Source organism: Pinus tabuliformis, chromosome X (genome assembly GCF_031772625.1).
Source record: "Pinus tabuliformis cultivar Carrire ecotype Pingquan chromosome X, CPIR1, whole genome shotgun sequence".
Taxonomy (NCBI): Eukaryota; Viridiplantae; Streptophyta; class Pinopsida; order Pinales; family Pinaceae; genus Pinus; species Pinus tabuliformis.
This window is the reverse complement of record NC_142308.1, coordinates 539,851,775-539,923,863: the sequence shown is the minus strand read 5'-3', so window position 1 is coordinate 539,923,863 and position 72,089 is coordinate 539,851,775. Positions and strand designations below refer to the sequence as shown.

Here is a 72,089-nt window from a genome sequence, read left to right as displayed (position 1 = left end):
CAGCAGTTCTATGCCAAGCTCTCCAAGTGTGAGTTTGGGTTGACGGAGATGTTGTACTTGGGACACATCATAGGGGTGGACGGAGTGAGAGTCCATGAGGAGAAGATTAGGGCCATCAGAGATTGGCCAGAGCAGAGGAACGTGACAGAACTTCGAGGATTCATTGGCATTTGTACTTACTACCGAAAGTTTGTCAAGAGTTTCTCGAAGCTTGTTGCACCCCTGATAGATCTGATGAGGAATGGGGCATTCAGTTGGTCGGATACAGCGCAGCGAGCCTTTGACAGGCTCAAGGAGGTTATGAGTAGCTACCCAGTACTTGCAGTGCCGGATTTTTCGCAGCCATTTGTTTTGGAGTGTGATGCGTCGGGCGAGGGGATCGACGCAGTGTTGATGTAGGGAGGTCACCCTATAGCCTTTGAGAGCTGGAAGCTCCTTCTGCACGAGAGGTTGTATCCTATATACGGCAAGGAGACGTTGGCCATCATGCATGCATTGGCCAAGTTCCGGCAGTATTTAGTGGGTAACAGGATCAAGGTGAGGACTGATCACAACAGCCTTAGGTTCTTTTTGGAGCAGAAATAGCTACAGGAGAGGCAGCAGAAGTGGATTAGTAAGATCCAAGCGTATGACTTTGACATCGAGTATGTCAAAGGTAAGAACAACGTGGTAGAAAATGCCCTTTCACGTAGACCAGCCACGTTATCTCTTATGAGCTTGGATACAGACTAGAGGGTTCGACTCTTAGTAGAGTACTCCAAGGAAAGATTCGCATGTGAGGTTCTGGATGGGCAGGTGGTAGATTATAGGTACTGGGTGGTCGATGATATCATCTACTACAGGGACCGGATCTTCTTGACTGAGAGATCTCAGCTCAAGAAGAAGATACTTCAGGCGTCACATGATTCACCATTAGCCGGCCATCAGGGGTTTACCAAAACCTATATGGCCATTAGAGAGAGGTTCTCATGGAAGGGCCTCAAGGAGGACGTACTCTAGCATATCTGGGAGTGCGACATTTGCCAGAGGAACAAGGGGGAGATGAGCCATCCCGCAGGATTATTGCAGCATCTTACCATTCCGGAGGGGAAATGGGAGTGTATTTCGATGGACTTCATCACAAGGTTGCCCATGGTACAGGGCAAGGATTGTATCTTTGTCGTCGTTGATTGACTGACAAAGTACGCACATTTTTTCGCCATATTCGCACACTACACAGCAGCGCATGTGGCCGAGCTATTCTTCAGAGAGATCTTCAGGCTACATGGTCTTCCTAAGACCATCACCAGTGATAAGGACAGTGGTTTCATGGGCGGGTTTTTGCAGGAGATTTTCCGGTTAGTGGGGACGGAGTTGACACCGAGTACTATTTATCACCCACATACGGACGGGTAGACAGAGATAGTTAACAAGTGGCTGGAGAGCTACTTGCGTAACTATGTCAGTGGGCAGCAACGAGCATGGTTGAGGTGGCTACATTTTGGAGAGTATTGCTATAACACTACACATCACATGTCCCTTGGTATGTCACCATTCTATGCTTTGTATGGATATCACCCTTTATCTTTTGTTGACGTGATGTTTGGTGCTAGCAAGGCTCCGAGAGCCAAGATTTGGATCCAAGAGAGTCAGGATATTCTCCAAGCTCTCAAGGATAATATTGCTATAGCTCAGAACCAACAGAAGTTATATGCTGACAGGGGTCGGGTGGAGAGATAGTTTGAGATAGGATACTTGGTCTACTTATGATTACAGCCATACCGACAGTCGTCACTAAAGCAGAAGGGGGCTGAGAAGCTCAAGCCCCACTGTTATGGGCCATACAGGGTGATACGCAGGATTTGACAGGTTGTGTATGAGTTGGAGCTGCCCCAAGGCAGCAAGATTCATAACGTTTTTCATGTATCATGCCTGAAGAAGGCATTGGGGCAGCAGGTGATAGTGACAAATGAGCTACCACCCACGGATGATGAGGGGCATTTGGTGTTGCAACCAGAGGCTATTATTGATACTAGGGAGAGGCAACTGCGGAGCAAAATGGTCAGGGAATTCTTAGTGAGGTGGAAGAATTTACTGGATGAGGATGCCACTTGGGAGAGTGAGAAAATTTTGCATCATCCATCACTTCAATTGATTGAGGACAAGCAACATTTTTCCAGTGGAGACTGTAATATTCCTAATTAGCCATGGCTAATTGGAATACTCGATTTTTCTCAATTTTTCCTTCTATAGTTATTTATAAATAAAAAGGTGAGAAAAAGGGGACATAACTCACTTTTGAATAGAGTCACTCCGTAGTAGCACAACGTTGTAACTTAAAAGGGGGACTAAGGGGGCCAAAGGACCACGTAGAGAAGGGGGACCAAGGGGGCCCATGTAGACACTTGGAGGGACTTCGCAGATGGAGAGGAGCATGTGGCAAGAGAGGGGCTACGTTGGAGGAGGTGGGCCTTAGGGTTTTGAGAGAGGCCAATGCTATAAATGAGAGAGGAGCCTCCTCATTTTGGCATTCAATTGAGTTGCATTTGAGCTAGTCGCTTCAACTTAGAGCGCACTGGCTGTTTAGCCTGTCTGCAACATTGTTTATTGCATTGAGTGTCTCCGTTCGGAGATCTCACCTTTAGCCCCGGGGGACTTCGAGTGCCTGCTTAGGCAAGGTAGTTTCATTAGTCTTTTGCAGGAGGATCAATTTTTGGAGTTGAGGAGGAGCTAAGCATCTTGATGACTGCGCAGTCTTGAGAGAGGATGACATAGTATTTCTGGGTAGGAGTTCTAGATTGGGGTTTTGTGGAGGATTTGAGCTAGGAGATTGAGCAGGGGATCAGCCCTTGCATCTTGGAGGATTTTGGCAGAGTTTCGGGCAGTGTTTTGGAGGGTTCTATTCAGTGGCAGTGCAGAGCCTTGAGGAATAGCGTAGATCCTCAAGGGGGTGATTTTCAGGGGTTAGCCATTTTAGAAAAACTTTCTGGGCTTTTCTGGGTTTATTGAGCAAGGTCTGATTCTAGAGTTTCAGCATTTTCTGAGGAGGGGAACAGCCCCAAATCCTCGCTTGATTCCAGTAGTAGTAGTAGCATAGCAGTTCTCCGGTAGCTTGGACACAATTCAGAGAGAGGCCATTTCCTTACCATTCTAGGTGTATTTCTTCACTTGCCTTGTGCAAGTCGAGGTGCCATCTTTCTTATCACCTCTTGTACTCTGTCCATTACTCAGAATAATAAAATGGCTTAGCATTTCTCTCTGCATTTCTTGAGTATCTGCTTACATTTCATGTATACATTATTGTATGTTGCACTACTCTTATTTTTATTTCTTTGAGCTTCCCGGCTACTATACCACTTGTGTGTTTTTCTCCTATACTAGTTGGAGTTTGCTCAAGTTTGAGGGATATCCTTGAAAGGGGATATTACATTATCTATATATTGTAGTGGATCGTTTAAGCAAAGTGTGTGTGTTGATGCCATGTAAGAATCATGTTGAAGATAAACAGACCACAAATATATTCTTCCAAAATGTATGGGTTCACTTTGGGTTACCTATTTCTATTATTTATGATCGAGATTCTCCATCTATCACACAGTTTTGGTCAAGTTTATGGGAACTCATAGACACAAAGTTGAAGAAGATCACAGTGTTTCATCCCCAAACTTACGAATAGACAAAAGTAGTGAATAGAATAGTAGTTCACGTCCTTCGAGGATATTGTGGTAAGCATCCTAAACTTTGGGATGAGAATTTGAATTACATCCAATAGGCCTATAATCGTGCCAAGCATTCATCTACACAAGTATCTCCATTTGAAGCTTGTTTGGGTTTGCCAGAGTCTCCTTTGGATTTCATCTTTGGTAAAGATATTGCAGTAGATAAACATAGTGATATGGACAAAGCTAATCATTTCGTTGAAAAAATTCAGCTAGTACATCAAAGGGTATAAGAACAAATGTAGAAAATCAAAGCCAAGTACAAAGCAAGACATGATAAGCATCGGGTTGATCATCATTTCCAAGTGGGAGATCAAATTTGTTTGTACATCAGTAAGGAAATATTATAAGGTGAAGGTAAAAAAGTCAAGCCAATCAGATATGGTCCTTTCAAAATCTTGGAAAAGATTGGTAACAACGCTTTCTGATTAGATTTTCCACATTACATGCAAACTTATTTTGTTGTGAATGTGAAAAACTTGAGATTGTATGAGCCTCCAGTGATTGATGATCAAGAATAGAATGTTCAAATTCCATCTATAGAATATTTTGCTCCTAAATATTTAAATGAGTTGCAGGAAGACTCAATTCTTGATAGAAGGATAAGGACTTCACATAGAGGTAATGTGGAGTATCTTCAAGTGGGTTTCAAGGGTACCAATCTAAGCAAATAAATGTGGATAGAGATCAGGAAAGTGAGGGAGTTGGACCCTCACTTACTTTCTGAGTAAAAATAGAGTTTTGGTGCTCCAAAAGCTTTCAATGGGGATGAATGATCTAGGGAATCAAAAATATGCTCAAAAATTAAAGTGCTCAAATTATCCCAAAACCAGTGCCAAATCATAGATCTCGTCGTTTTGATTCCAACGACACTTGAATCGCCTCAATCGGACATTGTATGAGGAAGTTATCTCATTTTGAATTTTTTGGCAAACAGTAAAAAAGCCAACTTACAGGGTTAACTAGGTAGTGCACGACTACCACGTGGCAGTTTGTATGATGACATCATGTTGACGTCATTAGATGATTGGGATGTACAAATAACAGGTTGGACCTGTTATGGGAGGGCACGTGACACACGATGATTAGTTGTAAGGTTGTTGTGGTGGACCAATCATAAGTCACCACGTGGGCCAACTAGAGGGTGCCATGTGGCCTTATAAGAGGCCACCAAGTGCTCTTGGTTTTCGTGCCAAAATTTTGTTACGGACCAAAATGGACCTCTTCAAGTTTCGAATCATCGACCTCCTACCAACTAACAGACTGCCCTACCATCACGCCACAATGTTTCTTGTTAAACATGAGTGGCATGGTTATATTTAAAGTTAATAGTTGGAACAGTTGGGGGGAGGATCGGCCTAGCGAGCGCCCCCAAATGGCCCAACCCCAAGACTTATGTAACAATGTGACCACCCGCGAAGGAGGCAGGGCTACAACGGAAAGGGCGTAGGAGATAAGGGCTCGGCTTTGGAGTTATCACGTGACCGACAAGGTAGGAACAAAGGGTTGGGTTGTGTGGCATACCGCCCGTGCCCACGGCCATGTGGCGTCGAGGAACTAGGGGTGTGAGCTCGAAGGGGGGCTCGACCCACGTATAAAAAATATTAAATTTTTATAACCAGAACACAACCTCTGCCACCAAACCCACCAGTAGACTAATGGAGCGACATACAAATGTGCCGAAGGATCAATTCATGAAAAAAATAATAGAGCAAACCACATTGTAGAGTAGTTTAGCAAGCATAATGGAGGAGACCTAACTTGGCCATTGTTTAGCCTTTTTTAGCCCAAGAAGAGCCTATATAGGATTTTTTAGGGATTTTGGACACAATGGCGGAGTTATTTTTGCAAGTTGAGCATTGTATGTTGATGTAATTTGACATTTGAGCATATAATATAAAGGGTCACCATTGGAAGTTGGACTTGGAGACATATCCCAGGAGAGTTGAACTTCGTCATCAAATTTTTGTGTTGTGATGTTGCTTATTTTCCATTTTTAACTATTAAAATTAGCAAAAATCAACTTAGTTTGTGTGCTTTTGCAATCACGATCCATTGCCCAAAATACATAAACTAGCTTGCAAAACTTTATATTAAACCTTCACTATTAATTTCATATTAGTACTTTGTTGCAATCCAATGCTCATGTCTCGGTTCAACGTGGAATTGAATCAATGTGTTCACAACAAACCATATGTCTAGCCTAGCGTTAACCAATACATCAATGAATCAATTAGTCGCCAGTACATAGATGGATATACCAATCTGGAGTCAGAGCCTCTTAACTTCTTCAAGTTAGTTTCCATTGGAGTTGTCATGGATTTACAATCCATCATACCAAATCTCTGAAGGATCTCTAACACATATTTTCCTTGACCAAGGAATATTTCACTAGGTTTCTTCCATAATTCTAATCCCAAGTAATAGTGCATCAACCCAATATCCTTCATATCAAATTCAGAATCCAACTACTTCTTGCACTAAATGAGAAGAGGCTCGACACCTATCAGAAACAAGTCATCAACATATAATAATAATATCACAGGTGCATTCTTAAAAACCTTAAAGTAAAGGTTTGAATCAACCTCGCCCTTGGTAAATCCCAGTCTCGTCAGTTAGCTGTCAATACGAGCATAACAAGATCTTGGAGTTTGCTTTAGTCCATACAAGGTTTTCTTCAACCTGCAAACATGATATTCCTTTCCATATACCTCAAAGCGTTGAGGTTTCTCTATGTACACCTCTTCCTCAATCAAACCATTGAGGCAAATAGTTTTCACATCCAAACAACGTAAACTTTGAAACGGGAACTGATATTGTTACCCGTTTTGTAGAGATAGCAAAAAAGTGGCCCAATTTCGAAAAGGGGCGATGCAGAACACACATATTCTTTTTAGAGCATAGTTTTTGGCACTTTAAATAACCGATATGATTACCTGTTACGTAGGGGTAGTAAAAATGTGACCCGATTTTGAAAAGTGGTGATGTAGAATATACTTCTTTCTTTTTGGAGCATATGTTTTACACTTTGAATTTTCTTATGTATCAAATATAAATATTTGTTTTTAAATGTTAGTGATTTTCATGCTGATTTTGAAACGTGTTGATGCAATATACATTTTTTTAGAAGACTTGGGTTTCACACTTTAAAATTTATTATGTCCAATTTTTTTGAAATTATGATTACTTAACGAATTTTCAAGTTGTTTTATTTTTCTTTTTTAAATTGTTGATTACTTAAAAAAACAAATATAAAACTATATATAAAAAAGACAAAAAAAAAAAAAAAAAAAAAAAAATTATCTCATAAACCATAAAATAATTTGAAAAAAAAACAACAACATTTAAAAAATATATATATAATTAAGTAAAAAAAAAAAAAAAAATTAGAAACAAACTAGATTAAAAAAATATAAAATTAACAAAAAATAATTTTAAAAACTAGTAAAATTAATATTAAAAAAAAAAAAACAAAAATAAACACAAATTAAAAACAAAACAAAACAAAACAAACAAACAAAACAAAAAACTATGAAATTTTTTAAAATATATGTATCTTTCAAGTTAAAAATAAAAATAGAAATTAAACAAATTTTTATTTTTATTTAAACAAAAATTACATTATTTTTTTAAACAATTTTTTTTTACTTTATATATATATATATATATATTCCACCCCCTGCCTGTGGTGGCGCGGCCGTGGGCGGAGGGGGCTATGTGCAGGCCCCTCCGCCCACAGGCGGGCGGGGGTAGAATTTTTTTTGTTTTTAATATAAAGTAAAAAAAAAAACATTGATTAAAAAAATAATGTAATTTGTTTTAATAAAAATAAAAATTTGTTTTATTTTATTTTTTATTTTTTTACTTGCAAAGATACATATATTTTAAAAAATTTCATAGTTTTTTTTTTTTTTTTTTTTTTTTTTTTTTTTTTATGTTTTTAATATTAATTTTACTAGTTTTTTAAATTAGTTTTTGTTAATTTTCTATTTTTTTTAATCTAGTTTGTTTTTTTTTTTTTTTTTTTAATTTTTGCTAATTTTTTTTATTTTTACTTAATTTTATATATTTTATTTTATTTTTTATTTTTTTTCAAATTATTTTATGGTTTATGAGATTTTTTTTTTTTTGTCTTTTTTATATATAGTTTTATATTTGTTTTTTTAAGTAATCAACATTTAAAAAAGAAAAATAAAACAACTTGAAATTTTTTTTATTGTTCACAAGATAATTTTTTTTAATATGTTTTTCTTACTATTTACTTGTTTATAATTTTTAAGTTTTTTTTAAGTTTTTTAGTTCTTATCTTTTATAAGTTAATTTTGCTTTTTTTAAACATTTTTATGATTTTTTTTTTATGTCTTTTTTAATATGTTTGATTTTTTTATTTTTTTTTAAGTATATATTTTAATTTATGTTTTGTTATTTTATTTTTTTTAATTTGTTTTGTGTTTTTTCATTTTTTAATTTTTTAATTTATTTTATGTTTTTATTATTCTTTTGAAATTTTAATTTTTTTTTTGGGGTCATGATAAAATCTTTTACGCCATTATTTTGAAATGTTGAAATTTTACCATTGAAAAAAAAATAAAAATAAAAAATAAAAAATGTTATTCGAACATCAACACTTTCCATTTTTGAGGGTGTGTTTCAGATATTTTTTGCGCAAAAAATTGGTTTTCACTGCTAGATAAGCAAGTTATGAGAGTAAACTCGTCTTTAGGTCTTGAAGATAGCTCGTCAATAGCAACGAAAGTTGTTGTATGTTGTTGTTTCGTCTTGTCACCCTTCTTTCTATTCAGACATTCACTAACATAGTCACCATGTTGACCGCATCCAAACACTTAATTTTACTAAATTCCTTTTTCTTCTTTTGTCCCTTGGAGTTAAGCCCTTTGCTTTAACCCTTCTTGGGTTTGCCCTTTCCTACTAGAGCAACATTCTCATCCTCACATTTTTTAGTTATATTGTTGTTGCCACTAGCAAGACTCAACCCGACCTCCTCCTGAGTGAAATTGCTCCACAAACAATCCTAGTCAAGTAGGTTTTGTCATCCATTAATCACTTGGAAAAACACGCCTCATTGCTTAAAGAAACCATTTGAGGAAGTTCTCATGAGCTCGTCATCATTTATCTTTTCTCTGACAACTACTAACTTGTCCTTAACAAGTTTGATCCCAGTGAGGTAACTAACTATGCCTTCTCCCTTGTTCATTTTGGTGTTTCTTAGCTTGTCTCTACGGATCAACTTAATTTTTATGGTAGCATTCTAGAACAGTTTCAAGATGGCATCCCACATCTTCTTGGTTACATCTAATTCTACAATATGGGGAACTATGTGATGTTTAACCTCGTCCTGGATAATACGCATAGCTTTGGCATCCTCCTTCTGGTAAATTGCTAATTACGTTGGATTTTCTCGTACAATTACAATTGTTGTAACATATTCTATCATTCCATACTCCAACAATAATAAAATTCTGAATTTTGAGACACCAAAGTTTGATGCACCTTCAAGTTAATCCTTATCTCTCAATCCAATTGAAGCTATATCTGAAACCCTCGAACAATAAATCTGAAGAGAAAATTTGTGTGATAAATACTTGATTTCTCCTTTGAAACCCTCGTGCTCAAATCACCAATAACCTTAGTGCTTCAGTGTTGCTCTGATATGTTTTGATATGCACTAATCTGCTCTGGTACCATGTGAAACTCTGGTTACCAGAAGATGGTATTAACCAGCGAATTATTTCTTCACTTATTTATGACAAATTAATTCATTTACTGGAAATAAAAAATAACAACATAAATGGGACCAATCACAAATTGAAAATGCAAGAAAATGTGAGAGAAACTAATCACACAATTTACAATCGTATTTTTGGACAAATCATTCCAAAAGAAACCCCAATGTGGGGCAAACCGATTTTCAGATCTGAAGTCTATTATTATTATCGGCAACAAATAAATTGTTATTGAGAAACACAATTGTTTGCCTCCCACTAGAAAAGCTCCGACAAAATATTTCTTTACTTTTGCTAATCTGGAAAACCCCACGGCTTCCCTTTTCTACAGCTCGCACTGCCTCCAGCAACACGTACTGGCCTCTGAAAATTCGCATTAGCTTCTAACAAACTCAATCTGCCTTTTGGAAGACTCGAATGACCTCCAATGAATTCGCATTGGTTTCAACTGAACTTGCAATGGCACTGGAAAACTCGATCTGACCTCTGGAAGACTCGCACTACCTTCCAACGAGCAATCTTGGTCTGCTCCTATGAATACACTGAGCAGTTCACCCTCCTCGTGAATCTCACAGCGTCACTGGAAAAACTCACCCTCTGGCAGAAAATATTGACAGCAAGAATCTCTAGAAAATATTTCCTCGATTACTACTACTGAAACCCTCTGGTGTCTTCTAAAAATCACCTACTCGAATATCTATATGATCTCCAAAGTTTCCCATCAATCTCCTTTATAATCTCTCATTCACGAATGAATGACCATGATTAGAAGTTCACTTGATCTAATCGATGGCTAAGATTGTCTTAGACACTTTCTATAAGCTTCTTAAGGAAAATTGACCTTATCCCAATTAATATCAATTGATTATTCACTTTTCCTAAGTTAGACTTAGGAAATCATTAAAAAAACACTATTTGACTTAATTAAAATGTTTTTCCTAGATGAAACTTACGAAAAATTACATGGGCTTGGAAATAATTAACTCCCTCATGTCTCTAGCCTCAATGACACCTCTTGAGACTAGAACACCTATATGAGCTACAAAAACTAACAAACGAGCCCCCCTTATCTTCAACGTTAGGGTTTCCTCTAGTGCAAAAAACCCTTTGTAGTATGTCAGTGTCAGACCATCCTCATGTAGGCTCTGAATCAATTCCAGCCCATTAAATTTTGGTCAAAGGCCAACCTAGGGGCATACTACGTCCAATGGTGTCATCTTGAAGAATCCTCAAATCTGGGTCAAAGTTGATCAACATCCCAAGCACTAGAGGTATTATGGGACATGTGTCATCTATTAGAGTTGCTCGGAGGCTCCAGACCCTCAACATTGCACCTTCTTTTGGCCAATGTACTTCTCTGAAGGGCTTGGCTACCTGTGGAGTGGATGCCAAAGCCTGGGTTGTTGAGCCACTTGACAAGAACAACATGGATTCTAGTGAAAGTAACCAGTGATTAAGGACTAAGATCAATATTGCATCTAGGTGAACCAAACTTGAATGTTAAGGGAAATCTAATATATAAAACAAGGATCCCTTTCCAAAATTAGGACCAAGATCTCGCAAAGGTGTTTTCTCCTTAGGTAGGGGTGGCTAAAGGTCAACCCTATTAGGTGCTTCCATCCCTTAAGGGGAAGTAACAGTTCCCTGGTCCACCCTCCAGTTGATAGGTGTTAGCAAATAATCACGTGGTAATGGAGAAGAGAATGCTTCATGGCCAAGTGCCATGGTCAAAGGGACCAGTTGATTGGGGTGTCCACATACTGAGTGTATAGATGTGAGGAGGGAGCATTTATGGATGCATGAGTTATCAGCTTGGCCTTGGGTTTTCCACCCGTCTTGTGTGCCTCTTACTTCTTCTTGATTATTCTTGTATTATCACTTATAACTCAAAGGTCAAAGCTTGTTTTGTATGATGTTGCAGTGTTATTACCCCTTTAAGATGAGTGAATTTATTGTTCATCGGGGTAGGGACATGCAAGGGTCCCTTCTTTGATGTAATGGAGCATCATGTGCTCAGGGACCAGGGGATGGCCATATGAGGTAGGTAGAAATCATGCTAAGCTTTTTCCCACATGCTAATATTTATGACTCGACCATCTTTTGCCTTTTGATTTTTCTTCCTTCTGTTTTATTTTGACCATGATATGCTTTTCTTCTTTTTTAGCTATATCAACCTCCCAAGGTAATTTTTTTGGGCCCTACTAAAGGTATGTGAACATGTGAGTGCCAAATCCCTAAGAACCAATAACAAGATGTACCCAAATAATGGAGGTGAGAATTAGGGCTTGTAATGTGGGATGGAAAGTGTTAAGTATGATATAGGGAAGATGCATGTAATGTTCCAAAATAGGAAAAACAATGATATGCAAGCAAATAGCAAATTTACACCATAGAAAAATTTAAAACAATTTAATAAACTCCTAGAACAATTAGAATTATGGAAGCCACTGAGACATTTTATTATAACTGGTGCAAGAGTACAAATATATGGAAAGAATACACCTGAGCTTGCCTTTTTTGGTAAGCGGAGCAATGCCCAAGTGAAGCAATGATAACCAAAAAATTGTCCAATTGTTTCTCTACACTGCCCCAACAAATATGCATTGTCTGCTGCAAAGATACAACTAAAAACCCCAGCTCCGATGCTCAGAAAATTCTGCTAATTTATATCTAGGGTCCTTGTCAAAAACCCAAAAAACCCCAAAAATGGGTTGGCATGGTTTTGACCTTCCAAAATCGACCCCCAAAAGACCCTACGCCCTCCAAATCTGCAGAAGCACACTACCTACCAATACACAAGAAAAATCCTCCCCAGACACTCTTGAAATGTAACACTCAACTCCACCAAAACTTCCCTTATTTCTCCCGACAAGCAATAGCCCCAATGGTTGAAACTCTATCTCCCACGTATGCTCAGTGTCTCTCTTCTGCTCTAGCCACAGAGTCTGCAAAATCATTCCTTAATATTATTGCCACTTCCAACCCACAAACTCACCCAATAGCCAACAAATCTATTGAGCCTTCTTCTCCTAATTTCTCTCGACAATAGCAATCCAGAAGAATGTTGCAATGGCCACACTAGATCCACCACTGCGTCCTCCAGAAATACGCATTGTTGGGGCAAACTGAATATAAACATTGGAAATCTCTCTACAAATCTTCTCCGAATGATAATAGATGAACCTCTCTAGGGTGGCACTCAAAGTTCCCCGAAGAAAGGGTGAGTTCTCCACTTGGAAAACTCTTGCTAAACAACAAGTGACCCAGCTAAACATCTCGAGCAGCAAAATCAAATTCGATAAGCCAAGAATGTCAAATGAAGTGTGTTGTCTTCCTTTTATAACTTTCGTGGAGCCTTTCTTCCCACCTTTTTTTCTCGCATTTTCTTCCCTCTCATGCATTTCGAATCATTGGCTTAGGGAGTGTGTATTTATTATGTGGGTGGTCCCCACATATCATTGACAAAACAAAATAATATACAATTAACTTGTCTCTAACTCCTAAGTCTATCAAAAATCAAATGGGCCCCATTTTCACCAAAATTGGCCTCCAAAATGTAGAAATAAATCATGTTCCAAAATAATTTAAGAAGGGACATTACAATGGAACACATTATCTCAATCATGGATTTACAAGTATTGCCCCTTCTATAACCCAAAGGTCATTATGGGAGGTCCCACTAGAGTAGAGTCAAAGATTAACCCCCTTGGGAAGGTGAAAGAACAAGAATACGGTCAAAGCCTATCAATCTTCCACATCATGCCATTATCCATATTAAATGCCCAAAAACAAACAAGTATAAGTACCCAATTGCAAAATGATCGAAGTAACTTTTGAATGGCAGCCCACCTTCATCCAAGTGCTAATGTTGGATGGGTGAAAAGCACATGGTTGTTGCAAGTTGCGGAGGCACATGACATATCATCATCTAATAGTGGTTAGAAGGGGATGACTAGTTGTTTGGCTTGTTGATTTTTTTTTGTAGCATCAGGGGGTATTCCCGCATGCCCAAGTTAGCCTAGAAAATTACAAAAAATTAAAATAAAATTTGAATTTTGGAACATCAAATCTTCCCAAGAAGAAAAGTCGACCCAGCTCATGAAGAAATGTATCCCTTGGGTTAGTTCACCTCCATTTGACAAGTATAAATATATGATGTCATGTCGCATTCTCTCATCAACGAAAAGCAAGTATGAGATCTGTTTTCGAAGGTTATGTTTTATACTTATCTCTCTCTTGGTAGCGCGTGTGGAAAAAGAACACTGATTTTATCAACTATCTGACCGAGTGATTTGATTGGGCGTTGACCACATAACAAGCTGAGTTTGACCACAAACCAAGGCATAGTTCAATGTAGGTGTTGACTACAGGTCATTGACCATGGGGCTAAGTTTACCCAAGTTGAAGTTTGTTTGCAAATTTGACTTTTGGTTGGTTTGACCAATGTTGACTTGTTGGGGTTTTGACAAGTTTTACTAGTATTTGACTTGGATTATTGGCACAGATTTCTAAACAAAATGTTGATTTGTAAACCTTGTTGAAGAATAATTTCTCCTAAAGAAAAGTTTTATTTTCTCCCAAGGTTGGGTTTCCAAGCTAAAAATATTCTCTATTGTACATGGCTATTTTTTTATGATTTTATTGTTTCCACTATATTTATTGTTGATATTTTCTTAAATGTAATTGTTCAATGATATTAACGGCATAAGAATAATGTGTGAAAATCATTAAAAAGTAATTATCTAACAGAAAATAGTATTATATTATGCATCTTGAAAAAAAATCAACATGCATGACCAACTAGTTGTCAAATGTAGGAGAAAAATTCCCTCCTATGTGGTTACCCATTTTTTGGGTAATAGAGACCAAGTGCAAGCCCTGGGCAACTTTGATGGAAAATATGCCTCTGGCATCTCAACTGAAAAGATTTTTGTTGTTTTGTAATGTACATTGGACAAGTGATTTCCCATGGGTTAGTCTCTACCTAGGGAAAAGTGTCCAAAATAATTTTTTTCCCAAGTGTGACTTTATAAAGTGAAAGTGACTTTATAAGTGGTAAAAGCAATGTTAAATTATAAAGTGAAAAGTGACTTTAGACATAAAGTACAATGTGAGTATTTTATTTAATGGATGAGTTAAAAAATAGAAAGTGAGAATTAAATGCACATTTATTCTCATCCCTTGATCTAAATGAAACTGAGTCATTGGATCTAAAGGTTGCCCAAAAATCATTTAGGAAAACAAACGGGGGAAAAGAAAAGAGAAACTGCATTCATTCTTCATGAGCATATTGGAGAAAGGAAGCTGAGAGCTAAAGAAATTTGTTGCAACAAGCTGAAGGAGTGATTTCTGAGCAAATCTGTGGATAGAAATCAAGGTTTAGAAAACAACAGAAGGTACAATACAAACAACATTGAATGATGTGAGCTGCATGTCGTTCAAAAGAAGTTTTTGAAAAAAAAAAATCCATATAGTGCATACGGAACAACCCATACAGTAATATCTGTACAATACATATTTTCAGCTTCAAGTGGACACAAAAATAGAGGCAAAGTGGGCATGGTTTTCAAGGAGTTTTGGATTGAAGAGATAAGTTGTATTTCGCTGTTTTGTTTTGTCTGCAAATGTGTTTTTCTTGAACTTGAAAGATAGATAAATTTGAAGAGCTCTCTAATAAGTTTTCCCCGGAGAAGATTGAAGGGGTTTTGCTGGAGTCTAAGTTGACCAAAAATCTGTGTACTTTTATGTGTGTTGTTGGTCTGGTTATGTCCATATTTATTTTCATCATGTGTTGACAGTCTCATGTGATTTAATTTGAAAATTTCATTTCCAGAATTCTATATGTTGAATACATGTTTATGGAAAAGGGCATTTCACTGAATGGGAGTGATAAGGTGAAATTAAAACCGGGTTGGGATTGTTGGAAACTTTTTTTAATCATCAAATTTCAACAATTTTTTAGAGTGTTGTCAACTGACATCATTCCATTGGAATACCACTATAATAGGGAAAAGCATACTTGCCACACTAATGATTAAAAGCATCTTGTAAAAAATGAGTAAAAAATAAAAGGGAGTGAAAAATTTTACATCGATTGTTTTAAGATGTTATATATGATGGTTCTCATTTTATTGGATGACCAATTAACTGCTTAACAAAATTGTGTGCTTTCATATCCATTCAAGTGTGGAATAGCCAATGAGTCTAATGGAACATAGCACTAAACTATTTTGTTAAGTCAGAAAGAAACCCAGCGAAAAACCCACTTCTTCTTTGGCTTACAGGAGGTTCTGGGTGCCACGATTTTGAAGGATTTGCCTATGGCATTGATGAGTTTTGTGGAACATTTACTCACCCTCGCTTTCTCTGTCAATGCTCCAACATTGCCACTTATTCAAATAATGATCTTGTTTATGTTTTTGTTTTGAAATTAAGTAACCTCGGATATGGGCATGTGAATGGCTTGTTGAAATGGCCAACTACAAGTCTTAAGTTTTGTTTGTGTGCCTCGCTGTAAGGAGTTGGCAACCAAAACCAAGTCAATTGCCATTAGAAGCAGTTTGATAGAATATATTTTTTTCCAGGAAGAAAAAGCATAATATATTCATAAAAGAAGATTACATAATGCAAATGCAAGAAGCATATGCAAAAACGTAGACCGAGCCACATGCAAATCTGCTTAAACAGATCCCAAATAAAGCCCCGAAAGGCCAATATTGCCCCCCAGCAAGACAACCCAACTATAAGGTGCAGAAGTGGCACCAAAACATCAAGCAGACAAGCATCTGAAGAAAGAACAACCAGCGTAAGATTTGACCGCCCAATACGAAAGGAGAGGCACGAAATGAGGAAGAGAGCAGCAAAAGAAGCCACTCCTTCCCCGCCCCTTCAAAATCTTCATCCGAATCAGACAAGAAACAGAGGAAAAACACTGCCTCAATCATCTGCATCTACCTGCAGAAAAGACCATCGGAATCATCCATAGAAACGGCACGAAATAGCGCAGAGCACCATTGTTCCCTCAACGCTCCAAAGGATATGCCGTGGCCAGAACAAACCTATCTGCCACCGAGAAGGAGAAAACCCACCGGCGCAGAGGCGACATCGGGGGCAAAGGCGGCAAGGGTAGCCACCTCGCCCCCGCTTAGAGAAAACTAAAAGACCAGAAGATGTAACGAGCCTGCAGGGCGAAACCATCTCTGCTTGCCTCTTGCCGCTCGACTTAGGAGAAGCCCCGCGGAGTCGCCGGTGAAACCCACGCAGTTCCCGCTCGCCTCTGGTGATGCCCTCGCTGCCTGAGGAGAAGCCCTCTCCTGCCTAAGTGAAGCCCTCGCTCGCCTCTGGTGACGCCTCACACCGCTTGTTGCTCAACTCTGGAGAAACCCAGCTTTTATGAACCCCTCGCCGCCTGAGGAGAAGCCCTCGAACACCTCAGGAGAAGAAATACATTGTGCCTGCCAAGGAAAAAACTGAGCCAAGGAAGAACCCTCGCTGCTATCCACTGTCGCTGCCTCTGAACGCTATGCTGACTGTTGCCCCCTGTCTGGAATGGAGCAGCCAATCGACTTTCTCGTTGAACCGCTCGCCCCTGGACTAAGGCATTCCTCACCGCTCGTCGCTCCTGCGCTCGCTGCTCCTGCTCCTGCTCGCTCCAAGGAAAGCCTATTTTCAAGGGCCCGCTTGCCGCTCCTGCTCCTGCTCGCTCGCCGCTCCTGCGCTCAACCCCCTGCTCCTGCTCCTGCTCGCACCAAAACAAAGCCCGTTGACAAGGGTCATTCGCCGCTCCTGCTCCTGCGCTCAGCCCCCTGCTCGCCACTCCTACGTTCGCCGCCCCTGCCCATGCGTTCGCCACTCTTGCTCCTTTAGAAAACAAAAAGAGGAGTGCGCAGCTTGATGCTCCTGCTCCTGCTCCTGCTCCTGCGCTCAACCCCCACTCCTGTGTTCGCCGCTCCTGCGCCTACTCGCCCTCCTGCGTTCAACCCCCTGCTCACCCTGTTTGGACTTGCAAGTTGTAATAATAAGGTTCATGTTTGATAGAATATATAATTGTGCGGAGTGATGAAATTTGAATTCTAGATTCTACAGTGTATAGCTATTCGATGTTCAGTTTATTTAATTGCCTTGTAAAAAAATTGTGAAAAGCTAGATGCAAGAGCTCAATCTCATGCACCTTCCCTACTTGCAAGGGCACGCAAGGAGACGCTATTTTCGTGTAGTCATAGTTTAGCATGCACTCTTTTAAAAGGAAAAATACATAAAATTACTGTTTAGAAAAATTGTCAAAGAATAACTATCTTTTAATGTTTGTTAGATGGAATTGTCTCTTCCCGCAGGTCCAATTAGTTTTGATGTCGATAAAGTATTGTGTGAATTTGACTTAGCTCATCCCCAATCTGCAATTTTGGACTAGGGTCCAAGTTCAAAGCTCCTAGCTCTGCAAGTACCCTTTTAATGAAATGTTTTCTGTCGGGACACACATTTTCACCTCTTTCATCATTCACTTAGGTCAGGTGGGCACACCAGATTATCATAAGGCCTATTGATCATATCTTCGATATAGCACATCTGATATTAATTTCCAGTTGTGTCGATTATGTCAATTGCTGGAGTTTATGATTGCTGAACTGTTGCACAACTTGGTCTTGAGTTTAGATGCCTTTGAATGTTCTGCAACAAAGAGACTTCTAATGTAACAAAATAACTTTGAATAGTTTGTTTGCACGTGTTGTCCAACAGTATATTTCTTGATTCTCCGGTTGGGACTGGATTTTCATACTCCAATACAACTACAGCACAAGATATTTAAAGACTCTCCGATAAACACACTTTCCTCATAAAGTTCTTCAGCTCTATCCTACTGCAAAAATATTTTATAGTTCCAAAATGTACCTAATTTTGTGAAGCTCAGCACAGTTTATAATCTGTGATGCAGTACAGGTTTATAATCTGTGATGCAGTGGTTTGAGGCATGCCAAGAGTTTCTATCTAACCCAATATGGGTAGGAGGTCCACTGTAGACACAGGAAATAGCAAATGGTATAGCACCTATGACAATTTTTTTTATTTAATTGATATCTTTGTTCCTCTACTTTTGGAGTAGGCTGCATTTCTGGAAAACAAAGGTTCTAGCCTTTGTATTTTTCTATGGAACTATGGATCTGTATTTTCTTAATGCAATTTGTTTTAAGATTGATACTTTCATGTTTGGCTGTTACAATTATCTCTTTCTTTGACGGAAAATGAAGCTGATATCAAACCAACTGTGAATTAGATTGGAGCACTTTGCTAGTGTAACTAAGGCTTGTACATTTATCCATTCAGGTCCTCCAAATTTTGTTGGCAACTTTGAACAAAGCTACATTCTTCATTATGATTTACATAGTCTCACTTTTTGAATGACTACATTTTCAGGGTCATCTGGTTGGAAAAGGGGTGACAGATTGGGACATGTTTAGATGAATTATACCGTGTGAGTACACGCACCAGTAATAGGAGATCCCAGGGGAGCTTACATACGACATTATTTTTGTATTCTTCAGGCAAAGACAGTAGTTCCAAATTATGGTTTTGACAGTGGCTTTTAACTCAACCCCTTTTTTATTAATCACAGGCCTCGGGTACACATTGCATATGTTAATAATTGAGGCAAAAAATAGTAGAAATCATATCGTTTATTGCTGAGTATGACCCTGGATTTCTTACATATTAACAAATTACAGTTACCATTTACAGTCCAGCGAATGCAAATTGAAGCATAAGTGATTATCTAGACCCGATCAAAACCCTAACTTATGGCTTCAAAGCAGCCAAAAGAGTTGAAACAAACAAAAATTCACTGCAGACTTTTGCTAGGCATTTACCTATTCAAATAAAGATCTAGAAATTCAGAGTTAAGTTTTAAGTTGTGAACAATAATCACAAGCCACCGCTTTCCAAAAGACACTGAACATACACCACAGCTACTGGAAGATGGTTAGCATATGTTTTTGTAGTTGGGGCACAGGTAGGTTGGAGGCAAGGCCCATGAAAAACTTTGTTATTAATCATTGGAATGTTTTACTTTTTTATTATGTTGTTCTTCAAAGAAGTTATTATACAACCTTTGTTAGAGGAAAAGAACAAGGATAGCATATTGTGAAAGAATAGAAGTAAAACATTCCAATGATTGATAATCGAAATTTTTCATGGGCCCTGCCTCTGACCTACCTGTACCCCAACTAAAACTCATTTTCACCTATATTATGCATTTACCAACAAAGCTTTACCAGTGTCATAGGCCATAAGTATAATCTGTCCAGATAGTTCTCCAATAGCAATGATAGCCAGCTTAATTGTCATTCATGCTTTACAGTGTTCTGGTAAAAAATTCAGATTGTCAACTGAATCTCCAGCATTTTTAACAATGCGCTGAAATCTAAGGACAAGTTTCTCCACTATTTTACATGAGAAATATGGGAGTGACCCCAACAAAAGATTTCTTATTGCTACCAAGAAAGATATTACTTCTCCCTATATGGCAAATATGAGAGGTGAACAATAAAACATCTGAGAAAAATCACAAGACATGGAAATGCTAGACAGTCTCCTCTAGTGGCCTCAAATTTCGAGGAAGCATGAACTCTACATATAACGGGTAGTGATCTGATGGATAAAAACCATCTATATTATCATTTACAACTTCACAGGAAATTGGAGCCAAGGAGCGCCCCCTAAATAGAACCCAATCAAGGTGCAAGTCCTGATTTTGGCGATCCCAACATAGGCAAAGAGCTCTCAAAATTAGCTTTAAAAATTCCAGAGTTCCTTGCTTATCTCCTGCAGTTAAACCAGAAGGATAAATAAAAATTCAAATGCATTGCCCTAAACAAATAGGGCAGGACTCAAATGAAAGAACGCTTAGACTTGGCCAAAGACCATACCTTTAAACCCATGGTATGTATGTATGAGGGAGACATTTTTCCTCATCCGCGCATTTGCCCAAGCATCCCTCATGTCACCAACAACACCATGCTCTCTGGAAAAGAAAAGAAAAGGACTAGATGAAATGGGACAGACAACGAAATTAAAGATGTTTGATCAAAAGAGAACATCCAACACTACAAGTTAGGAAAATTGAACTCTTTCAGAAGTATCACTTTCTGATGATATTTGGAAGCAATAAAAGGACTTCCACAAAATCAACAAAGTGAGACTTAAAGGAGACAAATAAATGTAAAAGCTTGGACATTTGGACTTCTCTTACAGATTTAAACATTTCCTGGTCATATTTGGAAGCAATAGGACTTCCAAAAGGTCAACAAAGTAAAATTCCAATTGTGATGGACAAGGGGCATTCCAGGAAAAAGAGCAGCTTCAAGAACATGTTATTTCACCATAACTAGCATATTTTATATAAATATTAACAAGCCAGAACATATATGTTAAAAATCGATGTTATCAGAACTGGACCCGTCATAGAACTAGTCAAACCCAAAACCAGGAACTGAAAAAAAAAACCGAACCAAAAAACCATCCAAACAAAAAATAAATAAATATTCAAATTTTAGTTTTAAAAAAACATAGATATCCAGGTGCATCCATACGAATCCAAAACATTATACACAAATATGCAAAGTTTCACACATATATAGCAAGGAAGGGTGTATATAATCAAAATAGCAGTAAGTGTAATACATCTTTGAACCAAAAATACATCAACAAAGAGGCTATAGATGGCCTCTAAAGTCAAAAAAAAAAGTCATCCTACAACAAATACCTACATATCATCAAAATCACTGCCTTTATTGGGATCCTCATCATCAAGATCACTATGTAATCAATAAAAATAAGACAGAAAAAGCTTAACACATCAAATTGAGATTTTGTTTGAGTGATGGGTACATTTTTACTAGTGTCATGACAATGGAGTTCAACAAACAATGTCACCAACATCGAGGTATATAGAGGACTTGGTGCTCTTGATTAAATACTAGGACCATACCCCCATACATGATGGAATCCAATGGAAACGTAAATCCTAAAATTCTGAAACCCATTACAATATAGCATTAGTAGGGCCTACTGCCTCAAAATCTAGCAGGTCTTGTGAGGGGAGCTCAGAAGACAAAAACTAGACTAAGGGACAATAATGAGGCATGGCCACTGTCACCACAGCCACTACCCCCTGCTCTTTTGTGGATTTTCACCACTAGAAAGGCTTCCCTATAGTTGGTCACCTATGAGAGATATGCTATGTCCAAGGAATAAGGTGACAAAGATAGGCTCATAGAGTACAACTCTTCTTAAGGACAAGGCTCAACAAGCAAGATATGGCAATTTGCATCCTCCAATGTAGCCTATTTAGGGCACAAATGATCTAAGGTTTGATGAATAGCAAGCCTAATGGATCAACCTAGAATCACAAGGCCAAGAAAAGGCTTCCAAACAATGAATACTAGCAACCAATGGAACAAGAAGCCTTCAACAAGCCCCAAGTTGAAGCCTAGGGCAAAGTAGGGCTTTTTTAGGGTGATGGTCTTATGAGGTAGGTAGAGCTCATGCTAGGCTTTTGCCCACGTGCTAATTCTTATTTTCCCAACCATCTTTTGCATTTTCATTTTTCTTTCTCTTATTTTGTTCTGCATGTGATATGCTCTCTCTTCCTTTTAGCTGCATCAACCTCCCAAGGCAAGTTTTCGGACCCTACTCAAGGTATGTGAACATATGAATGTCAAATCCCCAAGAACCAATGACAAGTTGTACCCAAAGAATGGAGGTGAAATGTGGTCTTGTAATGTAGGGTGGAAGATGTTAAGTATGACATAGGGAAGATAGAACACACTATCTCTATCATGGCTTTCCAAGTAGTGCCCCTCCTATAACCCAAAGGGCCTTTGCAAAGGACCCACTAGACCAGGGTTAAAGGTTAACCCCCTTGGTAAGGTGAGAGAACAAGAACACGGTCAAGGTCTGTCAAACTTTCATATCACCCCACAATCCATACTAAATGCCCAAAAACAAACAAGTATAAGCACCCTATTGCAAAATTATCAACATACCTGTTGAATGGCAACCCACCTTTGTCCAAGTGCTAATGCCTAATGTGTGAGAAGCACATAGTTGATGCAAGTGGCAAAGGCACATGGCATATCATCAACTAAAGGTGGCTTGCAGGGGCCGTTGGCTGACTAGCTAGCTATCAAATGTACGAGAAAAAAAATTCTCTTATGGGGTTATGCATTTTGATGGGTAACAAGGCCCTAGGGTTGAATATTAGGTTGCCCAACTCATAAATTATTGTTTAAAAAAAATTGTGTTTTGAGGATCCTTAGACTAGGCTAGGGTTAAGGTCGAAATTCAACTAGGGTGCATGTGTTGGCTTGTGGAAGGGTTTTACAAGTGGACCTCAAAATCATCCTTTTCTCGTGGCTTATTCTTCCATTTTAGGGTTGACATCATAAGCCCTAGGCAATTTTTTCCCTAGGAAAACCTTAATCTAGCCCTAGGCTTCAACTTGGGGCTTGTTGAAGGCTTGTTGTCCCTAAAATTGATCATATTCATCTATTCAAGCCTTTTCTTGGCCTTGTGTACCTAGGTAAGCCTATTAACCTTGCTTATTCACAAACCCTAGGTCACTTGTGCCTTAGATAGGCCTCTTGGAGGGTACGCTTTGCCTTATCTAAGCTAATTTGAGCCTTTTCCTTGAAATGAGTACCTATCCTAAGCCTATCCTTGTCGCCTCCAACCCTCCATTAGGTGACTTACATAGGGAAGCGTCTGTTGTGAGAATCCACTAAAAATAGGAGGTGGTGGTTGTGGTGACATCAAGCCACACCTCATAGTGTTGTCACTTGGTCTAGCTTTTGTCTAGTGAGCTACCCTCACAAGACCTGCTAGATTTTGAGGCAACATCTTCTAGAGTCATTATCAGGGAGGATTTGAGCCAAACTCCTCGTTATTTGAAGATTAAGCTTCACTTCCTTTGAAGAGAATATTTAAGATGACAAAATAGCTTCTCTTCTAATGACTCCTGATAGTAATCCTATTAAGATCCCTGGTAGTTCTTCTGACAATACCATAGCTCCAAGAAAGAAGAAGACTATGATACCCCCTAGTTAACATTTTCCCCTTTTGTAAATATTTGTAATTACTTTAAATGAGTAATAAAGGTACACAGATTCCATTGCTCGAGGAAGAGGGTTGCTTGAAGAAATGGTCGTTCTATAAATAACAATCTTGGTTGGTGGAAAACAATTAAATGTTTTGACTATGCATTGAATTCAACCAAAAAGGGAAGGATTGGTCCAGGTGTCCTTCAGCCAAAACTACAAGAAAAGAAAAGGACAAAATTTATGAGCAGTATGGTTGTGTTGTCAAGGGATGACTGTTGTGCAACTTGTGGAAGAAGGAAGGCAGTTAATCCATTAGGTGACGGGGGATGCATTCATTCTCATGAATACGGGCTCTTTTTTGCTCTCACACGCCCACAAGCCAAGAAGTATTGACAGCAAACATAATATTCATAACTACAATGCATGGGAGAACACAAAGTTGAAAGAGAGATCAAGTGGTCTCTATCATTGAATCGACTCCAGGAAAGGAGCACCACCTGAGGAACCTTCAGAGTGAAGCTTATTGTGCGAATTGTTTAAGAGAGTGTGGCTTGCTTGTAAGGTTGAAGAACCCACTAGGAGCTTGTGGATTGATGAACCTATTAGATCTAGGAAGAATCACTCAAGTGTTTGTGAAGGCTAAAGAATCACCAAGAGTTGCCTTGGGGTTGAAGCTTTGGTGCTTTACTCATTAAGGCACAACCTGAGAAAGAGATTTCTTTACCCATTAATAGCTTACCATTGACAAGCCTTCCTCGTACTGGACTCTCTTCTCCTAAAAGTGAGTTGGAGTTCTCCGTATTGTGAAATGTTGGCATGACTCTATATGCCTGAACTATGTGAGTTATGATGAGCTTAGCTAGTGGATGAAGGTAGTAATGGCCTTGTGACATCTTGTATCAACTATGATGGTTGGCCAAAAGCACCCCACCTCAAGCTTTGGAATCCGACTCAAGGGTGACAGTTGCAAGTAAGACTTGGCTACAGCTGTCTATGATTGGGTGGAAAGTCGTAGTCCTGATCTCAATTGCCAACTCTAGTATTAATTCCAAATAAGTGTTTGTGACAGCATCTCCTTGTTATTTAGCTCATGTTGAGCTATAAATCCTTGTTGTATTTACTGTTTAAATGGCTCATGTTTCGCTAAGAATGGAATGGTGAAACTCTAATGCATGCGTGCATTGTTGCTATGATGTTGTATCATTATTTTGTGTGCAGGGAACACTTATCTATATATATATATATATATATATATATATATATATAACCACCTATGTAGGTGTAGTATGCACTAGGTAACATTGTTGTGTGTGGTATGAGCATTGGATGCTCGCTAGGTGGCTACAAGCCTGTAACAATGAATATTTGATGACTAGTTGTGAGGCTCATGCCTGGAATTTCTGTCCATGAATATGAAACACTTGTAGGCTTGTGTTATTGTTGCTTATGAGCCTGTATTTATGGCTAATGCCTGAAATTGAACCATAAAGGGGAGATTCTTGTTTGCTAGTGGAATGATGGTCTCCTTGTGGTCTTTTGAGCATCCTAGGTTCTCTGGTTGTTTTTATGATCTTGTTATGCTTTTTTACTTCTTGAAAGAGACTTGTAGATCTCTAAGCCGAGGTTTGTCTACTCCCTGTAAGATATTGAGGACTTAAGGGGCAACAAACCTTTGAGAGACTTGATGGACAAGTCCCTAAACCATATTCTGTATTTCCGTCATCAAGAACTTTGAGATGGCATTCTTGTGGAAAGCTCAAGAGGGATAGCACCAGAGTGTGCTTCATAAGCCTTTAATGGTTATAGTCAAACTCTGGTGCAAGTCTAGATGTTTGCAGAACCACTGAGGCCAAGCCACAGTCGAAACTTGACGTAGAGGGCTCTTAATGCAAACCAAGTAGCAAGCCTTATCTCATACCTTAGCCTCTTAGTCTTATTGGTGACCATGCATTGGTCGGTGGGAGAACTAACTCCCATGCAAGAGGGTTAGTCGTGCCCCAGGTAGTGGCAAGAGGATTCTGCATAGACGGGAATTCGAGCAGCAACCTATGGAAACTTGCACGTCCCAGTGTCTATCTCCTGGGAAGTAGCCTCGCACCACTTTTAAGGAATGACCGAAATGACTCAACACCAAGACAACGTGGCGTGAGAAGTGGAAGTCATGGACCAAGTGGGGTTACTTGCAGTGTAGAGGACTGGACCCACCAAGCCACGTGAGCCAGGAGGTTGGTCCCTAGGAGTTCAAAGGTGAGGCACAAATTGAATGGAGCGGGGTGACGTACATTAGGACACGATGGAGTATGCATAATCCTGGTTATCCGTTCATTGGAGTGGTGCAACCCCACCATACACGTTATTCTGAAAGGCCTACCCTGGAGCAAATGTAAAGTGCACAAGTGAGGAAGGGTCGGGGTAATGGGCCCAGGTAACAGGAATGTCTCCGTCAGCGGGCGGCCCATTATTTGACACATGATTATAAATATATATGTGTTTTAGTGGTTGCGACGAGCGTAAAAGGTTAAGGGAATTATACATACACACACACACACACAATGCGCAAATCTATATACCTATAAATGTAGACCGAAGTGGAACCAAAACCATGAACGGGTCAGCGACCGATATACCAGTGCTAGGTGGCGCTGGCAGGTAGGTTGGCTAAGATAGCCACATGAGTGCCACGTGGCCAAGTTGATGTCATGGCACCTTCTGATTCATCGAAAGTTTAATTAATTGTATCTCTTGAATGAAAGGTCAAATTCAAGTAAAATTTTATTGTCGGAATCATCTTGACAAGACAGATGCAACAGTGACATTTGTTCAAGCTTTAAACTAGTTAAGAAGATCAAAAATTTTAGATCCCATTTCCATAATGGTACCTTGGATTTGGGTCAGCATAGTAACCACCTCCTTCTAACCTGTGAATTGGTGGGATTTAGGAGAGGGTGTGTTACAAAGACTACCAAAAGATTGTTGAAGCAGCTATATTACTTGTGATCCCAAGACTCCCATGGTTAGAAGTCTATTTGTAAACAACACCAACCCTCCCACCGTGGACAAGCCATGGCTCATTGCTACATTTAGGCCATTAGATGTTAGCAAATTCACTGATGCTCTACATCCGTTACCTAAGAAGTATTTTGAATGGTTTCCTAAATTCAATGGTGCTAATGCTATCACTGCAAAAAAACATATGAATGAGTTTTATTGGGCAGTGAGTGCTAAATTGATCATGGATGAGGATGTAGTAATGATGCTCTTTGCCTTGACTTTAGAAGGAAGTGCTAGGGATTGGTATCTTAGTTTATCCCAAGGCAGTATCATTGATTGGGATGCCTTTCATCAAGCCTTCAACAAAAATGGACCACAATCAAGGAAGGAATCATCCTTCTTGAGAAATTTCTTGAACCCATCCATATCATCCTTCTTGAGAAATCCCATCTCCTCTTGTCAAATCAGCAAGACCCAACCATATCAGCATGGCTTCTTAGGAAATGGTTTTCCCAATCATGCAAAGACATCAACACTTCATCTCAACGAAGGAGACATTCTGCATCACTCCAAGCTTGTCTCTAAGGTATACAAACTTCGCTTTAGACAAAGGCTTGGTGAGAATGTCTACAATCTACTCATTTGTGGATATGTACTAGAGCTTCACTACTCCCTTCTGCACCATGTCTCAGATGAAGTGACCTAATCAAATAGTCCTGCAAGAAGCTCTGGAAGCCACACTGCTTCACGAATTGCAACACCCACTGCAATATATTGTGCCTCTATTGTACTAAGTGCGACAGAAGTTTGCTTCTTGCTAAACCAAGATATCATAGCTAATCCCAAGCTAAAGCAGCACCCTGAGGTACTCTTTATGTCCTCTACACTATTGGCCCAACCTGAATCAGTATATCCCTGCACCTCACTTCAACATTTGGGACATATCTCAAACCATATCCAACTGTACCATGCAAGTACCTCAACACATGCCCCGTTGCATGCCTTGGCTCAACCATAAACTAGCTAGCTTCCTTCACTAGATCCATCACCATAGCTGTTTTTTGGTCACCCTAACTAGGTGCTCCCTCTGACACTGAAGAAGATCCTCCTATGGAAATCCTATCTATCCCCTCTGCCACTACTACTCCCTCTATCAGTGAAGTGTATCATGGTCCCCTCATAGAATGCATACTACTCCTAGAGACCTCTCGTCTCTTAGCATCTAACAATCTCAACTCATGAAATCCTCTTGGAAGGTTGCTGCTCCCATTCTACCTAAATTTCTGTTACCTCAGAACTAGAAGCTCTTCCGATCATCTAGCAAGGTTCTGGACGTCATAACAATCTATACAATTTCCTTCTTTGAATACTAACCATCTGACGACTAGAGCAAAAATCTTCTCATAGTCCACTTCCTCTTTCTAGGAGAACCCTCTTTGTCACAAGCCTCGCTTAGTACTTTTTAATGTTTCCATTTGTTGAAAATGTAACTAGTATCAGTCTTCATGATTATTGTCTAGCTCATGACATGATGTAATTATTATGTATTTGTAAAAAGAAAGAAAAATAAAAAAATATTGTAAAAGAAACGAAAATTATTATTTTATAAGCATGACTTTCATGCTCAATTTATTATATTTCTAGGTCAAAGCACCCATTGTGTGCTTCTAGGGTTTGTGTCATAAGTCATAATCCTTGTCATCATGTAAAAGACCCTTCTTGGGTTTTCTGTGTCAAAGAAGAAAAAAAAAATTATGTAAAAATTGTCATTTGTCACTCCTCCATCAAGTTGGCCTCCTCTCCCATCAAGTCAGCCTCATGAAGGTGATTTGACCACACAAGGAGACTATATATGAGCAGTAACTTCGACCTATTGTGGGATCAATCAAGCATCAATCGATTTGAAAAGAAAGAAGTGTGAGGAGCCTAGTAAATGAGGTTTATATCATTGAAAGGGAAGAAGAACTATAGCGAAGAAAGAAGGAACCCCTGTCAAGCAATAAAAGGTTGAAATTTCTCTATTTTTGTCACATGTGCGAGTAGCTAGGGTTACTACAAGTCTGAACTATTGCAGGCTGAATTTCAGAAGTTGCAGAAAGGGCTGAGTCCCTTGTTGATTTGTTTTGGACAGATTGACTTGTGTTGATGATTGAAGGACTTGACTAGAAGGCTGACTTGGTGGATGGAGGAAGGTTTGGTGTTGTTCTAGAAGTCTTGGTCGTCTCATTTTGAATTGGTTCTTGAAGAAGAAGAGAATTTTGGTTGGGTTTTCCCCTTAGAGGGGTTTTGCCCTAGCCGAGTGCCTACATCTTGTGTTCTTTCCTTTGTGATCTTCATAGTTTATGGCAACAGTTTGATGATGAGTACATAAACATTAATAAAGAAGCAAATACATAGTCACAAATAATTGTCATATAAAGAGAAATCAAGTTAGCAAATGACCTAATGCTGCCCTAAGGATTTCTCAACACCATCTACTGCATGAATCATCGCTTTTTGCAGTCTCCACAATGGATCTATTTTTCCTTTCTGTAAACTCCATTTAGGAGGCCATGGAAGAAAACTTATAACTAAGCACAAAATACAAGGACAAGAGGCTAGCCAAAAAAATTAAAGTAATAATAATAATCAAGGGAGAAAAACATGATTAGAAGTACTTATCTCTTGATTAAGGAAGAAACTGTTGAGGATTGTCAACTCCCTCTTTGATAAATTTGTGACTTCCTCTGAGGTGGATGCTCATTATCATCAACATTGACTACTAATGCACGTTGCTTTCTCTTCCTGTTCTTCTCAAGACACTTGGAGGCATAGTGTCCAAAATCATGACAAATGAAGCACTTGACCTTTGACATATCCTTCTACTTTTCTTTGGGCGCCAATGCTTGGGTTGGTTGTCCTAATAATTTATACAGTCCTCCCTCTTGAATACCAATCACTCCTACTGAGTCTATGCTAGAGCCGTTGGGACATACAAGAACTTGACTATCTACAAATGAAACTCTATAACCTTTATTCTCCAACTCTAAAATAGACAGTAGGTTATTTTTCAACCTGGTACAAACAATACATCACTCATGTATAAAATCTCTGGACTCCAGCTGAACTGAGGTTGTCCCAACTCCTTTCACAACATACTTGGCATTGTCTCCAAGTTTCATTTCCCATGTTGAATCCCTCTCGGTCAAATAGGTGAAAGAATCTTGAAAACTTGTCATGTGTCTAGAAGCACATCTGTCCACCAACCAAATATCACTATTTGAAAGCACAGAAACAAGGACTTTCTCCTCAGCTCCATTTGACTCTGGAATAGCTTTCTCCACATGATCTTGAAGCTCATTCTCTTCCAAGATAAGGAGTATCCTGGTCTTCCAAGATCTGAAATTGATGGCACCATCTAACCAGTCTTCAACTCTGAGACTTGGTGCCATTTTGATAAAAGATCCAAAAACCAATCAAGTTGTTGAGCACTTGTCTCTTAGGCTGACTTCAATGGCTGCTCTTTCAACAAAGCTCTGATACCATGCTGAATTCTCTACAAGATGTACATTCAAAAACAATTTCTACCAGATAATTACTTCCTAATGATTTCCAACAGTATTTCTATGCCACTGTTATCATTGAGTAATTGCACTTCATAAATTCTCAATAGTAAATGCAGCGGTAAAGATCATGGAAAGATAGTCATGCACAATAGAGACAATAAATTTTACCTTGGGAAACCCAATCTTGGGCGAAAAAACCAACAATCTTTTTAGGAGGAATTATTCATCAGCAAGGCTTACAAATCATATATTTCTCTAGAAATCTGTGCCAATATCCAAGTCAAAATACCAGTCAAACCTAGCCAACCTGCTGTCGTTTGAAGTCAGCCCCTTTAGCCCTTCCTAAACCATGTTTCACCTACAGCTAGCAAACTCCTGCAGCCTTCCTGTGGCCCTTGCAGCCTTTCTGCTGTTCTTTGGCCCCTGCGGTCTTCTTGCTGCTCCTGCAGCCTTTCTGTGGCCTTTGCTGTCTTCCTGTAGCCTTCTTGCAGCCCCTGCAGTTTTCATGCCGCTCTTGCGGTCTTCCTGCCTCTGCTGTGGACTTCCTGCTTCCCATGTGGACTTCTCACTTCCCATGCAGACTTCTTGCTTCCCACACATGCGGTTGTCCAAGAGAGATAAGATGATGAAAGAGAGAAGATGAATTGCTCTTGCTTGGTGGAGAAAATGAGATGTCATATCATCTATTTATACTTGTTGAATGGGGGTAAAATTACCCAAGGGACACACCCTTTCATTTGGCTGGGCCGACTTGGAGACAACAAAAAATAATTTTTTATTTTAATTCTTCATAATTCTTCTAGGCTGACTTAGGCATGCGGAAATACCTCCCTATGCTACACAAAAAAATCAACAGTCTCTTGGTCTAGTTTATGCCTTGTGGGGTTTCCCTTTCCAAGGCCTGCTAGATTTTGTGGCAACAAAGCTCACATCGAACCCTTTTCCTAATCAGACATCGAAGCATAGCTCTCTCATGGACCACCATTTCCTCTGTAAAATGGTTATCAACTACTTCATATCATATGCGCGAAGAAAAAAATCCAATCTTTAATATGCAGAGATAGATTGTCAGTGGCCTTCACGTAATCTTGCTTCTTGACCTTCTATTCCTTTGACTTGTTACAGAGACCAGGTGCAAGAATAAGTAGCTCCTTCAGTTGCAGGTGTAACTGTTTGTAAACTTGATGAATAAAAACCGGAAGATAAGGAAAGGAATTTTCTGCCCTTGACTTCTAAAGCAGGTGAAATTTGTTTTCAAAGGATACCAATGAAGGCTATATAGTGTTTGTTTTTATTTCCCAGACGTTTCTAACAGGGGATACTGATTCATTTGGTTTCAACAACAGTATGTATCATAGTTTGTAAAATTCATCTGCCCATGGTCCAGTGAGGAACCAGTTAAAAATCTTAAGCAAATATAATCACAATTCCATCATAAGTTTTCATATAGAACTCCTCAAGGTATGGTTTTCATGATGGAAGTTGTTTGCTTTTCATTTCTATAATCTACTGTTCTTGATTAAATAAGGAAAGACGATTCAATCGGATTTAAATAAAAGTGTATCGAAAGGTATAAAACATAGCTATGATTGGTTTGGACTGTGATGAGATGTAGTCTAGTGGATGTGTTCAGACATTTATCATATTTATGATGTCCCTCTTGTACGTATTTCATTTAACTTTTTGTTTTTTTATAAGTGACTGGTCTCAAATGATGACTCACCTCACTTGTATTTTATATTTATTATTTGTACATTTCAGAGACTTGGTCAAAGATGACCACACTCTCCAGTCTTTTACTCCTATATAATCTAACACAACAACAGAATGTATACAGTTCAGCAATCCCCTCTTATGCTTGGATACTTGTTCTTTGGTTTTTCTGTCGTGTATATGAGCATTTCGCGTTGCTGTTATTGTTTGTAAACGCACATCATACATGAAGTAGACAGAACCATTAAAGTAAAATAAATGAACTGAGTGCCCCACAGATTTTGATGCAGAATCCATCTTACAGAATTTCAAATACTAGAAAAGTCAGAATCTTAGGATTCTATTGTAGGTGTTAACATGAGCATATGTAGATGGAAAAGTCAAATAATCGCCCATTTGGTCATCTAGATGTGTAAACAAAAAATGTCTAAAAGACACCTTTTATAAATACAGAAAGATAATTACATCAGCCACTAGAAACAAATGAAAAAATGATGAAAATGAACCATATAGTTTTATCCAAAAACAGAAATTATATAATCACATAACAAACCATTAAATGCATGTTATTAAGCACACCGGGATGAGATTACTACTACCTTGATCTTCCTAGGAGGAAACGCCCTGCAGTTGATTCTTTTTGAGTGTTAAATCCCCCACAATAAACAACAGGTAAACTGGGAGGTAAAGATGCTATATGCTGCCATGTCAGCAATGCACCTCGTCTTCGAGCACGAGCACTGACTTCATCCATGTTTGTGTTCACAACTTGAAAAGAAAAACCAGGTGGCTCAACTCTCTTGAGTTGAAATGTGTGGAAATTATGTCAATGTAAACAACAAAATTTTGAAGGAGAATCAGCTAAAACAGAGCCCTAATTACAAAAATACCGTGACTGAATCCACTTCAGTAATAGCCATAGAATTTTTGTTTACAAAACCATAAAAGGATATCACCCATGTTGCAATACTGGGTACTGTTGCACCCCATGAAGTGCTTCCAGGAACAGATGGAGACTCTGATAACCAAAAGGTCCCACCCTCCATACGTTCAACCTGCAAACCCATGTCAAGAGTTAGTATGATTAATGATATTGATATAGTACTCAAAATTGAAGAAACTTCAGTAACCTCCGGCCCTTGCATATCTACAGACTTTGCATACGCAAAATATCAAGTGCCAGAATTTTTCGATAGTAATGTACTTTTTTAATAGTGTTATTAAAAGAGGCATGACATACTATCATACCTTCTCTTTATCATAAAAAATCGTGCAGTGCTCATCTGTAGTATCCTGGGACCCTTTCCTCGAGATTCCAAATTGTTCATAACCTTAGAAAAAAACAGCCCCAATTAGCACTCTTTAATAAACATAAAAAAAGTAAGCCCAAGCACTCCAAAAGGTATGGTTGCAAAGAAAGAAATAAATAAGAGTTGCCACGAGGGAAAAATACATGCGTAATCAGTCTATCATGCTAACTCATTTTGACATTCAATACACCTGGCACAAAAGTTGGATATTTCAACAATGAACCAACCTGTATATTAACATATGCAATACTGCAACTCTCGATCCCAGAAAGACTTCCCAAAGAAAAAATAATATAAATCATAATATGGACAAGTTGTTTCTTATTCGTCTTTCACAGCAAGTTCATCTTTTTATGATCTCTAGTTCAATTGCATCAAGGCAAGTTCAAAGCTCCATTGCAATAGGAGTCGTTTAATCGATAATGAAAACAGTTTTTAAATAATTTGTTACAAAATGCATGGTGAGGTAAAATAATCCATTTTTGAATGGTTTAGTTCATTTTGGTTGGTTGGCTTAGCTAACCTTGAGAGTTTTTTCCCCTCCTTCCTACAGCTATGCACTATTATATGCAAAGTTTCTATCAGACAATAAGTCCACCACTTGTCCCATTGGTTGGTTTAAACAGATGAACAAAAATCATGCACAAATGTAAGATAGACTAGGGCTAGACTCTTGCTAAATATAGATTTGTTTTCCTCAAAACACAGAGTTAAAGTATTACATACTTTTTTATCATAGTCAACTTTGAGAGTTTTAAAGTAAGAATATTAGTAATCTCGTCCCTTTTGTAATTTTGCAATGCAAATTGCAGATTTATACCCTCGCTCCAACTCAGGCTTGGTCTTCTTTCATGTGGTAGTACTGCATTTTTTTCTCCTTTTTGAAATTCATTCATCTCATCTTTTTAACTATTATTTATTTTCCTAAAATTTCAGAAATCCACCATCCAAGCACAAAAGACATCCTTACCCATACAGCTTTGAACTTTCCTTTCCTTTTCTGAGTTCATGAACTATGCAAATTGCAGCACATAAATCATTGCAGTCAAAACCAAAGACAGTTGCTGTCAACATGACAACCAGTAGAATAATTTCAGTTAATTTTCTTTACAGGCTTCTTGTTGTAGTACAATATTTGTTCTCGCTAAATCTCAGTTTCATCCAGATTCAAGAGCCCTTGAAATTCTGGGCATCTGCAAAGTTTCCGGGTTAATTGATGGCTTCAGCCAATCAACCAACACCTAAACAGGTAGGGCCCCCTCTGTCCTCAAGGCACAGCGATGAGCCAATGAGCTTCTTCTATTCATCATCTTGCAAGGAAAAATTATTTGGTGCGTGGCCTTGGACATGAGGACCATGTCCTTGCTATATACGGTTGGTGCAAACCTCCCAAGCCACAAAACAACTGAGCACAGCGCACCTAAAAAGTGGGAAGTTATGTTTGAGCCCTGAGTTTCGCCAACTCAAAATCAAAATGAAAAACAGCCTCTTACTTCACTCCTCCAACACTTGCATGGACTCCATATCAGGATGTAATGTCCCGAAGAGATTACTTGGCCCAAGGAACGAAGTATCCTATCAGTCCCCATAGGCTATAGTCCTCAATAAAGGGGAAAACCCCAAAATACCCAATGATTGGGCAAGTTTGGGGCAGCTGGGGCAAAAAAGCCCAAGTTTGGGGTTTGATTTGTCCCTCAATAAATTAATTAAAGAGGGAACCCCCCCCCCTCAAGGAAATCTATAAATACAAGAGCATGAGAATCGCTTGAGGTATCATTGGAATGGATCATTTTGTCTCTCGTTCTTCATTGAGCCTGAGGTTTTGAGAGTCTAAGACCTCATTTTCTCTTTTGGACTGGTTTTGGTGGAGGTGATCCCCCCTCTACCTGGTCATTGTTCTTTATTTTTTCTATTGGCTTCTTTGTTCTGACAACAGGGTTTCAATTACTGGAAGGAGAAGCGAATTATTTTTGGGAAGATCTTGGGCAAGGCAATACCTAACCACACTGAAGCTGGACAATTTCTCTGAAGATCAATTGTTGGACGTATCAGAATCTTCTTGGGTTTTATTCATCACGGGCTCCTCTCTCTGTAGCAAAATAAAGACATCATGAAGTAGGCAACAAATCCAGTGGCTAGTATAATGGACCTAAGGAAGGAAACAAGCCATTTGTGAGGCAGTCGAAGTTGTTGAGGGCTGCGGGCTGAACTCTCTGTGGCAGCCATAAATCAAGACAAGACCAGCCAGCTCCCTCCTGAAACCTGATGGACCTTCCGTGATCAACAAAATCTGGAATTGGAGCAGATCAAAGCTCTGTATAAACCTTTCATGAAATAAATTAATTTAAGGCAAGCCGAATTTCCGTCTAAAGTGAACGCCACCTATTCTCTCGTTCCAAGACCATCGGATGATTAACGGCGAACGCTGCCCGTAGCAGCTCTGAAAAACCCCAAAACCATTCATTTCGTGCCACGTTGAGACAGAGGGTTTCTGAGGTTCTATACGTTGACCGTTCTGTAGTCATAGGAGAAGCTCAGGTTCTTGTACAGAATCGGAATTTTTAACTGAGACCAGAAAAGGGGTCTGGCCAAAGACTGTCACACGATCAAGATATTTTGAGGCAGTTCCCGAGCAGAAAAGAGGGTTTGAATAATTTTTGAAGGAAATCATGTACAGCAAATGGAAGATTTCAGTCTTGAGCTAACAGGTATTTCTAAATAATTCTAGTAGTATAGTTCCAAGGTTGCGGAACAAAGTAGCTTGGATTTGTTTGCACAAGAAGTTTAAATCTGTTGAATTCAATTTATATTGGAACTGTTGAATCCGGGTTGTATTGGCATTGTTGGTTTTGTTGCAGAATTGTGTCAAATGTTATTGTATTGTTGAAAAGAATCACACTTCTTGAATTTTTTGTGTCTTTATCTGAATTAGAAAAAGGAATTTCTTGAAAACCCCAAGTTAAGGAAACAATAGGGCGAAATTTCCCTAGGATAATACAGTGCTATCAGAGCTGGAATCCTGCCAGCTTGTGAGGGTGTCAACTTTGTATGTTTCTAGGGGATACAAGTAACGTTACAGTCAAAAAGAATAAGACTAACAGCAACGCAACAATTGGAGATAGGGAAGATTGATGAGGACCAGATTCCAAGGATCTCTTACATGTACTAATTCATGGACAAACAGAAATAACAAATTTGATATTACAAGGGCAGCAGCAAAGGCAACAGTTAATTCAGTGGCAACAAGAAATAGCTCAGGCACTAGAACAAGGTCAGCAACAATTAGCATAGCTAATGGCACAGCTCATAGGAAATTCTAATGTTGTTGGTAATAATGATAACAAAGCAAATTTTGGTAATAGGGCTGGTACTGAAGGAAGCGACAACCATAACCTTGTTTTCTCCAATGTTTCCCCTCAAACACACAACAGGACAAAGAATGGAAGGAACCTCAGACCCTTACTCCCTCAATTTTTAAACCAACAACAGACATCGACCCAAGAAACAGCAGAGCCAAGAAGCAGCAAACTTGTTCTTTGGATTGGTCTGGGTGCACTTTGGGATACCAAGGAGCATCGTTTTAGGCAGGGACACAAGATTTCTCAGTGCATTTTGGACTACATTGTGGGAAAAGATGGACACAAAGTTGAAAAGATCTACAGCATTCCACCCACAACCAGATGGACATACAGAAGTAGTCAACAAGACTTTGGTGCAGCTTCTAAGGGGATTCAACCAAAAGCATCCAAAGACCTGGGATGAAAATCTAGTATATATACAACATTCTTACAACAGAGCAGTCCACACTTTTACAAGAAAGTCCCCATTTGAAACTTGTTTTAGATATCTTTTACCTTCACCTTAGGACGTTGCATATGAAAAAGGAGTGAGGGGAGATCTTACAAGAGATGCCTTGAAGGCTGAAAAATTTATAGAGAAGATTAGGCAGATCCATATACAGGTGCAATAGAAATTGCAAAAGTCACAGGAGAAATATAAGGCCAGGCATGATGAGCATATGACAGAGAAATCGTTCAAGGTGGGAGACAGAGTATGCCTAAATAAGGTGGGCGATGATGGTCCCTTCCAGATACTGGAAAAGGTGGGTGGTGATGTCTATCGACTCAGTTTACCATCATATATGTGCATTTACTCAGTTGTGAATGTAGAGAATCTGAAACTCTAAGAGCCTTCCATTCTAGACTAGGAAGAGGAATAGGTCCTACCTTTTGTGGAGGGTTTGGCACCCGATGCTCAGGGAAAGTTGACAAAATATACAATTTTGCAAAAAAGGCCCAGAACTACAAGACAGAGGCAGCATGACCTTTAGCAAATTGGGTTGATAGGACAACTTCTAGGCAAAGCTAAATGGTACACCAGAGAGATGGTGGAGGAAAAAATTCCTCACCTCATTCACTAGAAGCTTTTAGAGACCAAAAGCCTCTCAAAATGGGGAGGTGTGATCTGGATTGGATCATTATATTGTTTGTCATCCATCTCGATGCTTTCAAAGTGGAAAAAGTGGAGGAATTAGCTCTCGGGACCATTTTTATCGACGGGACACAGTTTGGCAAATTGGGGTCTGAAACCTTCCAAGATGTTTTGACTCTTGAGGCATCAAATGACATTTTTTCGGGATAAAACTTTGGTGCTTTAGTGTAGCACCTTTTTTTCCTATTCTACACATAGAGAACTTTCCAATGGTGCAAACATCACGTCAATTGGAATCTGTATGTGAAAGTTGTGCCACTCAGAAGTTGACCTTCTTGTTTTCACCACCATAGTTCGAGGATGCCACATTTTAGCCTACATTAGTCATGAAAGATGGGCTAGTGACGTGATTATGATGTAGAAAACTCTAGAAGAGTCTATATTGTAACTTTGGTTAAGAATTGAGGCAGTCAAACCTAACCAGTAATAGGCTATCGGGCTATGGTATAACCGGGCCACTAGCAAGAAAAAGGGTTTCATTATTTCGAGTGCATTTGTTCCATAGTTGAGTAAAAATAGCCAAGAGGGAAAGGAGACAGAGCACACACAGAGGAATTGTACACTGAAGTAGCCCACGAGCCACAGGCCATACTTCTTTGTACTCATAGACATATTTCCATTCAAAGAAAGAGAGCAAAGCAACCTCACCTTCCAATTGGGTTTTTCTCCCAAAAGGGTTTCCCAAGTCATATCTGATGTCAAATGTGGTGTGAGCATTTTGTTTTCATTGTTCTCTATTTTTTGCATAATTTTAATTTGCATGCATGCACTATTAACAGTAAATCTAAAAATACGAAAATCTAATAAAACTGTAATAGTGTAGACTTTAGATTTTAAATATAATTTTATCAAATATGTTATGACAAACTGTCGAGTGGAATATCCACGACAATTTATGGATCATTCCACGTGACTATGCAACCCCTCAATGGCATGATCTATTAACCTTTGTGTAGTTTTACTATCTATTAAGTTTATTAGATTAAACCCCAATAGCATATGAGCAAGAAAAAAAGAAGATAAAGACCACTCCACACAAAATATATAAAAATTGTAGAGAATGGTTTACAAACCTAAGCTCTTTATTATTTGATGACACCAATCTCATAAATGCTAGTTAATGTCTAGTTGGACTCCTCATAAAATATTTTATTACAACTTTCTAATTGCCCTCCAAGGGGTCGACTTGACTAAACTTTTCAATTTGTTCCATGAATCTCTTTGTTGATGGCCCAACATGATCGACCATGAAAATAATAAAGAATAGTAGTTCAACGTTCCACTAGTTGGTTCGTGGAAGAATTCAACTTGGTGAGAGGAAATCGACTTGGTCATTTGGAGGAATAATTGATTCACTAATAGCTCCTTTCTTGGTCCATTGTCCAACTACTTTGTCCATGTGGTCTCCAACGGCTAGTTGGACCCTCTAACAACTAGTCGACTTCACCAACCGCTGGTTTGAATCAACTTTTTCTTTTACTAACCAAACTTGACCACCTTTTACTACTTCTCCAACGCCTTGATGAATTTGCCATTTCTGCCACCTATGTTTGCTATAACTCGGCCTGATTTCATCTGAGTCTTGCTTTGTTGGACCAAATTTAAAATTATGCCTTGTGTTGCCACATCACCATTGTCTGCCACATCATCATGACACGTGTTGGATCTCTAATGCCCTTGGGAATTTGGAGAAACCAAAACATGGGTTTTGCTCCTCTCATTAAATAGGGCACTTTTGACGTAATGAATGCATCATTGTGTCCAACGCTCCCCCTCTTATGCTACCTAGAAACCTGTTTGACCATTGACCAAGTTTGACAAAGTTATAACTAGCCACCGCCACCTCTGATTGGAAAACTGAAATATGGCATTGACTCCTCTCATCAAGCTAAATAATCTGAGGCCAATTTGACTTTTTGACCACCATGACCACTTTCCATTGGAAACTGTGTTGCCTTAGGAAACATGAAAATTGTCAAAAATAAGAATGCGAACATGAGAGTTTTTTGAGGAGTACTGCACCAAATCCAAGGCCACCTACAGACTCTATAGACCATAACCATTGTGGTAAAGACATAGGTGCACCTTAACGCAGGTTGGACTGGCCCACACACCAGTGATCACCCCTATCAAAGAAGGCTTCCATAAAACCATGAGTCCAACTAAGATCGCCTAAGTCTTTCCAATCCCATACAAGATGAGAGACACCCGTAATGAACTACAAGGAACCAGCCATAGTCCAACCAAGACAACAAGATACAGACTCAAGAACAAAACACGAGCTTGCGATACCTGATACAAAACATCAAATGGTTGTTACAATGTTTTGACTTGTGACCATGGGGTTACAATGGTGGGGAAAAATACTAAAATAGTCTTTTATGTACCCCTGTCGACATGCAAGGTAGCAGGGCCACAACAAGGAATGACATGTTGGTGCAGACATTGAGAATGGCCACAACAGGAAATAGGAAATATCATACTAGAATCATCATGGCCACTCATTAGCATGTGTTGACACAAACAAGTGAGTTCACATTATTGTGAAAGTTAAAGCAGTTCAGCTACAGTTTTCCTTAACATCAATGTAGTTAAATCCAAACCTATTGAAATACTTGGAACAAGAGGAAGAAGCAGACTTGGGTTGATTTACAGGGAAATGATGAATACCCTGACAAAGAGACTTGAAATCTCATGTGTGGTTCATGTAAAATTTTAGTTCATAGAAAAACATGTAAGTAGGAAATCTTGATCTGAATGAGTTGGAACTCTGCAGCTGCCTAAAAGAAGGTTATGAGCTCATTATTCTACTAGAATGATGACATAACTCGTAGATAAGCTGGAAAACAAGGTATCAATTTTGAGAAGCTTAGAAAGGGCTATTGTACTATTGCCTCAAAATCTAGCAGGTCCTATAAGTAAAACAATGCTTCATGAAATTAAGCACTATCTTTTCAAGAACTCATAGGGCCCAGAAATCAAAACAAGGAATATGTACCATTTTGTGAAAGGCCCATGCCCTGTCTCAATTCCTTGAGACAGGTAAGCAATAGGCATATTCTGGAATCAACAATACAATAACAGGCATTTAATCCAATCAGTCATCTAATTTGTATTTCAAATTTCCTTAGAATTTTAAGAAAATATTGAATTCTGTGTTGGGATCATTTTGTAGTTTCAATGTTGTATACCCATCTTTCCAAAATAGACGAACCACATTGATACTTAAGGGACTCCAAAAATTGTCCAAAGGGTGGGATCACTAATCTCTTACCATGAAACATTGAGACGCACAACTATTTGCTATAATCAGCATCACTTTACAAGACAGAGAAAAGCTACAAGAAAGCGTGTACACTTCTATTTAAAATACCAATTGCACACTTTAACACTGTTCATGCAAAGTTCCTTATTGATATTGTTCTGAAAAAAATGACCAAATGATATCTCTTATAAGTTATAACCATCTTAGGTTATTGAAAGACTGTGACAGCGAGCTAGTTAAACATATGTTATTTCAAAGGAATCCAGATATAAACAACACAAGCTAGAGGTGGCTACCTGGTAAAGACTGCTGCAGATCTTCTAACTGTCTCTTTAGCCCTGAAAAAACAACTCAATTTCAATTACCTAGGCTTTGAAATCTCAAAATGCCCTGTCAAATTACATCTCACCTTTACAACTGTCCAACTCATAAAGTATCACTCCAGAATCCAAAAATATATTGAAGTATACCCTAACACAATAAGCATGAAACAAACCACTCTAGATAAAAGTTAAAACTAGGACCAATTTCAACAGGCTGTTAAAATCTTCCTCAATAACAGCTAAAACATCAGGCTATTTCACATAATGACATATTTGAACTGGGACCATTTCACACAATGTCGTATTTGAACTGAGGCCATTTTTTACATGATGTTACAGTCAAATTTGGGCTGTTTTCGTCAATCTCTATGATAGCTAAAAGTTCAATAATGATAACTTCACACAGACCTATAATTGCAAATAAACTACACTATATGTTTGAAAATATGGTGACTGTATGACCTGGGTCTAGTTCGGGTGGTTGGGAGGAATGATTGTTATCCTCCCCACCTGGGTTCAATTCCCACAAGTGACATGTTGAGCTCTTAACGAGTATATCATTGTAATGGCTCCAAGCCCTGTTGTCGACCAGCTTTGTGCTCTAAATATTCTAGGGTTTGCCCTAGGAACCATCCTCAAAATGAGGGGAAGTACTCAGGGGTTTATCCCAGAAACCATCCTCGAAGTGAGGGGAAGTCCTCAAGGGTTTAACTTTACCCCCAACAGTGTAACCTGGAAAACACACACACACACACACATTCAAAGAAAAAAACAGCAATATAAGTATCCAAGAACACATAACTACTATAGTCATGCCTGAGTTATTGACCAAAAGGATAAGATTTGTAATCGTTCATTATGTGAGGATTTATATAACCATCACTGAAATATCATCTGTCATAAACCAAATTTCACACAATGTTCTATTTGAAATGAGGACATTCCTTATGCAGTGTTATAGCCAAATTAGGCTGTTTTCCTCAATTTCTATGGTAAGTAAAAGTTCAATAAAGGCAATTTCACACAAAGCTATATCTGCAAGTAAACTACACTACATTGTTTAACATATGGTGATTGTGTGTGCACATACATGTATACACACAGTCACACACACACACACACACATATATGGATCAGATTTATAACTGTTCATAATCTCAGGATTTATATAATATCACTGAAACATCATATCCGTCCTTAAAAGAAAAAATTGGAAGAGTCCAAAAAGACCAACAACCAGATAAAGTAGGATAAAACTATAACATCTTTCTCAGCATGTCTAAGCTTGAACTCTTAAGAACACAATCCAGTAATCTCTCAAACTGTCAATATGTCTCATAGCCTTTAGCATATCCTCTGGCAATGACTTAAACAAACAGCTGTCGCTGATGTATAGAAGACGAGATGTCACCTTTAATGTCAGTTAGATCAAGAGCACCTTCTTGACCATCAACTACCTTCTTGGACAGCTCATCTACTAATACATTTAGCTCATGGAAGATATGATTGCCCCTGAAGAAGGTAAAACCACTTACCTGCCCACTGATCTGGAGATATGATGGAATAAACTGATATTTTGGCTATGGAAATCTTCATTCAACCATCCAATCACCAACCTGCTATCTCGATAGATTTCCAAGTCGCCAATGCCCTTGTCCACTGTTATTCTAATCAATATCAAACTGCCTTAGCTTCTACCATATTGTTGCTACCTCTGCCTAGACAACAGGTGAAACAGATCCAATGGCTGTCAAAAATAGAATCCCCCCAGTACCATTCATTCCTAGGTTGCCCCTTGATGGTCTATCAAAAACCCCCAGTGCTTGTTCTTGTCAATCTTTAAAAGTGTGATCTCTCTTGGCTATGTTGCACGAAACTTCTAAGAACCCAGCGTTTCATGCCGTACCCCTACCCGAAACTCCGAAACTTGGCCAAAACTCGACCATTACGTAATCATCTATGAGAGTTAATATAGGCTTGTTTCTCCTTCTAAATTCCCTTTTTCCTTGTAAGATAATGTGTTATTCACTTATATATATATATATATATATATATATATATATATATATATATATGGCGTTTTGGCCAACGTTTCCATTTTTGGGAGGTGACATTTCTAAACATACCTGTTTCTGAAACTCAACTTAGCTTGGCACCTTGATTTTCACTGTTGAGACTTTCAGAGACATATTGAATTTGATAGAACACCTATAATAGAAAAAGGACCGTACCCTTGAAGATTATATCATTCCTAGCTAACCCTACTGTCCAACAACTAGTAATAGGGAAAGTCTGGTGTTCTGCTCCAGTCCTGTCATCCATCCACTTCTACAAAGCTTCCTCAACCAACTCTTCCCAAAGACCCTACCCATTTGAGAGGACCTTGAAAACTGATCATACTTCCTAAGTAAAATGACAACATACCTAAAAATAGTAGGTAGTTTCAATACGGTTTCTGCACAAGGCACAATGGGCCTTGCCATCCTCTGCTTAGCAAAACTTCCCAGATAAGAATGGTGTTTGATAAGAATAACCAGATGAACACCCCGGTCTTGAGAGGGACCTTAACATTCAAAAGCTTGGATTACCAACATTATGCATCTTTCCCCTGCCCTTCCAAAAACATGGCAATGTAAACAACTCAAGCAGTATATCTGCCTCCCAGGATAGGACCAATGCCTATCAAATGATAACTGAATTTGCAAATTTGTGAAGGGATCCATATCCATTCTTCTGTTGTTGAGTGGATTAATATCTTTTTGGTCCATTACCTCCTACCACAAGTCTTTACCAGGGATGAATCTCCAAAGACTCTTCATTGCCAGCACCTTACCAAAATGATATATGTTCTTTAGCCCCCATCTCCCCATCTTCCTGGGCTTGGCCAATGTATGCCACCTGACAAAAGGCATGCTTTCCTTTCTTTTTTACCAAACCAGAAAAAATCGGATACCTTCTTTCAAATTTTGTTTAGGATACTTTTGGAATGTAGAGAGGGAATGCCAACAAACTGGTGTGGCTTCCAAAAGAGCTTTTATCATTGTCGATCTCCCTCCCATTGACAGCTATCTCGTGCAACATGAGGAGGTTCTCTTATATATCTTGTTATAGAGCCAAATTCAATCCTTATACCCAGGTCCCATACTCATTAGCTTTTATCTCAAATTCTAGATACAGAAGGCTCTTATTGAAATCATTGATCTGAACAAACAAACAAACAAAAATAATAATAATAATAATAATGCATGAATGGTTCTTTCCTGATGCGGTACTACCTTATGAAAAGAGATGGAGCGTTTATGGTTATTAATTTCCATCCCTATTGCTTGCCCATACACCTTTAGAACCCCATGAAAGATCTATGCATCACTAACAGAATCATTACCAAACAAAAGTACATAATCAACAAACATTGAGTTGGTTATAGTATGAGGTTCCTCCAGTCCTTATTCCTTTTAGACTTCCATGGGCTCTTTCATGAACAAAAAACTTCTGATACCAATAGGAATAGGAATAGAAGGGGAGACAAGGAGCAGCCCTGCCTTAAATCCCTAGTGGGTTTCGAAAAATTCTGATGATAAACCATTCATGAGTAGGCAAAAAGACACATATAAGGAACATCCTTCTGTCCAATTCACAAATTCCAATTTACATTAAACATGAAGGAGAATCAATCTAATAAAAAACTAGTTTAGCGTATCATATGCCTTCAAGAGATCCAGGATGATGATAAAAGATGGTATTTTCCTTACCTTAACAAAGTGAAGACCTTCTCGGGCTATGCTAAATTCTATAAGGCTAATAGCATTATGGATTTGTCAATTTCCCAAGAATCCAAGCCCCTCCTTAGAAATAGAAGGCGGGGTGGCAGGGGGGGGTTAAACATTCTTGAGTCTCAACCTTCGAAATAATCTTATAAACAATATTGCGCAAAAAAAATGGATTAAAAACTTTTAAATGTGTTGGAGATGTCCTTTTTGAGAATCACTGTCAGGAAAGTGGAGTTTAATGCTCCCAATATCTACCTTGACTTGTATTCTTTAACTGATAAATCATTTTATGTCTCCACTGGACTCATCCCATTCCAACAGCTCTTTCTTGGTACCTTCTAATTTTTAATATCAAACTCTCCCTCAAAAAAGACAAAAGTGGAGTTGCTGCTACACACTCGAGATTTCCTCTTCAACTCCAAGAATTTGACTCTAAGAAACTTTATATTTCTTTAGCCCATTCAATGGATATGGATTTCAATCTTTTCAAGTTATCATTGAATTGGAACCTAACATCATCTTCACTCTGTTCATCAAAATTCCTTCATTCTCTGGACACTGTATCTCTAAATTCCAGATCTTTCAGCCAATGAGAATTAAATTTTAAAAGTCATGGGGAATTTCATCCAACTTTTCCACTTGAAGGAATTTTGGAACATGACCCAAGATCCCCCCTTCACATACCCAGGACCTGGATTTATCTATATCCTCCAACAAACTATCTATCATGAAAAAGATATTCAATATATTAGCAACACTCTCACCCCCTGCTCTATAGTTCCTCCATGTTAGAACTATTTCCAAGGATTCCATGTCATAAAGCTTGCACTCCTCTATTTTGTTTAGAAGAAACTCCACAAGAAGGTCCATTCTACCCCTATCTCCCCAAATTTCTCCTTGTCTGAGAGCAAAATTCATAACCATGCCCCCCCAACAAACATAATTACATTATTCTTCCTAGTTTCTTCAAAAGCTGAAATATTCTCCCATTACTCTTTCCTTTGCTGAAAGGGGCCATATACACTAATTAAAGTGAAGAATTTGCCTACCTCTCCTCCAATACAGATAGCTGAAGGGAAAAAAGTGGTGCTGCTTGACTGTCCAGTGTTCTTCCACCCAATAGCTAGGTCTCCTGACTTCCCTTCAACACTTTTAGGCACAAACTTCAACTCTAGGAAGGCGGCCAATAGAATATATATAGCCTTCTCACTCTCTAACATAGTCTCTTGCAGGAATAATATATCTAAGTTTATGTACACTCACAAATCTTGTTATGGTGTTTCTTTTGTGGTTAGCACCCAAACCCCTTAAATTGTAGGACATAATGATCATCTTCAACCTTTAAGGAAGGCCTTCCCTGATCTAAGGACCCCTGTGATAGTTGCTTGCCTGCTTGAACCTCTCTATCTACGTGTTCTTTTGCAAATTCAAAAAGAATTTTCTCCCTCAAGTTTCCTGGGAACCTACCTAATCTTGTCCCAGTCCCCCTTCCAAACTAATCTCATATACCTACTCAAGCTACTTCTTTAGAGACCTCAAGGAAAAAAAATTCGTTGAGAAAGGGCATAGTCCCACAAAGCATTCAAAGTTCTCTGTCTGTCAACATTATGCAGGTCCAAATGTTGCTTCCTATGACTTGATTCCATTCTCCCTGATAAATAGTGTTGTTCCATCTCCTTTAATTCCTTGAGAGCATTTTTTCTAACCTGATGTTGTTGATATGCTTGACCAACAAATGAGGGAGATAGCATGTCTTTTATGAGTACAGCCTCCTCCTTTTCTCTCAACTACAACCGTTTTCCTCCAAATAAATTACGGAAGGAATTTGTTTTTTTGCTTACCTTTGACCCAATATGCTCTGTTATATTAGTCTAAATTTTTTCCATGAAAGCAGGGCTTTTAACCACAGGGTTTGATTGAAGAGATGGCTAAATATAATCTTCTCCTCCTAAGAAGTATCAAACTTAGGTCATTGACTCCTAGATGGACTACGGGAATATTTTGGAGAATTCTTGCTGTAATGTAACAGATAGATTCCTCAACAGCATTAGATGTCTTATCTTGGGCTCTTGTAAATGGAACAAATCTGGTTCTATCTTCAACCTCTTGGTCGGATCCCTGCTCACCTATGCCTCTTCATCAAGAGTATTTTTCTTGGGGCATGCCATATGAAGATGACCACAGAATTGGCAAATAGTACATCAGAAGGGGATTTTAACGTAGCCCAACTCCTACATGTTGGACCAACCCCCAATCTTGACATCAATGCATTCGGGAAGCCCATTCCCTAAATTCATCTCTATGTCAAAATCTCGTCCTCTCATCTCCCAAATCTCGTGGTGCATTCCAAATTTCTCGTCCTCTCATCTCCCAAAATCTCGTGGTGCATTCCAAATTTCTCGTCCTCTCATCTATGTCAAAATCTCCCCAATTTATCCCCAAAGTTAGGGCTCCTTCTATCTAGTGTTCAAACAGCAGCAATTGTAGTTTGATCCACATAAGCTAAATCTTTACACTCTCCTTCACTAAATAAAAAAGAGGGATCCATTTCTTTAGTGATAAGATGGACCTATCCCAATACCACTTACGTTGCTGAATGGTTTCTCTATCCTTCCCAGCTCTGAAGACAAACACGATCCATTGCATTGCTAGCCTCTAGGTTGTGACAAACCAATGCATACCCCAACTGTTGCTTCTAGACTCTAAGGATCCACTGGCCCATTATTTTGTCAGAAATCAATGAAACTTTCCCACCAGATAAACTAGGACTTGGTCCATCACCACATTGACTCCCATTACCAACTCCATCCTTTTCTTCTTACGCTTGACACACTTCACCTTTTTCCTCGTCTCACTAGCTCAATAAGTGATTTGCCTTTCTATCCTCTATGGTGCCCTTGGCTTCCTCCAGCATGTTCCTCAATAGACAAAGGAGCAATACCATTGAATCATTTCAAACGCTCCCTTGGCCTATACCTGCATTGTAATGTGAACCCTCCCAACCAACCACTTATTCCGATGAGACCTGGTATCGATTATTGCTTCATAAGGTCAAGGATTTATCAATCCTTTGGGAGCACTCTCCCATGTGGTTACCAAAAAGTACAACCCCATACCCGCAGTCCTGATTGCTTGACCTGACAAGAAGATGGGGATCCTCTTGCCCTCCTTTGAAGCCAGCCAAAACCCCTTTCCACGAAGGACTTGGAAAGGTTTAACCTTTAATGTGGCATAGACCTCGGCTAAAAAACACAAGGACTACCATTGTTACCCACCTTCCTATGATGTCAGAGTGGTATGAATAGAACTTGCCTTATAAGCTACCTTGGATCTCCTAGTTTGACCCTCGCTTCGTTGTCATTCTGCAGAAAACCCTCCTCCACTGCCAGTCCCTTCCTTCTCCATTCCTCCTCCGTATCCATGCACCCATTGAAACGTGGTCATGTTATTTCGTGCCATTATTATTTTGGCGTCAATTCCATAATTAGCATCGAGGCTAACGTCATCAGGTCGTCAGGCTACACTAGTAGTCGAAGTGACGACGCCATGACTTAAGGGAACAATCAGCCACCCACCAACTCAGGGCAGGGAGTGCACACTCGCCGCCCACCACGGAGGGTGTCAGGCAAGCCGACCGGGAATTGAACCTGACCGTTGCGGCAATCGCTCCAAGTGCCACTAAGCCACGGCATGTTGGACAGTATGTGTATATATATATCTTATTGACAAATTGATTTGCATTGAACTCTGACTGTCAAATCTGTTAAGATAAATTATAAGATAACGCATAGCTTTGATTGCTTCGTACGCAGGTCTGTTCAGGTTTTTGTTCCAGTTAATTTTGACTAAATCCCATTACGTTCATTGCTGATGCTTTTTCAATAATTCCCAAGTACCTAGGCAGGTCTTTTCAAAAATTTCTTGCATTTCAATTTAACTCGTTAAAGAATATTTATATTTTGTTGATTCAAGATCAGCCTGTGGCACGTGGCCCAAATATTTATGCATTTTCTTCTTTTGCAAAACATCTAGTTTCCTAATTCAAACGTTTTGGAAATTGCAACCTTAATTTAATTAACATGAAAATAATCAATGCAGTTCACAACGAGATATAGATTCGTGCGAAGCGACCCTAGATGACCAGTAAACACCTGGGAACTTTTTAAAGAAAATCATCGCTTACCGCTTACCTACAGTTAAAAAGCGAATTTGATTCAACTCAAGCTAAGCTCAATCGTCTAAAGACTTGACCAAACCCTAACGATCCGATAACAAAGATATGCCGTAACATAAGAGCTCGCGGCTATTGTCTGCTGAAGAATCGAATAAATAAAAGGTTACCTTCTTGAGTGCAGAGAATCGTAGGAAAGTATTTGGTGATAATGGCGATGCAGATATCTTTCCGTCTCTCCCACGAATTTGGTCCATCTGCCGATTTGTCGCCGTGCAAATTCAAGGTCATTACAGTGAGGGAGACGCTCATCCTTCTCCACCTCTGCTCGCTCACCGTTTCAAATGATTGAAATAAAAATGCCGCGGCCGCGTATGCATATGCATAGACTGGGATTTAAAGGAATTCTAACGCTCGCAGACTGAAAATTTCAGGTTTTGGATGCGCAGCTGCCATAGTTGCAGAGAAAAATCAGCACTCCTTTCATTATTCTGCAAGAATATAACCGGACGCTGCCGGTGACCGGTATGCAATATCATTATTGAATACCACGGCCGAGATTTCCTCTAGGCTGTCCATTTGCGTGAAGTGACTGGCAATCTGTTTTCTGTAAAGGGCCCTCTCATATTCTGGCCGCCTAAATTATTCAAATTAAGTTGCTTCAAAGTTTTCAAAAGCTGAAATAATAATAAACTAACCGTGGTGCTCATTGAATTATTGCTATCTTTAAACCATTCAATGTGTTTGCCTCTTCTCAAATTTAAGTAATCAAAAAATTGTTGGACGCATGGAAACCTTGGGGCCTCTATCTGACAATGGGAGACTCTGCCCACGTGACATCATTTAAAAATATTTTCCAAGGGAGCAGACAGTTCTAAAAAAATTGTTAAAGTTGTACGAGGTTTTTTTTGGAAATTGGGTCACAGGTTTGTTTTTTTTGTTTTTTTTTTTTTTTTTTTTAAATATATAGATTTAGGGCAAGAGCTGCTTCCTTTTTTTAAATAAAGATTTTAGACATATAGAGTTATATGGGCATACCATTGGGCATTAAATGCCCGGCTACATGTGTCCTTGATCCTTGTTTAACACACACTCGCTTATTTTTAGGCTGATAGGCTTTTCTTATGCATCAACTTTTCGTCAACACTTTTACTTTGATCTAATCCGTTAGATCAGATGAAATTGATCTGAACCAGAAAACAAAACAGCTATCGGAAACTCATGTAGCCGTGCGAATGGTACGCCCATTAGCTCTTGCCTAGAGATATATCTGAACCAAAAACAAAACAGCTATCGGAAACTTGTAGCCGTGCGAGTACTTAGCTCTTGCCTAGATTATATCCAATAATCAATTCTTCTAGTTTTAGTACTTAATCATATAATTATAACAAGAGTTGAGGAATAAATGTTTATATATTTTAGTTGCCTAATATTATTATTAATTCATAAATTTGTGAATTATAAAATATTTATTTATTACTCATATAAAAAAATTTAATTATTTTTTTTTAATTATGGAATATATATAGTCTGCGACAAAGATTAATGTGTAAATAAATACTTATTTAAAATTAAATTTATTTATTTACATATTATATATATATATATATATATATATAAAAAAGTGTGTTTGAATGTGTAAATAAATATTTATTTTAAATTTTTAAATAATTATTATAAATTTATTTTTTTATATATAAATATAATAATTTCGAAAAATAATTTTTTTAATAAAATACTTTGAAATTACAAATATTAAATAATAAATAATGAGTTTTGAAATAGTTTAAATTCAATCAATTTCAAATTGTATTATTATATTTTAGATTTTTGTAATTTATAATTACAATGGAGATACCTTAAGATTAATGTCATTATTCAGATTACTAAATATTATTGAAATTTCATACAATTATAATGTAATGTAAATGAATTTTTTCTTACAATTATAATATAAGGTAAGTGAAAATTTTTACCTAATTTTTTCATACAAAATAATGTAATGTAAGTGAACATTTTCATCCACCTAATTTTTCATACAATTATAATGTAAAATAAGTGAAATTTTTCACCTAACTTTTTCATACAATTATAATGTAATGTAAGTAAACATTTTCATCTAGCTTAAATCTATTTTCTATTTACATTTATTATCAAGTCAATTGTGATTTTTTAATGAATTGTTGATTTTTTGTGATTTTTAAATTAAATATTGATTTTTTAATATAGGTAGGTGATGTAAATATAAACTCCTATTTAATAATATTTTGTATTTATGAGTTTTTTTTAATGTGGTCCAAATTTCTGGGTTTTTTTGGGTATATAGATTTTGTTGAAAATCTAATTAATTTTGAAATTCTATATTTATGTTGGTGAGTTAATATAATTTGAATATCTTATAAATTTTAACTAGATTCATTTATGCATTCACGATATCAATTTAAATAATAAAAATTTGTAATTTAAAGAAGAAAAAAATCCTCAAATTCTAATCAAAATATAAAAGATTTACATTGTTAGAGCAGAGCATACATAACACACAGCGGATTTATACTCAGAGACACACAAATGGAGAAACAACAAGATTACTCAATCAGAAACAGCGGAATAGATAAAACAATCACTGGAGAACAGAAATCACTTTGCATTACATAACAGGTTTGGACCTTGGCTTACCTTCCTTGGCCAGAGAAATTACAAATTTATAGAGTCGGAAGAAGGATCTAGAATTATGTATGTGATTCAGATGGAGATCTGGAATTATCTAGAAACAAATGGTGGTGTAGAAAGATCTAGAATCCTCGAGATCTAGAAACTAATGGCGATGAAGAAGAATCTAGAATCATGAATTTGGCTTCACACTTAACATTCTCCCACTTGAAGCCCAATAAGAGTCATCAAGTCACACCGAGTCCTACCATGCCTCTACATAACTCATGTTTATTTCGTGGTAGAATCTTAGTGAGCATATCAACAGGGTTCCTATCTGTATGGATCTTTTCCAAGGATAATTGTTCTTCCTCCAACACATAACGGATCCAATGGTACCTTAAGTCAATGTGTTTGGTTTTTGAATGAAATGTTGGGTTTTTCGCCAAGTGAATGGCACTCTGACTATCACAATATCGCACATACTTGTCCTGCTTTATTCCTATCTCTCCTAGGAATCGCTACATCCACAACATCTCTTTACAAGCTTTTGTTGCAACTATGTACTCTGCTTTTGTTGTAGAGAGGGCTACTATCCTTTGTAGCCTTGACACCCAAGATACTGCTGCACCTGCAAATGTATACAAATAACTGTAGTGGACTTTCTGGTATCCATATCTCCAGCCATATCTACATCTGTAAATCCTTCAAGCACAGTCTCATCATGACTAAAACATAGACAATAATGACTAGTGCCCTTGAGATACCTCAAAATCCATTTTATTGCTTGCCAATGTTGTTTGCCTAGATTGGCAAGGAACCTACTCACTACTCCCACTGAATATGCAATGTTTGGTCGTGTGCATACCATGGCATACATCAAACTGGCAACTGCTGAAGCATAAGGAATCTTGTTCATCTCTTCTTTCTCCTTGTCATCACTAGGACATAATTCAGTACTCAGCTTGAAGTGCGTTGCAAGGGGTGTACCAACTGGCTTGGCATCTTTCATATTAAACCTGTCAAGCACCTTCTTGATATATTTTTCTTGTGACAGCCACAACCTTTTTTTTTCCTATCACCCATAATACGCATGCCCAATATCTATTTTGCTGGTCCCAACTCCTTCATTGCAAATTTGCTACCCAAATCTTTCTTCAATCTATTGATCTTATTCTTATCATGCCCAACAATCAACATGCCATCCACATATAACAATAATATGATATACTTTCCTTGATCATACCTCTTGATATAGACACAATGGTCAACTTCCAACCTCTGAAAACCATGTTCCAACATGAATGAATCAAATTTCTTGTACCATTGTCGATGTGCGTGTTTCAACCCATAGAGACTCTTCTTCAACCTACAAACAAGGTCTTCTTTGCCTTTTTCTACGAAGCCTTCTGGCTGCTCCATATAAATTTCTTCTTCCAAATCACCATGAAGGAATGCAATTTTTACATCTAATTGTTCACATTCTAGGGCTAAAGCAGCAACTAGGCCAAGAATGACTCTAATGGATGACATTTTAACAACAAGTGATAAAATTTCAGTGAAGTCAATACCTTTTTTTTGGGCAAAACCTTTCACCACCGGCCTTGCTTTATACCTCTCCTTCTTTTAGTCACCTTCATGCTTAATCCTGTACACCCATTTGTTTTCTAGAGCCTTTCTACCTTTTGGGAGGTTTACCAACTCCCAAGTTTTATTTTCCTGCAAAGAGTTCATTTCTTCTTCCATTGCTTTCTTCCATTCTTTACTGTGCTCGACTTTACAAGCTTCTTGAAAACGATTAGGTTCACCTTCATCAGTCAACAAAATATAGTTTGAAGGAGGATACCTTTGTGAAGGCTTATGAGGCCCAGATTTTAGATCTGCGAACCAACTGTGGTGGTGCATTATCAGGTTGAATCTCCTATAAAGGTTCTTGCAAGATTCCTTCTTCTTGTTGTTCATTATTTTCCACTTGTTGTTCTTCATGCTCCTGAATTTGATGTTCATTTTCTTGTATTGGTGGTATGTTTTCATGCTGCTCTTTAAACTTGTTAATAACCTTCTTGACCTCCAACTCACCTACAATCCTCTTAAACATTTCTGACTCGTTAAATATAACATCCCTGCTTCTAATAATTTTATGTTTGACTGGATCCCATAAACAATAACCAAAATCTTCATCTGCATATCCCAAAGAAATGCATTTCATAGATTTATCATCTAGCTTAGTTCTATTTTCTTTGGGAATGTGTACGAATGCTTCACATCCAAAGATTTTCAAGTGAAAATAATTCAAATTCTTACCAGTCCAAACTTCTTAAGGGATACTGCCATCCAAGGCTGTAGTTGGAGATCTATTTATGAGGTAGCAAGCGGTCCTAACTGCTTCAGCCCAAAAATTCTTCTCCAAACCGGAATTGGACAACATACTTCGTACCTTTTCCATAATGGTGCGATTCATACTTTCCGCGACACCATTCTGTTGAGGAGTATCAGGCATAGTCTTCTCATGCTTTATGCCAAACCTGTTACAATATTCCTTAAATGCATTTGAGCAATATTCTCCACCATTATCTGTTCTTAAACACTTCAGCAATTTGTTAGTCTCTCTTTCAACAGCAACATGGAATTTTTGAAATATTCCAAACACTTCACTTTTATTTTTCATAGGATATGCCCAAACCTTCCTGGATGCATCATCTATAAATGTTACAAAATATGATGCTCCTCCTAATGATTTGATGTTAACATGCCCAAACAAATCTGAGTGTACCAATTCTAACACATTTTTCTTTCTGTCATGGCCACCTCTAAGGAATGAAACCCTTCTTTTTCTACCATATATACAATGCTCACAAAGATCAAGATTGTAGGATTTCAAACATGGCAATAAATTTTTATCAACAAGGATTTTTAAGCCCTTCTCGCTCATGTGACCCAAACGCTTATGCCACAGATCTGCTGAATTTCCTTCTTTTGTGACAACAGCCAAATCTAATTTTCCTATCAGTGTCTTCAATGTGTATAATGTTCTTGTCTTGGGTCCTTTGGCTACGACCAATGCACCTTTGCTAATTTTCCAGCCTCCTTTTCCAAAGCTTGTCGAATAGCCTTCATCGTCCAGTCGTCCCATACAGATTAAACTCATGCGCATTTCTGGTACATGCCTAACTTGTTTCAACAATATATCTTGTCCATCTTTCATCTTGATCTGGACATCTCCCACTGCAACAATACTGCAAAAATGATTATTCCTCAAATGCACTCTACCATAATCACCAGGATTATATGAAACAAAACTATCTTTGCATGGGGTTACATGGTGAGATTCCCCAGAGTGAAGGATCCAATCAAAGCTACTGCTAGATATATATACACATGAATCCTCTACTGAAACAATAAACAACACATCACCATCTATGGCTACAACAGTAGTATCACCTTCATTTGTGCTGGATGACTTGTGATTTGTACTAGACAGTCTTTGATCCTTTTGTCCTTTCTTCCATAATCGACATTCTTTCTTCATGTGCCCAGGTTTGCCACAATGAAAGCAGATGATCCTTCCTCTTCTTGATTTTGATCGGCCTCTCGATCTTGATCGCCCTTGCCGACCTCGATCCATTCTCCTACCACGATCAACTAGAGCTAGAGCCTCCCCTCCCTAGTTTTCCGCAATTGACTTGTGTCGCAGCTCCTCATTCATTAAACTGCCACTGACATCATCAAACTTCAGGGTCCCTGCAGTTGTTGAAGTGCTCATAGCTACAATTAAATTTCCCCAGCTGTATAGCATAGAAAACATTAGCAAAATGGCTCTAATTTCATCATCTAAAATGATTTTAATAGAGGCAAGCTGATTAATAATAATACTAAATGCATTCAAGCGCTTAGCAATTGAAGCACCCTCCTTCATTTTGAGATTATAAAGCTTCTTCATCAAGAACACTTTGTTTGATGCCATGTTCTTCTCATATAGATCATGGAGCTTCTTCCATAATCCTTCTACCGTCTTTTCTCCAGACACATTGAAATAAACATTCTTTGCTAAATATTGGCATTGAAATAAACATTCTTTGGTAAATATTGGTGGATTGTTGCAATCGCCTTTCTATCTAGCTTATTCCACTCTTTGTTTGTCATCGATGAGGGTTTCTTTGTTGTGCCCTCAATCAGAAAATATTGATCCTTTAAAATCAGTATATCCTCCATCTGAGATTTCCATAGGGCAAAATTAGCCCTGCTCAACTTCTCCATATCTGTAACTGTTGTCCCCATTCACAAAAAAACTCCACTTAAAAATAAAACTTTAATTATTACTCTTTAAAACTTAGTAATAATGACCTTTCTCCTTTTAAAATACCCTTTTAAAAATTCCTGCTCCCTTTTAAAATATACTTTTCAAAATTCCAACATATAATTATATATGTTTCATAATAAATATAAAAACATATATAATGTTTTAACCTTTTCACATTTCACACATACATATGTTGGTTTGAGAAAAAAAAGTTGACCTATATGTGCAAGCTTGATGTAAAAAAATAACTTACGAACACCACGTTTCAACTCCAAACTCCATTCAAACTCTAGCAACACATTTCAACATAGATCCACGACCTTGTTTTTCTTGCAACAACTATCTTTTAGTTCCAGCATTCCTCAGCTATTTCCTGGATAGATCCCTTTCCTAGACTCTCTTCTTTGTAGGGATTTCCCATTTTTTGGACAGATCCTTCAACAACTCAAGAGGTAACAACCAACGTTTTAACGAAGGCTGCCAGAGCAAGGCAATGGCACTAAGTGGCTTGCACAGTGGATAACCCTAGCTCTGATACCAGTTGTTAGACCAAAGCATACATAACGCACAACGGATTTATACTCAGATACAGACAAATGGAGAAACAACGAGATTACTCAATCAGAAACAACGGAATAGATAAAACAATCACTGGAGAACAGAAATCACTTTGCATTACATAACAGTTTTTGGCCTTGGCTTGCCTTCCTTGGCCAGAGAAATTACAAATTTATAGAGTCAGAAGAAGGATCTAGAATCCTGTATGTGATTCACATGGAGATCTGGAATTATCTAGAAACGAATGACGGTGTAGAAAGATCTAGAATCCTGGAGATCTAGAAACTAATGGCGGTGAAAAAGAATCTAGAATCATGAATTTGGCTTCACACTTATTCCATTTTATTAATAAATTGATAATAATTCATTTATATATACACAAATTGAATGATAATATAAATATTGAAATATTATTAATTTTTTATTTTGCAAATAAAGGTAAATACAAAATTCAATATTAAAACTAAGTTATATAATAATAATTTTTAAAACTAAATATATTAATTATTAAAATAAGCCTAGATTAATCTTAACTCAAGATCCGGAGTTAAGATAGATTTAGGTTAGTCTAATTCCCCTTTAAATAGGTCATATTCCACATGAATCTTATGGACCAATACTATAAGTTTTAATGAACATAAAGCTCAAAAACTACCAATAACTTGACCAAGTCAAATTTAATTTAACTACCCAACAAAAATCAATAACGCAATAAAAAATAAAATATAAACAAAAACTATTTTCACTCTAAAAAAACAACGAAAACGAAAACAAAAATACAATCATAAAATATTTTTAAATTCAATGTACACACATTTATATCTACCCATGAAAAAATACAATAAATAATGTTGAATCTTTTAGAAATGAATGTTCTGAAATATATTTATTATTCCTTTTTCAAGAGTTTACCACTGGAAACTTTGAAAATAAATTTTTGATGTTTAATCTTTTAGAAATGAATGGTCTAAAATATATTTATTATTCCCTTTTTCAAAAGTTTACCACTGGAAACTTTAAGAATAATTTTTCTACATAAAATTAATTTCCAAAACATTCAACACATGATGATTAACTAATTTCCAAAACATTCAACACATGATGATTAACTGTAACAACCTACACACTCTAAGATATGATAATGTGTGAAATGTCTTAAACTATTAAATTTGATTGAATAACAAATATTATTTTGCACATAGGAATAATAAATACATCCAATAATCGTATTCTTTTAATTTTAGTACTTAATCATATAATTACTAACGAGAGTTGAGTTACTTAATCATATAATAAGAGTTATATCCAATAATCGTATTCTTTTGATTGTAGTACTTAATCATATAATTACTAACGAGAGTTGAGGAATACATGTTTATATATTTTAGTTGCCTGATATTATTATTAATTCATAAATTTGTGAATTATAAAATATTTATTTATTAATCATATAAAAAAAATAATTATTTTTTCTTTATGGAATATATATAGTCTGCGAGAAAGATTAATGTGTAAATAAATACTTAGTTAAAATTAAATTTATTTATTTATATATTATATATTTATATATATATATAAAAAGTGTGTTGAATGTATAAATAAATATTTATTTTAATTTTTTTAAATAATTATTATAAATTTATTTTTTATATATAAATATAATAATTTCCAAAAATAATTTTTTTAATAAAATATTTTGAAATTACAAATATTAAATAATAAATAATGAGTTTTGAAATAGTTTAAATTCAATCAATTTCAAATTGTATTATTATATTTTAGATTTTTGTAATTTATAATTACAATGGAGATATCCTTAAGATTAATGCCATTATTCAGATTACTAAATATTATTGAAATTTCATACCATTATAATGTAATGTAAATGAATTTTTTCATACAATTATAATGTAAGGTAAGTGAAAATTTTTACCTAATTTTTTCATACAAAATAATGTAATGTCAGTGAACATTTTCATCCACCTAATTTTTTCATACAATTATAATGTAAAGTAAGTGAAATTTTTCACCTAACTTTTTCATACAATTATAATGTAATGTAAGTGGACATTTTCATCTAACTTAAATCTATTTTCTATTTACATTTATTATCAAGTCAATTGTGATTTTTTAATGAATTATTGATTTTTTGTGATTTTTAAATTAAATATTGATTTTTTAATGTAGGCATGTGATGTAAGTATAAACTCCTATTTAATAATATTTTGTATTTATGATTTTTTTTAATGTGGTCCAAATTTCTTGGTTTTTTTAGGTATATAGATTTTGTTGAAAATTTAATTAAATTTGAACTTCTATATTTATGTTGGTGAGTTAATATAATTTGAATATCTTATAAATTTTAACTAGATTCATTTATGCATTCACAATATCAATTTAAATAATAAAAATTTGTAATTTAAAGAAGAAAAAAAATATCCTCAAATCCTAATCAAAAATCAAAATATAAAAGATTTACATTGTTAGACCAGAGCATACCTAACGCACTTCGGATTTATACTCAGAGAAAGACAAATGGAGTAACAACAAGATTACTCAATCAGAAACAGCGGAATAGATAAAACAATCACTGGAGAAGAGAAATCACTTTGCATTACATAACAGGTTTGGGACTTGGCTTACCTTCCTTGGCCAGAGAAATTACAAATTTATAGAGTCGAAAGAAGGATCTAGAATTCTATATGTGATTCAGATGGAGATCTAGAATTATCTAGAAACGAATGATGGTGTAGAAAGATCTAGAATCCTCGAGATCTAGAAACTAATGGCGGTGAAGAAGAATCTAGAATCATGAATTTGGCTTCACACTTAACATTCTCCCACTTGAAGCCAAATAAGAGTCATCAAGCCACACCGAGTCCTACCATGCCTATACATAACTCATGTTTATTTCGTGGTAGAATCTTAGTGAGCATATCAGCAGGGTTCCTATCTGTATGGATCTTTTCCAAGGATAACTGTTCTTCCTCCAACACATGCCGGATCCAATGGTACCTTAAGTCAATGTGCTTGGTTTTTGAATGAAATGTTGGGTTTTTTGCCAAGTGAATGGCACTCTGACTATCACAATATAACACATACTTGTCCTGCTTTACTCCTCTCTCTCCTAGGAATCGCTGCATCCACAACATCTCTTTACAAGCTTCTGTTGCAACTATGTACTCTGCTTTTGTTGTAGAGAGGGCTACTATTCTTTGTAGCCTTGACACCCAAGATATTGTTGCACCTGCAAATGTATACAAATAACCTGTAGTGGACTTTCTGGTATCCATATCTCCAGCCATATCTACATCTGTAAATCCTTCAAGCACAGTCTCATCATGACCAAAACATAGACAATAATGACTAGTGCCCTTGAGATACCTCAAAATCCATTTTATTACTTGCCAATGTTGTTTGCCTGGATTGGCAAGGAACCTACTCACTACTCCCACTGAATATGCAATGTCCGGTCGTGTGCATACCATGGCATACATCAAACTACCAACTGTTGAAGCATAAGGAATCTTGATCATCTCTTCTTTCTCCTTGTCATCACTAGGACATAATTCAGTACTCAGCTTGAAGTGCGTTTCAAGGGGTGTACCAACTGGCTTGGCATCTTTCATATTAAACCTGTCAAGCACCTTCTTGATATATTTTTCTTGTGACAGCCACAACCTTTTATTTTTCCTATCACGCATAATCTGCATGCCCAATATCTGTTGTGCTGGTCCCAACTCTTTCATTGCAAATTTGCTACCCAAATCTTTCTTCAATCTATTGATCTTATTCTTATCATGCCCAATAATCAACATGTCATCCACATATAACAATAATATGATATACTTTCCTTGATCATACCTCTTGATATAGACACAATGGTCAACTTCCAACCTCTAAAAACCATGTTCCAACATGAATGAATAAAATTTCTTGTACCATTGTCAAGGTGCCTGTTTCAACCCATAGAGACTCTTCTTCAACCTACAAACAAGGTCTTCTTTGCCTTTTTTATGTAGCCTTCTGGCTGCTCCATATAAATTTCTTCTTCCAATTCACCATGAAGGAATGTAGTTTTTACATCTAACTGTTCACATTCTAGGTCTAAAGTAGCAACTAGGCCAAGAATGACTCTAATGGATGACATTTTAACAACAGGTGAGAAAATTTCAGTGAAGTCAATACCTTCTTTTTGGGCAAAACCTTTCACCACCAGCCTTGCTTTATACCTCTCCTTCTTTTCGTCACCTTCATGATTAATCATGTACACCCATTTGTTTTGTAGAGCCTTTCTACCTTTTGGGAGGTTTACCAACTTCCAAGTTTTATTTTCCTGCAAAGAGTTCATTTCTTCTTCCATTGCTTTCTTCCATTCTTTACTGTGCTCGACTTTACAAGCTTCTTGAAAACAATTAGGTTCACCTTCTTCAGTCAACAAAATATAGTTTGAAGGAGGATACCTTTGTGAAGGCTTATGAGGCCCAGAAGATTTGTGAACCAACTGTGGTGGTGCATTATCAAGTTGAATCTCCTATAAAGGTTCTTGCAAGATTCCTTCTTCTTGTTGTTGATTATTTTCCACTTGTTGTTCTTCATGCTCTTGAATTTGTTGTTCATTTTCTTGTATTGGTGGTATGTTTTCCTGTTGCTTTTTAAACCTGTCAATAACCTTCTTGACCTCCAACTCACCTACAGTCCTCTTAAACATTTCTGACTCGTTAAATATAACATCCCTGCTTCTAATAATTTTATGTTTGACTGGATCCCATAGACGATAACCAAAATCTTCATTTGCATATCCCAAAAAAATGCATTTCATAGATTTATCATCTAGCTTAGTTCTATTTTCTTTGGGAATGTGTACGAATGCTTCAAATTCCAAAGATTTTCAAGTGAAATAATTCAAATTCTTACCAGTCCAAACTTCTTAAGGGATACCGCCATCCAAGGCTGTAGTTGGAGATCTATTTATGAGATAGCAAGCGGTCCTAGCCCAAAAATTCTTCTCCAAACCAGAATTGGACAACATACTTGGCACCTTTTCCAAAATGGTGCAATTCATCCTTTCTGCGACACCATTCTGTTGAGGAGTATCAGGCACAGTCTTCTCATGCTTTATGCAAAACCTGTTACAATATTCCTTAAATGCATTTGAGCAATATTCTCCACCATTATCTGTTCTTAAACACTTCAACAATTTGTTAGTCTCTCTTTCAACAGCAACATGGAATTTTTGAAATATTCCAAACACTTCACTTTTATTTTTCATTGGATATGCCCAAATCTTCCTAGATGCATCATCTATAAATGTTACAAAATATGATGCTCCTCCTAATGATTTGATGTTAACAGGCCCAAACACATCTGAGTGTACCAATTCTAACACTTTTTTCTTTTTGTCATGGCCACCTCTAAGGAATGAAACCCTTCTTTTTCTACCATATATACAATGCTCACAAAGATCAAGATTGTAGGATTTCAAACATGGCAATAAATTTTTATCAACAAGGATTTTTAAGCCCTTCTCGCTCATGTGACCCAAACGCTTATGCCACAGATTTGTTGAATTTCCTTTGTTTGTGACAGCAGCCAAATCTGATTTCCTATCAGTGTCTTCAATGTGTATAATGTTCCTGTCTTGGGTCCTTTGGCTACGACCAATGCACCTTTGCTAATTTTCCAGCCTCCGTTTCCAAAGCTTGTCGAATAGCCTTCATCATCCAGTCGTCCCATAGAGATTAAACTCATGCACATTTCTGGTACATGCCTAACTTGTTTCAACAATATATCTTGTCCATCTTTCATCTTGATCTGGACATCTCCCACTGCAACAATACTGCAAAAATGATTATTCCTCAAATGCACTCTACCACATTCACCAGGATTATATGAAATAAAACTATCTTTGCATGGGGTTACATGGTGAGATGCCCCAGAGTCAAGGATCCAATCAAAGCTACTGCTAGATGTATATACACATGCATCCTCTACTGAAAGAATAAACAACACATCACCATCAATAACTACAACAGTAGTCTCACCTCAATTTGTGCTGGATGACTTGTGATTTGTACTAGACAGTCTTTGATCCTTTTGTCCTTTCTTCCATAATCGACATTCTTTCTTCATGTGCGCAGGTTTGCCACAATGAAAGCAGATGATCCTTCCTCTTCTTGATTTTGATCGGCCTCTTGATCTTGATCGCCCTTGCTGACCTCGATCCATTCTCCTACCACGATCAACTAGAGCTAGAGCCTCCCCTCCCTAGTTTTCCGCAATTGACTTGTGTCGCAGCTCCTCATTCATTAAACTGCTGCTGACATCATCAAACTTCAAGGTCCCTGTAGTTGTTGAAGTGCTCATAGCTACAATTAAATTTTCCCAGCTGTATGGCATAGAAAACATTAGCAAAATGGCTCTAATTTCATCATCTAAAATGATTTTAACAAAGGCAAGCTGATTAATAATAATACTAAATGCATTCAAGTGCTTAGCAACTGAAGCACCCTCCTCCATTTTGAGATTATAAAGCTTCTTCATCAAGAACACTTTGTTTGATGCCATGTTCTTCTCATATAGATCATGGAGCTTCTTCCATAATCCTTCTGCCGTCTTTTCTCCAGACACATTGAAATAAATATTCTTTGCTAAATATTGGCATTGAAATAAACATTCTTTGCTAGATATTGGTGGATTGTTGCAATCACCTTTCTATCTAGCTTATTCCACTCTTTGTTTGTCATCGATGAGGGTTTCTTTGTTGTGCCCTCAATCGGAAAATACTGATCCTTTAAAATCAGGATATCCTCCATCTGTGATTTCCATAGGGAAAAATTAACCCTGCTCAACTTCTCCATATCTGTTACTATTGTCCCCATTCACAAAAAAACTCCACTTAAAAATAAAACTTTAATTATTACTCTTTAAAACTTAGTAATAATGACCTTTCTCCTTTTAAAATGCCTTTTTAAAAATTCCTGCTCCCTTTTAAAATATAATTTTCAAAATTCCAAAATATTATTATATATGTTTCATAATAAATATAAAAACATATATAATGTTTTAACCTTTTCACATTTCACACATACATATGTTGGTTTGAGAAAAAAAACTTGACGTATATGTGCAAGCTTGATGTAAAAAAATAACTTACGAACACCACGTTTCAACTCCAAACTCCATTCAAACTCTAGCAACACGTTTCAACATAGATCCACGACCTTGTTTTTCTTGGAGCAACTGTCTTGTCTTTTAGTTCCACCATTCCTCAGCTATTTCCTGGATAGATCCCTTTCCTAGACTCTCTTCTTTGCAGGGATTTCCCATTTTTTGGACAGATCCTTCAACAGCTCAAGAGGTAACAACCAACATTTTAACGAAGGCTGCCAGAGCAAGGCGATGGCACTAAGTGGCTTTCACAGTGGATATTCAACGCTAGCTCTGATACCAGTTGTTAGACCAAAGCATACATAACGCACAACGAATTTATACTCAGATACAAACAAATGGAGAAACAACAAGATTACTCAATCAGAAACAACGGAATAGATAAAACAATCACTGGAGAACAGAAATCACTTTGCATTACATAACAGTTTTGGGCCTTGGCTTGCCTTCCTTGGCCAGAGATATTACAAATTTATAGAGTCAGAAGAAGGATCTAGAATCCTGTATGTGATTCAGATGGAGATCTGGAATTATCTAGAAACGAATGGTGGCATAGAAAGATCTAGAATCCTGGAGATCTAGAAACTAATGGCGGTGAAAAAGAATCTAGAATCATGAATTTGGCTTCACACTTAACATACATTCCATTTTTTTAATCTAAAATTGATGATAATTCATTTATATATACACAAATTGAATGATAATATAAATGTTGAAATATTATTAATTTTTTATTTTGCAAATAAAAGTAAATGCAAAATTCAGCATTAAAACTAAGTTATATAATAATAATTTTTAAAACTAGATATATTAATTATAAAAATCAGCCTAGATTCATCTTAACTCAAGATCCGGAGTTAAGATGATTTAGGCTAGTCTAATTCCCCTTTAAATAGGTCATATTCCACATGAATATTATGGATCAATACTATAAATTTTCATAAACATGAAGCTCAAAAACTACTAGTAACTTGACCAAGTCAAATTTAATTTAACTACCCAACAAAAATCAATAACACAATAAAAAATAAAATGTAAACAAAAACTATTTTCACTCTCAAAAAAACAAAAAAACAACAAAAACGAAAACAAAAATACAATCATAAAATATTTTGAAATTCAATGTACACACATTTATATCTACCCATGAAAAAATACAATAAATAATGTTGAATCTTTTAGAAATGAATGGTCTGAAATATATTTATTATTCTTTTTCAAGAGTTTACCCCTAGAAACTTTGAGAATAAATTTTTAATGTTTAATCTTTTAAAATGAATGGTCTAAAATATATTTATTATTTCCTTTTTCCAGAGTTTACCACTGGAAACTTTAAGAATAATTTTTCTACATAAAATTAATTTCCAAAACATTCAACACATGATGATTAAGTGTAACAACCTACACACTCTAAGATATGATAATGTGTGAAATGTCTTAAACTATTAAATTTGATTGAATAACAAATATTCTTTTGCTCATAGGAAAGAGTGCATATTTAAGTCTAACATTGAAAATAGTTGAGAGAAAAACATGAATGAGTGTTCTGGACAACATGAATTAAAAATCCTTAATTCCACTGGAATTTGTAATTTTTTAATTTTCAAGAAGACAACTATTAGGCACGTCACTCGCTACCACCTTGGTGATTACACAAGAGATTTTTAAAAAGAAAAAGTAGGTTAAAATGTAAATTAGATTGAAATTTCCAAAAATGAATATGATTAAATTCATTCAATGATTAAAAAATGTATTTACTTTCCTTAAAGTCATAGGTAAACCAATGTTCAAGGCTAATGTAGTCTTTCTTATTAAGTGGATGTTATGATTGAATAGATGTTATGTTTTTAAAAAGATTTGCAAATTGATATATATAAGTGAGTAACATACTTGTTGAATTTATTTGCTTGGGAAAGCTTATTTTGCTGGTTTGTTATGTTGTATTGAATATATTAAGAAAATATTATTATTTTTTATATTTTTAAAAATGATATATAAAATAAATAAAAAATGTTTATGTTTAAATCTGAAAAGCTTTTATTTTTTAATTGTTTATTAAAGGATAAGGATTTATATAAATTTATAGTAAGTAGTAACTATTATTAAGTTTGCGCATTTACACTTTTACTCGTACATGTTAAATAATGGTAAGTAGTAACTCTTGGTAGGTATATTTATTTCCATCTTGTTCCTATTCATTTTTTATGTAAATGCTTTCTTAAATTATAGTGGGCAATAACTGATGCTAAATAGGTTATTTACGTGAGTATGAGCTATTTTCAAGGATTTTGATTTTAGGTGGTTTTAGTGTTGGAGCAGAGTCGGGTGAACTGGTTGCAAAGGATAACGACCTTGTTGCGTACCATTATGGCAGATAATCCAGGCCGCAGTGAAGGTAGGAGAACACGTAGTCAGGGAGCCACTATGGAAGAGAAAGGGAAGCAGGTGGTTGATGAATCCTTGCCTCCCATTTACCTGGACATACCAGAAGATTCGGAAGAGCTGGAAGTGGATATTCGGGAGTTTTTTGCAGAGGATAACCAGCGCAAGACCTCGGGCGGAAAAGTTGGCAAGTGGATGAGACATTCGGCTCCAGTGGAAGCCAGGGACGATACAGAGATTGACTCGGAGAATGATGAAGAGGAAGACGATGGATGGCGAGGTAGAGGTCGAGGGCGACGGGGGCGAGGAAGAGTGCGGGGTAGAGGGAAGTTTGCAGGGTGAGGAGGGAACCGAGCTTATGAGGATGGCTCAGGCAGTGGGGTTCGAGGTCGGGGCAAAAAGGATATGCGGCGGAAATTACAGGAGGCAGAGGTGGCCTACACAAAGGAAACCAATTACAAAATACGGAGGATTATAGATAAGTTGGAAGAAGAGGCAATGCAGGATCAATCTGACCCTGAGATGGAAGATTGGGAGACCTATCTCCCTGATCCGGGACATACCAGAGGGCGGATGTCCCTTTATAAGCAATCCTTGCATGTATATTGGGGTATGAAACGTTTACTCGCCAAGGCCCTGGAACAAGTAGCAGTTGAAATGGTGGAGCTAGCTCAAGGCATGCCTACCTTTAAAAGAGAACTGAAGAATATACAAATGACTCTTCTCATGCAGGATAGGAAGATGGATTAGCTGATCCAGTTGTTCAAAGAGAGTGGAATAGCGGTTAAGACAGAAAATGCAGTCAAGAGTGATGCCATGAAGCAGTAGACACGACAGCTGATGACAAGAGGTTTTTTGCATGAAATTTTTGCCATTTTCAGATAGTAGATGTTTTGTTTACAGTGCTCAACAGTATGGTTATATTTCCAGCTCTTAATAGTATGTTTTTAGGTAGAATAGCGGGTTTTTTAGTATGGTTTGACAAACTGAACTTATACTTCTTTTGGATGGCGGTTATATACTTTTGAAGGCCACCCGGTTTCCCTGTTGGGCGGGTGGCACCCTGTATATGTACATAGTTTTTATTTTAGTAATAGAATTTTACCTCAGCTTACAGAAAAAAAAAAAACAATGAAAAGTCATTGAACACGTAATAAAAAATAATAGCATAAATATTGCAACTACATCCACAAATTAAGGGAAAAATTGAGGCGATTATCTACATGGCACAAAGGCTAGACGTTTAAAGATATAGTCCAATCAAATGTTTGAAAAATAATTAATCCAATAATATTGAAAAACAAATATTTGTTTTTCAAAGTTAAACATTATAACTCGCATTTGTTAACGCTAAACTAATAATAGTCAGCGAGCAAATCAATTGCTAAAATCCTGGCAGAGACTAATAAAATTGCTAGAGTCTTCTCTTTATAGGGACTAATAAAATTGATAAAAAAAATTATAACAATATGTATAGTAATCTAATATTCTTTCGATCCTGAAACATTATTAATTACCATATTAAATTACCAAGTTTAATGATGATAAAACCGTTGATAGCCAGAAATATTTCTTGGTAAATAAATTAATAAATCTTCTTGTCTTGATTATCGGTTCTGATAACGACCTTGTCATTTCTTATTTATTAGAGATCTATATTACGGAGGGTTTAGTTAGAGGGAGGAAGTTACCTTGTCATTTCTTATTTATTGGAGATTTATTTTAAGGAGGGTTTAGTTACAGGGAGGAGGTTCGTTATGAAGTAACACGCACGATATTTCTTACCAAAAAAATGGAGCGGTTCTTCACTGCGTTCTTCAGGTTCGCAGTTTGTTTAATTGGGGTAATTTTGGAAAGATTTTTTAGAAAAATATATATACATAATCGCATGCAGTGAGGAATGTGGAAAAATGTATGAATATTTGTATATCTTTTGAAAATATAAGTTATTATGAAGAACGTTTAAATCTTATTTTCCATCAACAATTGAAATTTTGCCTAATATTGGAGGTCAGAAGCGGGAAGAGCGAAAAATCGGAAAACTAGGGTTGAGAGCCTTTGCGTTCGTTTTTCTCCATGGACGGTGGTCGAGGAGGGAGCTCCACTCCCTCCTTCAGTGAGGTAGTGGTTAACAAGGGCAAGACTCCCCCAGAACCAGGCAGAGGTAACAAGATGGAAGGAGGAAAAAATAGCAAAGAGGAAATAGAATGTAACAAGAAGAAGGAGAATGAAGGCACAAAAGACAAGGAGGAAAATGACAAAAAACAGGGAAAAAAGACAGGAAACAAAAGGGACCGTGCAAACCTAAAGCTGAAATAACTCCCAAAGTAATCTTAAATAATCCAGAGTTGCAGGCCCACATGGAGCACATGCAGACTTATGCAATCATATGCAAATTCATGGGACTATGGCCCACCGAAAAGGCTTTACAAACATGGATCAGATACCACTGGAAGCCTAAAGGAAGCATCGATCTTCATATAGGATCCAAGGTTTTTTTCACTGTGGTGTTTGCCAACATTGAGGACAAAGATAGAGTGTTTGAAGGTGGGCCCTACTTTTATGCAGCAGCAGGGCTCTACATGCAGCCGTGGATGATGAACTTCGTGCCGGAGCGGGAAACCTTTACCTCAGTCCCGGTTTGGGTAAGACTCTATTCGCTACCTCTGGATTACTGGCAAATAGAATCACTAACAGCCATAGGCAATAAATTAGGGAGGTATGTCAAAACTTCTGAAGCTACAAGAAGGGGTAAATACACCTCCTTTGCCAGGATCTGTGTAGAGATGGACCTATTTGGAGCACTTCCGGACGAGGTCATACTGGAGGTTCATGATGAGGAATGGGTGCAGACTGTCGACTACGAGCATATTCCATTTAGATGCCGAAAATGTCATGAACACGGACACCTTCTTAGAGACTACCCTCTCAGCAAGGTAGAAAACAAAAGTAAACCTAACATAATGAAAGAAACAGATGGCTTTCACAAGGTAGCTCACAAAGGAAAAAAATGGAAAAAAAGGGCCAAATCAACACCTAAGAGATGATCACAAAGGGAGGTTGAATTAGTTCCATGTTCTTGAAGAGGAGGAAGATACAACAGGTGAAAATCAAGTAAGGAAGGAGGGATATGATAAGCAGGAAAAGGAAGAAGAATAGGATCAAGCACAGGTAAAGGAAAAACAGAAAGGGATAATGATTAGTGAATTAGAGATGGATATGGATCAGGAAATGACTCAGAGCGAGATGGAACTAGAAGACAATGAGTTACAAGAGATTCTTGACAGAGAAAACCTATATCTAGAAGGGTTCTTAAGTAAGGGAACAACGGGTGGGGTAGAATCTCTACCACAAGAAGAATGCAATCGAATAAAGCAATTATTCTTATGGAAAACACAGGCTAAGAGCTTGGTAGAAGATAACAACATTGAAAGACCGGGAAATCATGGAATGAAAACAGTGAAATCAACTCCAGTATTAGCTCCAAGAAACCCGGGTAAAAAAAGGGGCAGAAAAAAACAGAACAAGCTTTTAATGGAATGTGGAAAGCTCATGATAGACTTAGGTAAGATGAAAGATCTAACCAGTTACTCATTTACCAATCTGTAATTATGAAGTTTACAACTTGGAACGTAAGAGGTCTAGGAAGCAAAAGAAAACAGAGAATGTTAAATAATAGACTGAAACAGGTAGCTCCAGATATAATTTTTGTCCAAGAAACAAAATGCTCTGTTCAAAAAATAAGACAAATCCATAGTAGGTGGCTTAGGAGATATGAGTTTATAGAAGTCAAAGCAGAAAATATAGCAGGGGGTATCCTCATCCTCTGGAACCCCCAAAAAATAGGTATTATCGATGCGGAGGCATCAAGAAATTATCTATCAGTTGTTATACAACCTGTAGGAGACAGTGACACATATCTTGTAACGAATGTTTATGGCCCTCAAAGGTTAGATGACAAAATCAAGTTTATTGATTCCTTAGTGGACCTTCGGAGCAGATTCGCAGGGTTACCATGGGTTATAGGAGGAGATTTCAACATGATCGGATCTCTCTCAGAGAAAAAAGGAGGGACAAGAGCACTAAATAAAGATTCCTCAGCTTTCCATTGTTTTTCAGAAAACATGAAGTTGGTGGACATTGAGACAAACAATGGTCTTTGCACATGGAACAACAAAAGAGGAGGGGATTCCCAAGTAGCTTCCAAGCTAGACACATTCATGATCTCTGAAGAGCTCCTGCTTCTAAACAAGGAAATAATAGTTGATATTCTTCCTTTTGGAGGCTTAGATCACTGGCCAATTCAAATGGAGATCAAGGGCATTGGCACCCCAAGAAACAAACCGTTTAGGTTTGAAAATATGTGGCTTTCACACCCGGATTTCATCAGCAACATTGGTAAATGGTGGGCTGAAGACCTGCAGATTCAGGGATCATCTGTGTTCTTGTTACATAAAAGATTAAAACACATCAAGCAGAAGCTAAAGGAATGGAACCATAAGGAATTTGGCAATATTTTCACAAGTAAAAAAATCGTGGAAACCAAAATCCTAGAGCTCAATCAAGCTTTGATCAAGAATGGCTTTGACAAAGACAAAAATGATCAAGCAGAGAAATATCACCAAGAATGGGAAAGGTTGTGCAAACAAGAAGAAATTTTTTGGAAACAGAAATCTAAAGTTCTATGGCTAAAAGAAGGAGAATGCAATACTAAATTTTCCATAGATCTACCATTGCGAACAGAACTCACAATAGAATCTCTTCGATCAAGGACGAGAATGGCCAAATTCATCAAGCCCATGAGGAGATAGAAGCAGTGTTAGCAAAGCATTTTCGAGACATTGTCAAGGAAAACTTTTCAAGAAGAGAACCTTTCATCAAGAATTTAATTAAACACATACCTAAATTGGTATCCAGAGAGGATAATGGTAATATCAACAGGCCTATAACTGAAAAGGAGATCAGTGAGATCCTCAAGGAAATGCAAAATGGCAAGGCACCAGGCCCGAATGGATTTAATGTGGATTTCTTCAAAGCCTGCTGGAATATTGTTAAAAGGGATATTGTAGAGATAGTAGAAGGCTCCAAGCGGAACAAGACCATTTTGAAGCTCTTAATACTTCCTTTATTGCCCTTATTCCAAAACAGGATAATGTTCAAACACCAGAGAAATTTAGGCCCATTGCCTTATGCAATGTTGTCTACAAAATAATCTCCAAGGTGGTGGCCAATAGACTCAAACCCCTGCTGCCCACACTTATCTCCGAGGAACAAACAGGGTATGTTGAAGGAAGACAAATTCTGGACAACATAATTCAAGCTCACGAGGTGGTTCACTCGTTAACTGGCAACAAGAGAGTGGGAATGATCATGCAACTAGATATAGCCAAAGCATATGACAAAGTGAATTGGATATACATAAAAAAAGTGCTCACAACGTTTGGTTTTGATTATAATTGGTTCATATGGGTCATGGCCCTTGTAACTTCGTCCAGCTTTTCAATTTTAGTGAATGGCTCTCCTTCTGAGCTTTTTCTCTCGTCCAGGGGTCTAAGACAGGGAGATTCGCTCTCTCCCTTTCTCTTCATCCTCATGATGGAAGGGTTGGCCCGGTCCATCAAACATGCAAGAGTAACAGGAAGAATTCAAGGTCTCCAACTTACGGAGAATGGGCAAGTTCTAACTCATCAATAGTTTGTAGATGATACCATGTTACAGGGAATTCCTACTGTCAAAGAAGCACTTGCTTACAAACAGATTTTGGACGACTTTGCAAAAGCCATAGGTATGGAAGTTAGCCTTACCAAATCAAAAGTCTTTTTCTTCAACACTCATATTGCCATTCAAAGAAATGTCTCCAAAATTTTTGGCTTTCAAAGAGAATCTCTTCCCTTCAAGTATTTGGGAGTTCCACTTACA

At 37.4% G+C, this 72,089-nt stretch overlaps 1 protein-coding gene across 1 annotated transcript; it reads right to left on the bottom strand.

Annotated features, from left to right (window-relative positions):
- Window positions 1-19,741: 19,741 nt before the first annotated feature.
- Window positions 19,742-49,744, bottom strand: LOC149141118 (DNAse I-like superfamily protein). The gene is made up of 7 exons (XM_089449895.1): window positions 49,282-49,744; window positions 41,144-41,185; window positions 33,030-33,112; window positions 32,735-32,836; window positions 32,381-32,595; window positions 20,362-20,456; window positions 19,742-20,257 (listed from the first exon to the last, which is right to left on the bottom strand). The coding sequence occupies exons 1-7, from the start codon at window positions 49,421-49,423 to the stop codon at window positions 20,016-20,018; spliced, it is 921 nt and encodes a 306-aa protein (XP_089306021.1). The 5' UTR covers window positions 49,424-49,744; the 3' UTR covers window positions 19,742-20,015.
- Between the last annotated feature and the right edge of the window lie 22,345 nt (window positions 49,745-72,089).

Excerpts from the sequence above, each read along its gene's own strand:
- LOC149141118 (XM_089449895.1), bottom strand. The coding sequence starts at position 49,423 with ATGAGCGTCTCCCTCACTGTAATGACCTTGAATTTGCACGGCGACAAA. Across the intron at positions 41,186-49,281 it reads GATTCTCTGCACTCAAGAAG|GGCTAAAGAGACAGTTAGAA; the intron begins GTAACCTTTTAT and ends TTGTTTTTTCAG. Across the intron at positions 20,258-20,361 it reads TACATACCATGGGTTTAAAG|GAGATAAGCAAGGAACTCTG; the intron begins GTATGGTCTTTG and ends GTTTAACTGCAG.